Below are 72,089 nucleotides of genomic sequence, written 5' to 3'. Positions count from 1 at the left end.
TATCTAATACTTATCTAATCAAGATATATTAGTGTTTTATTCTTCATTTAAAAAATTCTATGTTAGAATTTTTCTTCCACTTTGACATTAAATAATATTTTGTGTAGATCAGTGACAAAAAACTACAATTAAATCAATTTTAATCCCACTTTGTTACACAACAAAATGTGGAAAAAGTCAAGGGATGTGAATACTTTCTGAAGGCACTGTATAAACTAGGTGACTGACAGGGGGAGCTGTGTTGAAGCCACTGTGTCTCAATCTTACCACCCCTACCATTGTAGAAAATATTTTGGAAGCTATAGAAATGCATTTATTAATGTCTACATTCGGTTTTGTCGCATTTATTATATGACAGACAGCTTGATGCATACTTTTAAAGTATACTATGTGAGCTAAACATAAAAATATAAAAAATATAAAAACATTTTCCTTAAAGTATCATTTTTATAGATCACTAATGTTACTGTCCCCACTACAACAACACACATACTTAAATACATGCTATTTTGTCCTTAAAACATTTAATCGAAATACTGTACAATTACATTAATTCCTATGGAGGACTGCTCACAAGACACAAAACAAGGCACAAGACATAGATCTACATTTTGACATATTGTGGAGCGTTGTACAATGTATGTTTTTTGTTAAAATCAATAAAAATTCAAACAAAAACTATACAAAAACAACTATATTTCTTTCATTATTTAATTAAGGCACTTAATATAGTCCTTTTTTTTATAGGAAAATGTGTTTTTTATGAAGTTGAACATGTGCTCTTTATGACAGAATGTAAAAATTAGGTGAAATCCAACATTTATTTTTACTCACCATCACAATTTAAATTATATCACTGCCAAAGTTTTGGCTTGGTGGCCCAAAAAAATGTCTCCATTGACCATTAAGTAAAGCGTCATTTAAGAAGCCGAATTAGGAACCACTTTGGCCACCCTGTACACTAGATGTCATAGCCATGCATTTCTGGAATATTGTCAGGCATTAATTACATGCATTTGAGCAAAAATGCAAATGTATGTACATGCATCTCTGGAATACAATTTAAGTCATTACATGCATTTTAGCGAAGATGCAAATGTATCTATATGTATTTGAAATACGTACATTTTGCGTGACATTCAATATATTGAAATTGTTTTTTTTCCCGTATGGGTCATCATGTGAAGCCCCTTGCAGCCTGCAGACAGTGTGGCCAGTGGTGAGTTGGCCTGAAATGGGAGAGGATGCTTCTGCACAGTGGCCAGATAGAGCTGAGGACTGGGAGAAACAAGTATCTAGGGCATGGCCCACAAAACACTCACTCAATTGTGTCCAGCCCTTCACTGGGTAATGAGCGATTAAGTTATGGAAGTCATATGCTGTGGTCGTCACATGGCATGCAGGAGGCGAGAGGGCGCTTTTAATTCAAAATTTTCATGTTGGCCTGTTAACTTCCTTTTAGAAGCTGCTCACTTTTATTTGACTAAGAGTACACAATGTGGTGTTGCATTTACATAATTTAACTCCTCTATCCTTTTGCTTAACTACCCAAATGTTGAGTTTTCAATATTGTTGCTGAGCTCAACCGCAATACTCTACTGCTACAATTTCTCCATTACATTTTACAATATGTATATTCCTATTACATACAATATGTCAAATAACATTATTAGCTATAAGATCTCTCTTACCTGTAATTCAAGGTCAAACTGGTTCGTAAAACATTTTAACAAGACAGGAGCAAGTCTGAGGAACCACAGTTAAAATCTACTAGATTTTCTGAGAGAGGGCTGCTGGCATGTGGGCCTCCTGTTCTACCATTTCCCACCTCACAGGCCATGCCAAGAAAAGAGCCTCTGACTGCCAAGGAGTTCATTTCTTGGAGTGGAGCAGCCCTTTGTGTTGCGTCACCACACCTATTGTCACATGCTTCCATGTTTTGAATATTACTGTGGCTGTTTGGCAGGCTCTGCTGTTTCTCATAAAAGCGAACACAACAAGGTTTCACCATCTTGAAAAGCTGTTTACATCTGACATTTTCAAACTGTCTCAGTTACCTCAGGGACTGAATTGCTCCCTGTCATACATTGTCAAGCTTTTGGCTCAAATTTTGTTTTGTTTTGTGAACTGTACACGTAACATACTACTATGTAGACCAGTGGCAGTCGCTGCCGTTTAAGATGAGGGAGGAGGATTTTATTTTATTTTATGAGCATGGCCTTATTTCTATTACAGCATATTGGATGACTGTCATTCATATTCCATTCACCAAGCTCAATGTAACATCGATAGGTTTAGGCTACTATATGAATGAAAGTTTACAATATATGTGCACAGGTTGAGAGAAATATTTTAGTAATCAAGGTGGCAGTCAATACCGCCTTGCACACTCTTGCCTGCATCTAGGTGATCTAGGGTGTAATCATTAGTCCAACAGTTGCAATCAAGAGTTTCTATTGGTCAAATTCAGGTATGTTTATCCCCGTTTGCTTCAGTTTGAGAAATGTTTTTCAACATAATGATCACACGCAAACACAGTTCACTTTCATAGCAGCCACATACAAACAGCATGATCACAAAAATTCCTTCTTGCATCTATGCGCTCACCTTCTCTCACCTTTTCCCCTCACTTGTAGACTTCAGTGCACAACAAAGCAGCTGTCTGTGACCAGGCAATTACATTTTTTTTTTTTTTAAAGCTTACCTTGACTTGGAAGAGTTGAGTGTTGGATAGCCAGCTAGCTAGCATGGGAGGACAGAAACTCGATGTCCTCCGGCTACACCATGGTGCTACCGTACAGAGTGCTGTAGAGGCTACTGTAGACCTTCATTGCAAAACAGTGTGTTTTAATCAATTATTTGGTGACGTGAATATATTTAGTATAGTTTCACTATTTTTATGAAATTCACTGAGGAGGATGGTCCTCCCCTGAGGAGACTCCACTGATGTAGACATGATGAGGAGCAGTTGTGATCATTAATGCTACCATCACCCAACAAACCTACCACTCGGGTCACTACAACAACCTGCTGAGTCACAATGTTGACCATCATTCATGGCAATTTACAGGCCTACAATCAACCAATGACTGGAGTGTGTGTAATCTGATAATGAAGTTAGAGGGATCTGTCTCCTTTCTTTCTTTCCTTGAGGATGAAGTAGCTCTCCTTTAGATACATTTTAGTCATTTAGCAGACACTCTTATCCAGAGCGGTTTACAGGAGCAATTAGGGTTAAGCCTCTTGCTCAAGGGCACATCAACAGATTTTTCACCTAGACGGCTCGGGGATTAGAACCAGCGACCTTTCGGTTACTGGCACAACGCTCTTAACCACTAAGCTACTTGCCACCCTGTATAGATACCTATACAATGATTATGAAAATCATTCAGTGAACTGTTTTTCTGATTCGCAGTGGGTCAAACCAATTGAGGGATATGAAGGACTTTTATCTTCACTTCTTTGGTGAGAAAACAGAAAAGGGAATGTGTGATGATGCACAAGGAAAGTGTCCTGACTTGCAGCAGAAGAAGGTGAAAACGCTTTGGAACAACTGAGGGTTTTGCTATGTGCAGTGAACCATGTCTTAACCTGTCTTGTGGTATATGACTTCAGCTAAATAGGAGAGAAATGTAAGGTTTAGTACAACTGCCCCACTGGTATATAGTATCATAACCCAATAATTAAAGCAATTGTAATATTTTCTAAAGTATAGCAACCTTGCCAGCAGGCAGGCCAGCTAAGATAGTTAGATAAGCTACTCTAACTTGATTGATAGCCTGAAATGGCTTGGTAGCTAGTTATGAGGTTGGGAGATTGGGACCCTATCTAGCTGGCTAGCTAAAGCAGAGCTATAGCTAGTATTACAGAGAAACAACAAAACATTGCCCATCACCAGCAGCTAAAATCAAATCAAATGCTGTGTGTCAATCAACGCTCTCTCTCCTCCTTCACTGGCGATACAGTCTGCACACACTAGAGTATCTAGCATCCTGCCTAGCATATCTTTGCTCATGGTGGACCTTGGAAGGAACCACTTACTAGGGAGGACGTGGGGGTACTCTTTGCCTGGTCCAGTTAGTGTGCATGCTCTGCAAAATACCGCTGACAGATATTTTTTTAGAAATAATGAATGCATAATAATAAAATGTTTAGTAATTAATTGAACAAAAACAGGACAAATATGAGGTGCCCTTGTGACCCCTATGGGCATGATTCCTCTGTGTGGATATAGCATCGTTTCTTTCTCATGTGTTCACCATGAGAATGCCTTTTGGCTCTATTTTATTGCACTTTTAACAAGAGACACTATAGAGGCAAACATAGATGGCCCAAACAGATGCTGCTAAACAAGAGGCCATGCAACAAAGTTGTTTGTCTAAAACATTTTCTCTCCGTCCTCTACTCGTCTCATAATAGACATTAATTCATTTGGTTTGGCTGCAAAAGGCCTGCATGTGCTTCTGGTTAGAGGCTGTGCTGCACTGCATTAATCAGCAGAGGAGGCGTGGTTCAGCTCAGCCCGACCTATATCCCCCCTCCCTCTTCCTTGACCCCATGACTCATGAAAATGAGGAGTATGGTTCTGTGTGGACTACCAATGATCTTCTCCCAGTCAGGCAATACTAAAACAAAACATGCAGACTACTAGGTCGCCACGCAATTATCCCATAAGAGAAAGAGAGGGAGAGAGAGAAAAAAAACCTTGGCCATGGTTCATGAAATGTCCCACTGGACACAGATGTCAATTCAACGTCTATTCCACGTTGATTCAAAGTTATTTAATTGAAATGACGTGGAAACAACGTTGATTCAACCAGTGTGTGCCTGCCCAGTGGGGTAGGTCTTGCACGATATTCTGTGTCAGTTGTGCCAGTCAGCATTTTAAATCCTATTTGATCTTTTCAACTGGGAGGATAGAATGCTCTCCATATGGTTTTATATTCAACTTACAGTAACATTTCCCTTAGACAAATGGCCTCACAAAGGTAAGAAACATGATCATTTGCAATGATGGATTGAACAAAGGGAGTCTTTCATACTATTTTTCACCATGTAAAAAAAAAAGAAAAAGAAAAAAAAAGGGTAAAATAAGCACCATTGTGCAGATGCTGGTGAAGATCCTCATTTTTCAGAACCCTGTCAATACAGCATCCTTGAAACACTGTCAATGGGTTTGTTTACAGTCTGCCAGAGGGCCGAAGCACAGAGACATATTACCTGCCTCTTTTCCACAATGTTCAGACTATGGTGGACTCATAATAGCTGGCAGTGCAGCTTGTCATTGACCCACAACAACATGGCTGCATCCCAAAGTCATAACCCAACCAGCCAAAGTATCTCTGAGTGATTTCTTAACCGCTGAATCAACAGGAGGATCTTATTTAGTGTTTGTGTTTTTACCTGCCTATATGAAGACAATAACAACACTACCTGCATTTATTTTCTGTCAGCTTTGCCTAATGTAGATATCTCTTTAGGTACAGTACATGTCTATTGTGGTTGTTAATTAGGCTGTCACTCCTGGGTCTTCATGGTAGAGAGCACTGGGCCAGACTGCAGTCAGCAGGGCCTGATACTGATTCATTTGGGGGCTTCTCTCCAAGGCCTGGCAGTCATATGAGGGAGCTGTGCTCTACTGCACAGAGCTGGTCTCCAGGGATGCCTGTCAAGAATTCTGGATTTAACAAGAATAATAGATTCAGTTAATGGAAATCCTACTTATTGCTCAGTGAAGAAAATGTGCTATGCTGTGAATTTGAACTTTTAAACAGTTTTTTCCCCCAGTTTCGTTTGGGAATTGTACATGCACTTAGATTTTCAATAACCTTGTCCAATTGTGTGGTTTGTCTATGCACTTGAGTCTGGTTAAAAACCGTGCTTAGCAGCATGACAGTGAAATAAAGCAGTCCACATCCCCATATGTCTAGTAATTGGTCCACTTTTGATGACCCTCCTGAGTGTTCAAGTATGGTCTATAGATGTGATTACTACAATGAATATTGTCCAAATATGCTCAATGCTAAACACATTTTGCCTTTACAAAGCAGTCTCAAAAAACGAGACATGTGAGATTAGTCATATGATCCCCACCTCCCAAAGGCATATTACAATTTATCATGATTCAAATGGGACCTCTGCACGGTAGTTACACAACTGTGTATTGTTATAAACCCAAAAACTAGCCTACTAATATTGTTTCACTCACTTTGTCTAGGGGTCCTAGGCCTAGTTACATGGTCTGTAACCTGAATCAATGTGTGCATTTATGTGAGAAATCAGCGTTTGATGACCGTGTTGGATGCACATGTGCCCAGGAGACAGCAACTGTGATAAGGTGGTGTTGAAGGAGTCAGGCGCAGGAGGGTAAATCAAAGAATAACAGGCTTTAATCCGCAAAATACAGGTTTACGCAGAAATGCGTCAAACACACTCCAGGGCACAAAACAGGCGCACTGGAAAATACAAGGCACACAGGAAAATACTCCAGTCAATACAAAATACACGAGCTCCCACCGAGCTTCACTAACCTCCACAATAAACAATCACCCACACAGACAAGGAAGCAGAGTGAACACTTATACAATGACTAATGAGGGAATAAGGACCAGGTGTGTGTGATTGAAGACAAGACAAATGGAGTGATGATAACTGGATCGGCAGTGGCTAGTAAGTCGGTGACGCCGAATGCCGAAACCTGCCCGAACAAGGAGGGGAGGCAGCCTCGGCGGAAGTCGTGACAGTAACTTACTGAGTTCAGGGCCAGCTCCGTCTTGACCCCTTGGACGGCCATTCCAAGCAGATTGTTATTTGTTCAGATGTTGACGAAACATGAATATGTACAAAAAGGAAAAATACCAAAGGCATGCACAAACTAAAGACTCAAAACCAAACGAAAGGCCTCATAGACACCAAACAAACCCAGCAGCCTTACAGTTCGCCAGCTGGGACAGCCTGATGTGCTTATCAACCAGGTTCAGCATCTGGACAAGGTTGCTGCTGCCCCCTGGGGGAATGGATTGTGGAAGTGTAACCTGGATAGTGTGTTTGTCTATGTCCTAACATTTACCTTCCCCCCAATATCATAACATATATGAATATTGTTTAAGTGAGAGCGACAAGTTGGTAATATTTGGCTGGACACATTTGTATTGTCATTATTACATTGTCATACCAAGAGAGCACGGCCTACATTCATTAGTATTACTGTGTTATTCATGTTTGGTGTCTGATTCGAGCATAAGCATCCAGAGAATCATCTAACTTCTTTCCCATTTAGCTTCAAATGCATCATGAAGTCCTCTGTTCACCATGTTCTACTGAAGCTCTAAATATAACTGCAGAGGCAGAAAGGGTAAATGTATCCCCCTCACGCTGTGTGAGGGTGGCTTGTCATGTGAGATTTTTCAATATACTTTCGCCTGCAGAGTTCCCCTGCAAGGTCTCTGTGTGTGTCCCTCTCTGTCTAAGTAGTCCTGCTTCAAAATGGGACTTCAACAGTGTATGCAGCTCAGTGAATGATAAAGGAATCTGACATCAGCAACAGTAGAGCACTCAATATGGCCAGATCCACAATAGGATTAGATGTGGGTGGGAGTCTTGGCTGCAAGGGTTTCATACCGTGCCTATTGCTTCACACGTGTCTTGATGTTTTGGACAAGGAAATATATATTTTTCCCAACTAACATTGTTATAAAGCATTCCCAAATGGAACAATTCCAAACTTTTTTATCATCAGAATGTGTAACACTTACATTGTAACAAGTGCTGTTATGACATTGTTCTTACGCTGTATTTAGGGTCAGGATTACTGTAATTACAATACTTGTTATATCACTTACAAGTAAGATCAGTGTCTGGTGTATGGTGAAAGACTGAAACTAAATGTGTCATCCCATCTTGTGGTCCTGTTCAAGAATTTAGTGCATTGACAAGAAAAGGCACATTTCATCTTGCTATGCCACCTGGTCTTTTGTTTAAAAGCTGTGTGTGTGTGTGTGTGTGTGTGTGTGTGTGTGTGTGTGTGTGTGTGTGTGTGTGTGTGTGTGTGTGTGTGTGTGTGTGTGTGTGTGTGTGTGTGTGTGTGTGCGTGCTCTTGGCCTGCTAACTCTCACACCCTCAGATTGTTGTATCTGGCAGGCTGTCAGCTTGGAGACCTGCGAGCATAGATTATTAAACAGTAAACTGGGGCTGTGGAGGCGCAACGTGTGCCCTCCTCTCTCTGCTCTGCCTCCTCTGAAGACCACCAAATAACACTGGGAGGACTCATGTGCATGAGTGTAGTGAAAGAATACATGACACCATCTTCTATTCACTCATACACACAGATCCACTCATCCTATGATGAATAGAGGGAAGGTTCTTGAAGACAGGCACGTACACTGAGTGTACAAAACATTACGAACACCCTCTGAATGGCACACATACACAATCCATGTCTCAATTGTCTCAAGGCTTAAAAATCTGTCTTTAACCTGTCTCCTCCCCTTCATCTACACAGACTGAAGTGGATTTAACAAGTGACATCAATAAGGGATCATAGCTTTTGCCTGGATTCACCTGGTCAGTCTGTCATGTTTTGTATACTCAGTGTAGAGTACTATACGTTGATGTAGAAGTAGCCTCTCGAGAGGAAGGTTGTACAATTAAGAACACTACAGACAAACTGACGTCAGAGGAGAGGAATGCGCAGTGGTCTAAGGCACTGCATCGCAGTGCTAGCTGTGCCACTAGAGATCCTGGTTCGAATCCAGGCTCTGTCGTAGCCGGCCGCGACCGGGAGACCCATGGGGCGGCGCACAATTGGCCCAGCGTCGTCCAGGGTAGGGGAGGGAATGGCCGGCAGGGATGTTGGTAGAGCATGGCGTTTGCAACGCCAGGGTTGTGGGTTCGATTCCCACGGGGGGCCAGTATGAAAAAAAACATATAATGTATGCACTCACTAACTGTAAGTCGCTCTGAATAAGAGCATCTGCTAAAATGACTAAAATGTAAAATGTACATCCTAAGGACTGGCAAGGACCAGGATATATTGGTCACATCTGGAATCTTAACGGTGGTTGTGACAATCCAAACCATTTCGTAGGTCATTGTGAACATACTTTGCTAATTCAGCAAAATAATTATGTTCTCCAGTGCATTCCTCTCCTCTGACGTCAGTTTGTCTTTAGCAAGAGGCTTTTGGGGATTCATTTTTGCAAAGTTTACTAGTTTATCACAGAATCTAAACAACATAGTTTTGGTTTATACACAGCAATGCATCAGAAAACATTCTACGTCGTTAGGATTTGAGGGATCATTTAATGGAGATTACTCAAAGGATTACAACCATTGGAAAAAGTCAAACAAGCTTATGCTATTATCTCATTATATTGAACATCAAACGTCTCAGATGAATATCTTGCAGTCCCTTTTAAAGATATCTCAACTATGACAGTCATTTACTTAATAATCTACTTCTTGAGGCACCAGGCATTGCATGACGCAGAAATTATACCGACAATTAGAGTTGCTACTATCATTATTAATCAGTCTATTAATAGTTTCTCTGTTGTTTTCTCGTCTTGTCATTCACAGTTTAATATTTTACATACTCATATTGCAATATTCATATTTCAAGATTATTACCATAGGCATTCACTGTGTTGTTTTATTTCAATTCAATAAAGGCACAGATCCTTTCTGCCATGTCATTTAGATTGGAACGTTCCGTTGAAGGTATAGGGTGTCAATAATGACTTCCCCAGCTGTAACTGCCTCCCTCGCGATAAGCACAGACAAACCTGGAAAATCAGCAAATGCTCTGTGATTCAACACAGCCTGACCATATTATTCACACACAGTGTCTTCACCACCAGGGAAGGTGTTTACGAATTGACAATCACATTGCACGATGCAAATTATTACAGTTTTGATTCCATATGTCCATGGCTAGGATATGGTTACAATGATATAGATGTGTTTAGTAGCTGATATTTAGAGAGTTTATTTAGATGGGCTTAGTTATAGAGTGTTCTCCTCCACTGATATTCTACTATGAATGCAAATACAACCATGAAATCACAAAAACGTTTGTTTCATGATCCATTCTGTCAAAATCATTCTGATTCTGTCATCAGTTACAAGGTGAAGGTGAAGAGAGATAAATATCTATTCTGCTTGCTCACAGTATATCCCACATAGAAGTGCTCTCTTGACAGCAGTAGCTACAGACTTGTGGACACACAGAGAGCTTGATGGGTGTGAATGACCACTGACCACCTGTTTCATGTCTCAGCTCGCTTGCTCTGCAGCATATTTCATGAAGACGAGCAGAATTGCAAATGGCCTACTGAAGCTGTTCCTTTGAACCAAAATGTATTTGGTCTTCATCTGTTCTCCCTCATCTACAGTACTTTACAAAACATTTCGGTAATCGAACTAAACCAACTGTTTGTTATTTCAATTAGTGGATAATGAATGCTAGGTTTTAATGATAACACATCCACAGCTGCTGTGACTGCACTACACTGTAAAAATTATTCAGGGGCTTAGTAAATATTATCCCCAAAAATATATGACTTTCACATACAAATTCAGGTTTCGGGTTTTACTTCAATATTTGTAATACATTATTACTTCATTTGTGTTCAAAAAGCATGAAATTCGAAAATGTAAATTCAATTTAATATACAGTGTATAATTTACTGATTTTCATTATATTTACTCTCAGCTTAAGAATTTTTAATTTTTGCAACAATTTACCATGTGTCTTCAATTTAGAGGATTGTGGGTAATTCAAAATTGTTTGACTATGATACTTTTACACAACTTTATATGCATGTTTCTATATCAGTATTAAGCAGTTTGTTGTGCTATGAGGTATAATGGATCATGATGAACTGATATGAAAACCATTGGGCAAATTGACGTTCAATGATGAGACCACCCATTCCCACCATCAACAAGGTTACACAACCCTTAATGCTAGAGGCACATGCAGCATCTTACAATGCTTGCAGTTCTACCTCCACTGACCGCTAGTGGAATGAGCACTGTGTTCAGCAATGGGTTAAAGTGAGTTAAAATGGCAAATAATCAAAGACATAATCACTGAAAGTAACTGATCAAAAAGATTAAGTAGATCTAACTGTTTTGGAATTGTATAGTATACATAATAATACCTCATGTTGGAAATACTCAAAAAGCTGATGCAAATAGTTCATTTAAAAAAAGTAGAACTAGCACAATATATTTTTTTTACAGTGTGTAGTCATTCAGTGATCCCAGTCAGCTGTAATTTAACAGGAAAGTAATACACACACAGGGGCTGTGAGCGGACCTTGGTGCAAAACAACTTAATTGTGCACTCAAGGCAATCTTTGACAAGCACAAATTGTAGGCATGACATGTGTGAACTCTCTACCAAAGGGCTTGTTCAAGCCAAGGAGATACATTGGTAATGTTAACACAAAAAAATATTGAGCAGTGGCTTGTGTTTGTGTCACATGCTCTGAGCACTGATATGTGTGAAAGAGTGTGTTCTGGCCTTAGCCTCAGGACTAGGATGGAACAATCTGGGCTTTGAAAGAAGACATGCCTTCTTTCTTTACAGGGAAATGCTAAGAAGATAAAACTCCCCTGCGTTAATCTTTTGAAGAATTCTATTGCCTCCTTAAATGTTGTAATTGACGCAAACCTCTCACAATTGATATAAAGCCAATAGCCATACTGAATTATGATTCATGCAATGCAATCATTATTTATTAATAATTAAAAGTGAGATAACAATCTACAAAATCTACAAAAGGATAATTATTATTTTACCTACAGTACATGTAATACTAGTTATAAACATAACCTAATTGACCTAATTGCATATATGACCAATAAACAGAATACAGGTATAACCTTTTCTTTATCCCTAGGCATGAAATGAACATTTTGACAGAGATGTATGGTCTACATTAGTTCAAGTTTCAACTTTATTTGTCCCAGAGGGCAATTGGTTTTGCAGCAAGGAGCACATGAGACGTAGAAACATAAAAAAACACACACGAATCGCAATGATACTGAATGCAAAGTTAGTACATACAATGCTAGGGCATTAGTCATGGGTTGGCAGCCATCAATATAAATATATCAATACTAATGATCAACATTAGCACCAGCAATAGTACAAAGTAAGGCCTACATAGATGTTAAGTCAATTCTCAAAAACATCACGTCAACATCATCAAAAATATGCTGACCTAAAACTAAGCATAAAAAAATGATGATTACATTATCATCATCATCATCAAACATCACCATCATCATCAGCCCATGTAATGACATCCAAGACAATAAAGCTAGTTAGGACATTAATCCAAAGGTACAGTGAAATGTATAGAGGAGAAAGAGTTGGGTTAGTTTAATCTGATATGTATTTTAGTTTAATCTGATATGTATTTTAGTTTAATCTGATATGTATTTTTTACACCCCTATAAGCACAACGATAGGAGATTAGTGCAAGAGCAATAAGGATTTTTAGGGGCATTATGATGGTGAAACTGAAACACAAGTGCCCCCAAAAGCCCCTCATTCTCCCTGCGGCGTTACATTTTAACTTCACTGGGCACCACTAGTTTGACTATTTATTCTGTCCCAACATAATCACAGTATCATACAAACAAACATTAGGTTGGGCTAATTGGTTTTAAGATGAGAGGGTGAGTCCCAGAAGCTGGACTTTGCGGGCCAGTTGGATTCTGATCAAACTCATCTTGCCCCCAAGATCCCGTGACTGAGATCACACTAAGGCCACTTGACATTCTCATTCACATTACAATTACTTCTAGATACAATATTACATCATCCTCAGCTTTTGTCCTGAGCTCATTTTCAAAGAGTGCAGTTTGTGTGTAGGCTATTGCATGACTGACATTGGGTTATGGTCTAGGGGGTTTGACTGGCTATAAAACAGATGACACACTTTCACTCACTGTTATTAAGAATGTGTCAGTGTCAGCCTGTTATAATAATTAGTTAATCTAGCTACATCCTACATGACCTACAATAAGATTGATTTCATAAGAACAAAGGCTTTACAGTAGCCTGGGAATTTTATACAAATTATGTGATTACTGATTATGCAATCCTCATGATTTGAATCACTGTGCAATCCTTGAACATGTCCTTTCATAAACGACCCTCTTGATTAGCATCAATCTGACATTTCCTGTACAATAACTGGATTATAACGTGCACATTAATATGATATTGCTGCAATATAACCCTCTGTATAGAATGTAATACAACATGTTTTAATATACAGCTCTTTTGTGCATTTAGTGAATTCACTGGGCGTTAGTTGAGTCCCAGACAGTGTCTGGTTGTCCCTAGAGAGTTCAGGTACTCTCAGACACAATCTGTCTGCTACTCTGAGAGCCCACCCCTTGAAAAGAACGGCACATTTAATACGACAACTGATAATGCAAACCTAATATCAAAACAATAGCATTATCTAAACATTCACAGACAAGTTTATCGTTCATTGTGCTATTCAAAATGATCAATAATATAGGCCTATCATTCTTAGATAATCGGACTGACAGCAATAAGAATTCCCCTCACACCTGCTTGCCCTCCCAGCCCTGGTAGACAGACGACATGACAGCCACTCCGACCTCTCAAGCAAAACATCTTCCGTGTATCATGGATATAACATCGCTTGAAACTTACCCTGATAATATCAGACCAGTCAGCAGGGTAAGAAGGAACGACAGTCTGATTTTATCTGTTGTTGTTTCTTTAAGTATCCGTGCTCCTAGTGGTGAGCTCACCAGTGTCTGGCGGCTTGACTCCTTGCATTTAAATAAAATCTCGATACCAGCGCCTCAAACATTGCTTCATGGTCACGCCACGAGGTAAGAGAGGCGGTGAAGGGGGGATGCAGTCTCAAAAACAGTAATATGGCATTTATCCAAATATATTTGTTTTTGTTGTTAATTATAGGCTGTTGGAATTCAGAAAAATATTCTAGGGGGTTCGTATCAGTCAGAGATGGCGTTGGCCTACATTGATTTCTGCAGCTATTGGGGGGTAAAGTTTGGCATGCTAGGCCTACTATAAATGGAATTATGACCACTTTTCTTTTCCTAAAAGTATCATACAAATATTGAAACTGGGAAATGCATTCCTATAAATCCATGGAGCGTCACACTGTTTTGTGCGTTTATGGTGCCCAGAACAGGGCTCCGCGGGCGCCAAAAGGTTTTCACAATAAGGCTAATGATGAAAGGGTTTGAAAATGCAGATAAAATGGGATGTAACAAAAACAAACAATTGTGTTGTTTTAATGTAAAATTCTTACAAAAGTCCCCATGTCTCTCCTAAAACATGAATATATTGCGCAATTTAGCACACTAATTTAGGCAGTTGCTGCCTATATGTCACGTTTCACTCTTAAGGTAGCTACAACGTTACGGACACATTGTAAAGGAAAGATTGTATGGACGCATTCAAAACTTTATTGTTTGCTGCCCCCTATTGATGATAAAGTAGTCCCACAAAATGTTTCAAAAGTCATGAATGCAGTCGAAGTGAAAATCAACACAAATTTCACTGTTGTTGTGGCTAATCACGTTTTCTAGTGTAAATTCAATTTCGAGTATAGAAATGATACAGTGATTTTTAGAGCAGAAACGCTATCGATAACCTCCCAAAAGGCACGGGCGGGGTTCGAACCCGCGATCTTCGGTTTACGAGACCGACGCCTTACCACTTGGCCACCGCGCCTGCGCTGGGTAGCGCATGAAAGAGTGTTCCATATCTCATGTAGGCGAAGTAGTATATATATTTCAAATAGCTACCTCGCGGCGGCCCTATGCAGTTAAATACCCCAGAAAATATGTTTAATTTAGAAATTATTTTTTCATGACTTGTGCAGTGTGCATGTTTTTTTTTTAAATGTACTACACTCAATCTATTTAAATTGGAAATAGGTAATGTTTTGTTTAGGACAGTAGTAACAACATTTCAGTTGAAAGGGAGTAGCTAGTAGGGCCCCTACCACTGCATGTCAAATATAATGGTTTTTAGCATAGGTCTACTTCAATTAACTGCTACTTTGAACGTGACATTTGGTGTGAATAAAAACAAAGAATGAGGAAAATAAAATGTTTTGCATGAACCACAAGGGGAGGCTGTTACACTGCACTGTCTGGCAATGCTAGCTAGTACACACACACACACACACACACACACACACACACACACACATAGTTGTTAATTTATTACAATTTATGCAATATACAGTTCAATTAAAATTATTATTCAAACAGTTTTTTACATTTAAATTACCTTCCGGTTACTGGCCCAACTTTAACAACACGTTTTTAATTTTAACCCATCCTAACTGTGCTCAAAATACTTATTGAGGAATGCAGAAACGACAAGAGGCCTACGCAGAAATGCAACATAATCTCTAAAAAAAATGTTTTGTTAACGGCAGTGTGTGTTCTTAGAGGCACAGATGGTTTGGTCAGCAGAGTTACACCAGTTGTTTTACTGGGTCCTTTAATCTTCTCTGTCGGTGGGTTCTTTGACAGTGGGAGTGGGCTTCAGTCCTACAGCCTGGAAGGAGGAATAAACAAACACCTTTTGGAGAGAGAGAGAAGAAAGAGAGACAGAGAGACAGAGAGAGAGAGAGAGAGAGAGAGAGAGAGAGAGAGTCAGAGAGAGAGAGAGAGACAGAGAGAGAGAGAGAGAGAGAGAGAGAGAGACTGTATATATACATAATATGACATTTGAAATGTTTTTATTCTTTTGGAACTTCTGATTGTAATGTTTATTGTTAATATGTATTGTTTATTTCACTTTTGTTTACTATCTACTTCACTTGCTTTGGCAATGTTAACATACGTTTCCCATGCCAATATTTTTTTTTAAACATTGAAGTAATTTAGCAGACGCTCTTATCCAGAGCGACTTACAAATTGGTGCATTCAATTTAGGATAGCCAGTGGGACAACCACTCCTTTTTATTATTATTATTCTTTTTTTAATGGGGGGGTGGGGGAGGGGGGGTAGAAGGATTACTGTTATATTATTCCAGGTATTCCTTAAAGAGGTAGGGTTTCAAGTGTCTCCGGAAGGTGGTCAGTGACTCCGCTGTCCTGGCGTCGTGGGGAAGCTTTTTCCACCATTGGGGTGCCAGAGCAGCGAATAGCTTTGACTGGGCTGAGCGGGAACTGTGCTTCCGTAGAGGTAGGGGGGCTAGCAGGCCAGAGGTGGATGAACGTAGTGCCCTCGTTTGGGTGTAGGGTCTGATCAGAGCCTTAAGGTAAGGAGGTGCCGTTCCCCTCACAGCTCCGTAGGCAAGCACCATGGTTTTGTAGTAGATGTGAGCTTCAACTGGAAGCCAGTGGAGTGTGCGGAGGAGCGGGTGACATGAGAGAACTTGGGAAGGTTGAACACCAGACGGGCTGCAGCGTTCTGGATAAGTTGTAGGGGTTTAATGGCACAGGCAGGGAGCCCAGCCAACAGCGAGTGGCAGTAATCCAGACGGGAGATGACAAGTGCCTGGATTAGGACCTGTGTCGCTTTCTGTGTAAGGTAGGGTCGTACTCTGCGAATGTTGTAGAGCATGAACCTGCAGGATCGGGTCACCGCTTTGATGTTAGCGGAGAACGACAGGGTGTTGTCCAGGGTCACGCCAAGGTTCTTTGCACTCTGGGAGGAGGACACAATGGAGTTGTCAACCGTGATGGCGAGATCATGGAGCAGGCAGTCCTTCCCCCGGGGGGAGAGCAGCTCCGTCTTGCTGAGGTTCAGCTTGAGGTGGTGATCCGACATCCACACTGATATGTCTGCCAGACATGCAGAGATGCGATTTGCCACCTGGTTATCAGAAGGAGGAAAGGAGAAAATTAATTGTGTGTCGTCTGCGTAGCAATGATAGGAGAGACCATGTGAGGATATGACAGAGCCAAGTGACTTGGTGTATAGAGAGAATAGGAGAGGGCCTAGAACTGAGCCCTGGGGGACACCAGTGGTGAGAGCACGTGGTGCGAAGACAGATTCTCGCCACGCCACCTGGTAGGATCGACCTGGCAGGTAGGACACAATCCAAGAGTGAGCAGCGCCGGAGATGCCCAACTCGGAGAGGGTGGAGAGGAGGATCTGATGGTTCACAGTATCAAAGGCAGCAGATAGGTCTAGAAGGATAAGAGCAGAGGAGAGAGAGTTAGCTTTAGCAGTGCGGAGAGCCTCCGTGACACAGAGAAGAGCAGTCTCAGTTGAATGACCAGTCTTGAAACCTGACTGGATTGGATCAAGAAGGTAATTCTGAGAGAGATAGCAGGAGAGTTGGCTAGAGACGGCACGCTCAAGAGTTTTGGAGAGAAAAGAAAGAAGGGAACTGGTCTGTAGTTGTTGACATCGGAGGGATCGAGTGTAGGTTTTTTGAGGAGGGGTGCAACTCTCGCTCTCTTGAAGACGGAAGGGACATAGCCAGCGGTCAAGGATGAGTTGATGAGCGAGGTGAGGTAAGGGAGAAGGTCTCCGGAAATGGTCTGGAGAAGAGAGGAGGAGATAGGGTCAAGCGGGCAGGTTGTTGGGCGGCCGGCCGTCACAAGTCGCAAGATTTCATCTGGAGAGAGAGGGGAGAAAGAAGTCAAAGCATAGGGTAGGGCAGTGTGAGCAGGACCAGCGGTGTCATTTGACTTAATAAATGAGGATCGGATGACGTCAACCTTCTTTTCAAAATGGTTGACGAAGTCATCCACAGAGAGGGAGGAGGGAGGGGGAGGAGGAGGAGGATTCAGCAGGGACGAGAAGGTGGCAAAGAGCTTCCTAGGGTTAGAGGCAGAGGCTTGACATTTAGAGTGGTAGAAAGTGGCTTTAGCAGCAGAATCAGAGGAAGAAAATGTAGAGAGGATGGAGTGAAAAGATGACAGGTCCGCAGGGAGTCTAGTTTTCCTCCATTTCCGCTCGGCTGCCCGGAGCCCTGTTCTGTGAGCTCGTAATGAGTCGTCAAGCCGCGGAGCAGGAGGGGAGGACCGAGCCGGCCGGGAGGATAGGGGACTAGAATCAGGAGATCGGAGGGAGAATGATTTAGCAGAGGGAAGAGATGATAGGATGGAAGAGGAGAGAGTAGCAGGAGAGAGAGAGCGAAGGTTGCGACGGCACATTGCCATCTGAGTAGGGGCAGAGTGAGTAGTGTTGGAGGAGAGCGAGAGAGAAAAGGATACAAAGTAGTGGTCGGAGACTTGGAGGGGAGTTGCAGTGAGATTAGTAGAAGAACAGCATCTAGTAAAGATGAGATCAAGCGTATTGCCTGCCTTGTGAGTAGGGGGGGACGGTGAGAGGGTGAGGTCAAAAGAGGAAAGGAGTGGAAAGATGGAGGCAGAGAGAAATGAGTCAAAGGCAGACATAGGGACGTTAAAGTCACCCAGAACTGTTAGGGGTGAGCCATTCTCAGGAAAGGAACTTATCAAGGCGTCAAGCTCATTGATGAACTCTTTAAGGGATCCTGGAGGGCGATAAATGATAAGGATGTTAAGCTTGAATGGGCGAGTGACTGTGACAGCATGGAATTCAAATGAGGAGATAGACAGATGGGTCAGGGGGAAAAGAGAGAATGTCCACTTGGGAGAGATGAGGATTCCGTTGCCACCGCCACACTGACCAGATGCTCTCGGGGTATGCGAGAACACATGATCAGACGAGGAAAGAGCAGTAGGAGTAGCAGTGTTTTCTGTGGTAATCCATGTTTCCGTCAGTGCCAAGAAGTCGAGGGACTGGAGGGTAGCATAGGCTGAGATTAACTCTGTCTTGTTGGCCGCAGAACGGCAGTTACAGAGGCTGCCGGAGACCTGGAACTCCACGTGGGTCGTGCGCGCAGGGACCACCAGATTAGAGTGGCAGCAGCCACGCGGTGTGAAGCGTTTGTATGGCCTGTGCAGAGAGGAGAGAACAGGGATAGACAGACACATAGTTGACAGGCTACAGAAAAGGCTACAATAATGCAAAAGAGATCGGAATAAAATTAACTAAACATCTGGGGAAGCGAGAGAGCGGGGCCTCCCTCACTTTCCTTTCACTGAAACACTCAAATATAACTCTGCCAACTTCCACTTTAGAAATGATAAAGCCCTTAAATTGAATTGAAATTGAATTGAATTGAGAGAGAAAGAGAGAGAAAGGAGACAGACTGCTAGTGATGGGGGAGGGGAGAGAGGAGAAGGAGAGTCACGAGACAGGAAATGTAAGTGTGAGATGTATCCTTATTTTCAGACTGTTAATTGCAGAACATTGGGAACAGACGGACTAACATTCATATTAAATTGCCTTTCTAGGGGGGAAATGTTACATTGTTACTGAGGGTGTATCGTTATAGAAATACTCATCTGTATTTTAGCATACTGCAGATATATTTTAGTGTTATTTCTGAGTCTACTGGGAAAATGCATCCCAGAAAAGGAAACTGGAGTTGAACTGCTGTACAGTTTTGATATGGATAGTCAGTACATTTGTATTGCCTCTACATTTAGTGATACAATATGCATGAGGCTGGTGGAGCTCTCACTGTCTTCTTCTTCAAAACCTCAGAGAGAAATGCTTGCCTTAGGGCTTTCATTTGATCAGATATCCTAGGGGTTGTTTCAAAGGCTTTCCAAAATGAATAAGACTCATTACCATTGGGAATGTGTCAGTGTTGAAAACTCACAGATGTTGTGGATGAAACCTTGACCTGCTTATCCCTAATCATCAGTACCTAGAGACGAACAAAAGCTTGCTCTGTTTTATGTTAAACTATTCTGGAGGTTTGCTGCAGCTAACAATGTCTTTATTAACCTAGTGTTACCTTTCATACTTATTTTTTATACTTAGTAAGTGTAGCAAGCAACTATACTTAGAGATATTGTAAAGCAAAAATGAAATCTAAAAGCACGCAATGAAAAAGTTGAGTTGTGTTTAGTTTGTCTTTGCTTGCTACATCACGGCACAGACATGGCCAACATAAACAGAACATCCACCACAGCTAATGAAGTCACAAATAGTTGTCATTGTTGCGGAAGTAACATGAGGAGTGTGATTTGAGAAGGACAATGGAAATGCAATATGTCATTATACAATTTTCAGGACACAAATGGTTTGAATTACCTCTGCTCCTGTCATAGTGTCTAGAAATCACATACAGAATGTGTCAGTCAAGATTAGTTGTGGATGGTGTCTATTGTTTGTTTCCATGCTCATTGTTTTGTTGAAGACTGAATTGTAGGTTGAGATTAAAAGTGACTGCAGCTGCTGGCTGCTACTTTGTCCCCTGCTGATCATCGGTGGAATTTCATTGTGCGTGGTTTATCTCAGGGTTCCATGTTCTGTGGTCTGAGGACGGTGATAGGTGCAGGGCTGCCCAGTTAGTGAAATGAAGTGAAAACAAGATCAACAGTAGGATATTATTTGTTGGTTCACAGGAATTGTGAAATCCATATACAGTGGTGAAGCGTGGAAAGTTATGGAATTTATGGATTACAATAATCCTCAACCACAACCAAAAGCATTTCTATGAGGCCCAAATGATGATTCTTGAGCTAAACAATACTATGGTGAACACAATTAGAATTGGTAACAAATCTGTAGCTCACTAACCAAATTCGGTATAAGAAAGTCACTTGTATAACGAGGATGGATTTTATTGTATACAGTCTGTGCAAGGTAGTGACTACCCACAGACATCAATTCATTTGAGTCATTTAGGAGACGACTTTCAGTAGTGAGCGCATACATTTTTGTAATGGTCCCCCATGGGAATCAAACCCTCAACCATGTCTTTGTAAGCGCCATGCTCTACCAACTGAGCCACACGGGACCCTCAGTCAACATCTATTCCACATTGGTTAAACATAATTTCATTGAAATGACACGGAAACAACTTTGATTCAATCAGTGTGTGCCCAGTGGGTAGAATCAACAAACAGCAACACACAAGTTAGGCTATTCTTACTTTTCTCCTCTGCCAGGGCCTTATTATAAATGCCAAGCACATACACACACCAACGTACTATGTATCTGTCTGCCTATAACAGGGTTGGGCAGTCCTGGCCTATAACATCCAGAATATATTACACTCTCCAGTAGCCAGAGCTCAAGGTTCTGTCCAGAGTTCAGTTGGTAAAGAAAATGAGGCTTTGGCCTTGGACATCCTGATACGAACAGGAGGACATCCATCCTTCTAGCAGTCATTACCAGCCATATCAATTGTCCATTACACTTCTGTTAATAGGATTTTGTTCAGTGACTTTACCTGGGCTGTACTGACCAGTGCCCGTTATGGATGCAGAACGAAGACCGCAGAACATCTAGGCTTTATAGTAAAGAACAGGTATCGGAGGCATGGAGAACATTTGAAAGGTGAACATTTGAAATGACACGGAAACAATGGTGCCTCCTCTTGTGTTTGAATCTCTATGACAAGAAATTATATCCCTGAAGCTAAAATAGTATGGACTTTGTAATGTCATACAGCATTGATTTTGTGCTCAGAACAGCTCCGTAAATCCGTAAACAGAATCGAAAATCAATTCAGCTCTAAACCCTGAGAGCTATTTCTTAGCCTGAAATTACATCATTATGAGGCATTTTTATTCATGTGGTGAAACACCAAGAAACTCACTTTCTCCCTCCGAGAATAAGACAACTATTTAATGTAGCTATCTTTTTAATAATGCATTGCTCCTTGTTATAGACACACTGGCCGAACTGCTCTTTGATAAGCAGGGCTTTTTTTTCGGTTCATGAGGGGAAATATGGGAGTGAGTGTGTCCATGAAAACACAGTCGGCTTCAAATGAGAAATCCACCACTATGAAATATTACCTGATACACGCACAGAGTACAATAAGAAACACTTGTGTGGCCAGAAGTCTTAGCACTATTTTGTCCAAACTGAGGTCTTTGAGTGTTTGTCTCTGTAGTAATACAATGTAGATGTCTTCATTTGTGTATGTGGTGGGGTAATGTTTGCTTTGCATTGTTGCAGTAGTGGATCCGTTTGAGGAGTTTCTCTGATGTAGTGATGACATCATAGTCAGAGAATGTGCAGAGAATGCTGGGAGGTGGCAATACAAACACAATGAAACACAATATAGAGAGGACATTATGTTCCTAACACACCCATGCTATTTTGTAAAATGTGCATCTACTATAATAGTCACTCCCACCAGATGACAGATTTGTAGACTGTACTTTGGCTCTAGATTTTTTATTCTTCTCTAATCCATCTGTTCAGGTATAAATACAAAAAATGTCAGGCAAAACTTTCTATCAAATTTCCTCTCTGTGAATATTTCCTCTCTGTAGGTCTGTGTTCCACTGGGGGAGCGTCAGAGTGAATCTGTAGGATAATAAGAAAAAATAAATCCTTGTGATCATGACAACTTACAACTCATCTTCGATGAAGAGCGAGGTAGCTAAGATCTTTCTCCCCAAGCCAGGACTTGACTGCTCCAACATCTCACCCCTCCCGAACATGAATCCTGGCTCTCCTTGATACCACTGGCCAGCTGTTACATGTCTTTGAGTGTTGTAGCTCCTCTTCTTTCTGTTACAGTTGCTGGCCAATGTGCCCGAAGGAGTGAAAAGAAAACCACTGAAATCAAGAGAAAATCTGAAAGTAAAATGTATTTTAGTATGGCGCAATCAAGGCAAATGCAAGTGGCAGGCGACAGCATGGATGTTTGTTGGGGTAGTGTGAATGGAAAATCGGTCATTGTGGGAAGGGTTTGCTGAATTTGACCCTGGCTGCTACAAGACAAGCAAGTGTGAAATTCATATGAAAGGTAAGCAGCTGATAACGCTATACAACAAAGGCAATATCATCTCTCCCTCTTTTCCCTAGTGTTCTTTTCACTACTCTCATCTGCTTATACCTCTCAGTGGCATTTGTGTGTTTTTTGGCATTTCGCAATCTTCACTATCCATTAAACACATGCTAGCTTTGATCTAAAAATAACCAAACTTGAGGTTTTATATGAAAGCGCAGCTATTTCCAGCACTCTCCATGGTTAGAGAGTTTCTTTTTTTAACCAGACTGGATAAAACCAGACTGGATTGCAGAAGAGGACTCAGTTCAGCTTTCTTTGTTCAAAGCCACTTTCATTTTTGTAATTGTCACCCCTAAGTCTCGCCACAAACTGTGATCATATCCGCTAATAGTAAGTGGGCTATTTCTAATGTTTACCCAGCAATTAGGAGCAAATCACTCATGCCAGCGGGGTCTGTTGCTATAGTTACAATAGGATTCTGCGGACTATCATCTGGTCCTCGCATCCTCCAATGGGGTTGCAGTGAAGAAGCTGCAACATAAAGTAAAGATGCACATCTTTCAGCAACCCACTAGTAAGAAACAGAAACAGGTTCATGAGTATAAAAAAGTAGTCTAGACTGGCAAGCAGGCGACTGCGCCCAGTCATGGCGGACCAGAGAAATCAGAACCGACGACACACTCAGCAGGAGAGGCAGGTGAGAGCATCGACCATTTTGAGACTTAACTGGTTATTGTTTGAAGAAAGTACTTTACGGAACAAAAAAACTGTGACAGTAAACAAGATTAGCCTTAAAATCGAGTCTCTGACTATAAAAGAGGGAAAAGAGTCCTATGAGTGGGGTGTCAGAATGGATGAAGAGCATTGTCGGGATGAAAGAAAAACAAAAATGTAGTCAAAGGCCTCTCAGAATTGTTTTTGTTTCAAATGGCGTGATCATAGAAGTCCAGCTGAGCACTTGTTTACTTACGATAGGTTTTGTGCTCTCGATTCGTACATCGAAAGAACGGAAGAACAACAAAGTCGGATCGGTTGGATCAAGCGTTTGTGTCTCTAATACCTTTGTTATCCGTAACATTTGTGACTGAGACTGTACGGGTGACAACAAATTGGCCTAGATCAATCAAAGTCCTCTAAATCTCATTACTCGGAACATCGGACAGAAAGATGTATTCAATAGGCTCTATTGAAGAGCTTTGAATTCGGCCTTCCACACATCAAAGGCCTCAGAGCTGAGATACATTTTTGTTTGGAATCACTATGTTTTGGAGAAAAACTAGAAACGTCGTCAGTGAATGTGCAGCGAGGTAAAGGACAGCGGCCAATGCTGCTTGTTTTGAGATGCCCCCCTACCGGGCGGCACATGAGCCTGTCGATATGGCGGTTTGATGTCAGTCAGAAAAGAAGAACCCCCACAACAATCACAGAGGGGGCCGGGACGGAGAGACAAGAACAGAGTAAGAGAGGGGAGAAAGGAAAGAACCATCGACAGATGAACTCAGTTGTGATTAAAGATGGCGGCTGTGCATACCGCAGACTGCGTAGAGCGGGACGTGATCCATAGCAAGACAATCGGAGCAGTCTGCATTTCAGCACGACAAAAACAAGCATCGCGTAACAAGGTAAATTCAAATGGAGGTGGTAGTTTTGCTGTCTGCACAGCTTTGAACCTTTGACAGCGATGGCTGCTTTTGCTTTGTTTACCGCTCCATTTCTTCTTTTCGAACAGTTTACGTTTTTTCTTTCCCAGACGATCTTGCTACTGTTACGGGCCTCCTTGTTTGCCAAGGCAGAGCACATCAATTGTTTTGACTGCTTGAAGTGCATTCCAAACCCAAACTACTGGGCATAATGACAAGCTTTCATGCCTAATTTCATGTGCATTAGTCCAACCCAACAGATCTTGTATGATCAGAGGACTATCGCCATTGGGTGCATGGCCACCGCTGCATGTGACTTTAGGGTTCCATTCCATAACAAACAAAAAGCAGCCTGAATATGTAGTTATATGCATGTTTCGAAGAGTAGAAACTATAAGTAGTAATATAAACTCAAGACGGCAAATCGTTTAATCCTCTGTGCCTAATCCACTCTTGGGTTTGTTAGTCACGATATATTCAGCAATGACAAAGAACATCAGCAGGACTCCAGAATACATTTTCTGACAGTCTTTCGGTATTGCTCTTTCAAGACTTCCAAGCGCTAAAAAAGCAGCATATCAATACACCAAAGATACACTCTTTCTTTTAAGTCCCTTCTATTCAAGTAACTTAATTATTCTTAACCAAAGCTTGACCAAAGCTTGCACTGTGGTTCAAAGTATCCGCAGCAGAAAAACCCCTCAGCCGCTGAAAACATTTGTCCGTGTTTTATTTCATTGTTGTCTTTGTATCTGTGTCTTGTTTCATACTTTTTTGATGAGAACTTTGAGACAAATACATATTTTTCCTTGCTTTTGTGCTTATGCATACTTCATTTTGTGAGTGACTTGAAAACGACTGGTTTTGAAACATGATACCGCCTTGTGTGTACAAAGAAATAGAACATTAATTTGAATGTATAGATGGGCTATTGTCAAGTGAAGAGGCCTCACCAGAGATAAGCCTTTTTCAAGCAAGGCTTACAAGGGAGTGAAAATACACATTGGCAGCCGGAACAAAAGGCAATATAAAAGAAGAACTGTGGATGTATTAAGTTGTTAAGATTATTCTATGAAGCTTGCATCATTCAATTAGATGATTGCTGATTTTATTTTTTATTTTTTAGATAGCAATCATTTTTTATCCTGTCATGAAAGAGAAGAAACACACAAATCATTCTTATGAATGTGCTTTTTAATTCTTTGTCATTAGTTGTCATTGTCTGTATTTTAACCTCAAAACCCCAACATTTATCATGGCTTATCCTGATTCAGTCCAATGACAATGTAAACAAATTAATAACATGAAATTAAGGATTTATTCATGTTTATCAAGAAAAATGAAGGTGTACGCATTGTATGTATGCTTTGTCCATCCATCTCTGCATCCATCTATGCATCTTAAAACTGTTCCTAGTGCAGTTAGAATGATGGCAATTACTATATTTACAGTAGTATTGAGTCGATGCCTATTTCGAAAGATGTCTCTATAGCCAAAAGTGGTTCTCCAGAGCAGTGTGAAAGGAAGTCAAAGGAACACCTGCAGGTCGCATTCTGTTCCCTCTCAATCTCAATCAGCCATTATGGCTGTCATTGCCTGTTTATTGAAAGCTTTAGTTGCATATTATTCAGTCACAGCCACTGAAATAGTTGGAACAGAACTTGAGCATTTTGAATGGGTACAGGAATTAGTGACATACAGCTGAGAGATCGGAATGTCTTTTGTCTTTGTTCCTGCTGATCAGGATTTAGGAGTGATTGTCCAGCATGTCCTCAAAGGAACTTAGAAACTCCTAAATAAAAAGCAAGGAATCAAGCAGGTAGGCATAAGCGTAAAGTACATGTACAAGTATCCTAAACTGTGTCGTAAATGCCATACACAAAATAGGATTTTATTTTTTTATTTTTTTTGTCATTTAGCAGACGCTCTTATCCAGAGCGACTTACAGTTAGTGCATACATTACCGTATTTATTTTTTCATACCCCCCGTGGTCTATGTGTCTGGACTTTTGGCAAAGTGGTATAGCATGTTGGGTTGGCAAGCATCATGTAAGTAAAGATCCTATTCTCAATACTATCCACATTTCTACAGCAATGAAAAATGTGTCACATACTGAAGTCATTTAGAGAAATAACTCCGCAGTCAGTAAATTATCCCAAAAAGGAGTGAAATTGCAAAAGAAAGGCATGCCCGTTGTTGCTTCATTACATTTCATAAGCTGTTATTGAAATGTATCTGGGATGTAACCTTTAACATAGTCACTGTGAAACATGCACATTGGTCGTTTTTTCCCCCCCTCAGCAATGAGACTTTGCTGTCTTTAAGCAAACACAGCTCTCAGATGTGCAAATGAGATAAAATGGGCAGGCCCGGGGGAGAGCCCTGAGATTTATTTTGGATTTACAGGAACTGTGTCTGGAAAATGAAAAGCTAAGCAATCTTAAGGAGAGGAGGTGAGGAGGAGGAGATGAAATTGAAATACCACTTGCTATGCAGAAAGCTCATTTCATTTCATCACGGTCTAAGACAGTGCATGAATTCCCTGCGTGGCCCAGCCCAGGCTCCATTCTTGTGTGATATAGCCCACTGGAGGGATGCCTGTAGAAGCATTTTCATCTGCTGTAGGAGAGCAGATGGCTGGGTCACAGACAATGGAGAACATGAAAGGCGCCTAGAGGCCTGGTTTAGGTTACCTTATCATCTTCGGCAGCTGTGAATTGCAGCACAGGAAATCAAGTGCACCATAGACCATAGGTGGCACATGTTTAAGCTGCTGTTAATTCAGATATGAACATTTTTACTTCTGGTCGATGAGACACAAATAAAGATGGAGTATTCCGTTCCGTGTGTCTGTTCGTTCTATTCACTTGTAACACAATTGTTCTCAGTTCAGTGAATATCTGACTATGGGCTCAATTCAATCAAGCTCGCATTGCAGTAGCATAAACATGCTTTTCCACACTAGATAGTCCCCCCCTCACACACACACACAGGTAAATGCTTACAATTTTCAAAACAAGACTTGTAGTCTTTAGTGGAGAAAAAACTATACAATTCTATGGCAGGTCTGATTGAATCCCAAGTTTTACTTGGATTTGACCACTAATGCTAAAAGGCCTCATGTTAAATTATAACTCAATTCATAACACGTACTATCTATGTTGACAGTAAAGCAGTAGGATGATTAATTGTCCATAAATATTATCTTGCAATAAAGCAGTATTGTATTTTGCATGCACAGCACAGCAACTTTGTAAACCTTGCACTTTGCACACCACATGCATACAATATGTTGACAGTGCACCAACAGATAATACATATTACTTGGACCGGTACAATGAATTGAAGGATTCATCCATGGGTATAATATAAACATTGCATTATTATACCCAAGGGTTTGTCTCCTGATAATTCAGAGAGGAAGACGAATTAAAGCATAGCTGAAACCAATATATATTCCTCTGTATTGCATCACTTTGTATTGTTTCATGTGTACAGAAAAATCAGCAACATTTGAGACAAATTAACACAGGGACTCAAAGGAAAATCGTTCTTATGTACAGTATATGTCCTTGTTTTAGGAGCGACCTACCACCATGATGTAATCATATCAGGTTAATGTGTAACGTAGAGGGTATGATAGGGTTGGGATTACCACCCTGAACATTGTATCTGATGTCCTGACCTCCTTACTCATGCTATGCTCTAGCTCTGCAACATGCAATTCTATGATATTTTACCATTTCACTGTTGTTGATCTCAAAGTGATTATATTACAAGCACCAAAAGGCTAAATTTGTCCAATTATACTTATGAGAATAATGTGTAATATTTCTATGTGAAGTTATGTGAATAGTTATAAAGGAAGCGACCTCATTAGTTACAAGTGGAGACAGTTGGATGGCATGGTGCAAATAAGAAAGACAGAGCAGGTGCTTGGTTAATGAGTGTGTTTTATTTGGTTAGATAATAATAATCAGCAGTGAATGACATCATTGTACACTATGGGATCTATTTTAACAAACTAACCGCTAACATAAATCTAAGTGCACTCGAGTTGTGGATGTGTCAGAAATATTTTTCCTATTTTGACAGCGGGAACTATGGGCGCAACACCTGGCGGTAACGTAAAGAGGCAGGCTTTCAATTAATTAACATGTTGTAGGTGTGACGAGGGCTTGACCACTCACTGGCCAATGAAAAACTCACAGAAGCTTTTTGTGGTTGCTTCAAGTTGTGTATTTACGGTGTTTGGTGTTCTGTTGTCATAAACTCTGGCGGGAGAAAATGGATGTTCGTCCTATCCGTGAAAGATAGGGCTACTAGTTTATTAAATAGCATACAGTATAAATAACATACAGTAGTAACCCTATAATAGTCCTAGTTATAACAAATGTTTATGTATCCAAATTCTCATATGCCTTTTAAAAAAAAAGGTAATGTGCTTCAACATGGGAATATTACATTCAAATTTCGGTAGCCTCTAGCCTAAATTGCATTGCAGATCCGAACAATAGACATCGCCTACCAAACAATATAATAAGATTAGCCTACCTTCACCGTGATATGGCCTGTATGGTGACTTTGCCATGTGAAGAATTTTACAGGTAAACAAACAAATATATGTCTCCATATAGGCAGAGGGACAGGTTGCCTCCCACAATGTATCCACCTAGGGTCGGGTTTACCAGACTAGGCAAATATTAATACAATAGCGGATTCAGCACAATAATCAGAATTCCTGCGATTTGACATCAGCAGAGGGCAGTGGAAGATTCATTTTTCAACTAAATGATCAACGAGAAACAAGCAAACTTTTTAACAACTTGATGTTTCTAAATAGGCTTCCTACACATAACAACTTGATGTTTCTAAATAGGCTTACTGACATCTTTCATTCAATGGGCAACACACGTGTCTAAAAATTTTTACAGGAGCTGGACATAAATATTATTTAAAAAACTGCTCCCAAAAGTGATATTTTAATATAACAAGAGGGGGTAGTAGGATTACTTTATCCTATCCCAGGTATTCCTTAAAGAGGTGGGGTTTCAAGTGTCTCCGGAAGGTGGTGAGTGACTCCGCTGTCCTGGCGTCGTGAGAGAGCTTGTTCCACCATTGGGGTGCCAGAGCAGCGAACAGTTTTGACTGGGCTGAGCGGGAACTGTGCTTCCGCAGAGGTAGGGGGGCCAGCAGGCCAGATGTGGATGAACGCAATGCCCTCATTTGGGTGTAGGGACTGATCAGAGCCTGAAGGTAAGGAGGTGCCGTTCCCCTCACAGCTCCGTAGGCAAGCACCATGGTCTTGTAGCAGATGCAAGCTTCAACTGGAAGCCAGTGGAGTGTGCGGAGGAGCGGGGTGACGTGAGAGAACTTGGGAAGGTTGAACACCAGACGGGCTGCGGCATTCTGGATGAGTTGTAGGGGTTTAATGGCACAGGCAGGGAGCCCAGCCAACAGCGAGTTGCAGTAATCCAGACGGGAGATGACTAGATTAGGACCTGTGCCGCTTCCTGTGTAAGGCAGGGTCGTACTCTCCGAATGTTGTAGAGCATGAACCTACAGGATCGGGTCACCGCCTTGATGTTAGCAGAGAACGACAGGGTGTTGTCCAGGGTCACGCCAAGGCTCATCGCACTCTGGGAGGAGGACACAACGGAGTTGTCAACCGTGATGGCGAGATCATGGAACGGGCAGTCGTTCCCCGGGAGGAAGAGCAGCTCCGTCTTGCCGAGGTTCAGCTTGAGGTGGTGATCCGTCATCCACACTGATATGTCTGCCAGACATGCAGAGATGCGATTCGCCACCTGGTTATCAGAAGGGGGAAAGGAGAAGATTAGTTGTGTGTCGTCTGCGTAGCAATGATAGGAGAGGCCATGTGAGGATATGACAGAGCCAAGTGACTTGGTGTATAGTGAGAATAGGAGAGGGCCTAGAACTGAGCCCTGGGGGACACCAGTGGTGAGAGCACGTGGTGCGGAGACAGATTCTCGCCACGCCACTAGGTAGGAGCGACCGGTCAGGTAGGACGCAATCCAAGAGTGAGCCGCGCTGGAGATGCCCAACTGGGAGAGGGTGGAGAGGAGGATCTGATGGTTCACAGTATCAAAGGCAGCAGACAGGTCTAGAAGGACAAGAGCAGAGGAGAGAGAGTTAGCTTTAGCAGTGCGGAGAGCCTCCGTGACACAGAGAAGAGCAGTCTCAGTTGAATGACCAGTCTTGAAACCTGACTGGTTTGGATCAAGAAGGTCATTCTGAGAGAGATAGCAAGAGAGTTGGCTAAAGACGGCACGCTCAAGAGTTTTCGAGAGAAAAGAAAGAAGGGATACTGGTCTGTAGTTGTTGACATCAGAGGGATCGAGTGTTGGTTTTTTGAGAAGGGGTGCAACTCTCGCTCTCTTGAAGACGGAAGGGACATAGCCAGCGGTCAAGGATGAGTTGATGAGCGAGGTGAGGATTGGTGATATGCTATTCTATTGGGTGCCTCCGCTGGCAAAATCCATGCCATAGACAACTGCCCTACCGCTAAGACCAGCTTTTGGTCTGTCTTTAATATCCCCACAGCGCTGCCTGAAATTGGCACTTTAACGCACGTTTTTAAGGACACAGCTCAAATATTTCCACCCCTCCCACCTCAGCGCAAGTGAGCTGATATAAGACAGGTAAATTACCGACCCTGGCACAAGGGTTTGAAAAGAGCAGAGTGCCTGCTTTAAGAGGTTGAAATTGCAAAATATTGTGCATTTGAGAATTGCGCTGCGTTAATGGCAGCCGAAAATAGAGCCCTATACCTTTACGAGGTTGTCATCGTGACATGTGCTGTGTCATGTACCATTCTGTTCCTTAGCTGGGTCTATGGTCAGGGATGCCCTTGAATGCTAGTTAATATCACTTGAGATAGATAGACTGTGACATGGTGTTATGATTTTAAAGGTCAAGGAGAGACCGTTAAACTCCCTAAGTACATGGTAAGGGTGGTATGTAAAAATCGCTTGCCACCCTAAACTTGATTTGTGTACCTCATCTTTATTTTTGTTACTGCACTGTGCTTTCCCTTGCATATCTACTGTATATTCCAACCAAACCTTGTAAGGCAGACGGCAAGATTTGCCATACCTGCAAAGCATATGTGATTTCATATAACACCATGGTTTGTTGGACCTTCACTGTACCTTTGCTGCTGAGGCATTGGCATTGGTCAGAAAAGTTAGACTGATGCCGGCTACACTTGTGATTAGATACTTAGTGGAGTTTTCCTTATTCAAACTTGTTCTGAGGGCAGCTCTGCCTTGAGGGCAGGAGAGAAGACAGCCCTTACTGTCAATAACCCACCCACCCCTCACTAGCTTGTCAGCTGCCTTGTCGAGGGGGCAGGTACTAGCTCAACCTGCACCTGTCATGCCATTTGTCAATCAGTCCCAAGGCCAATCAGCAGGTAGTCGATTGGCATCTACAGCTGCCAGTCACAATCTCCACACATCATAGTAGAGGAAAACTGCCAAACACAGCTGCCAAATTATTCGAATAGTTTGCTCTATGGGGGGAACATGACATCCATACGTTATATGTGCAGACATCGATATAATGTAAAAGCAACGTGGCCACAAGCCAAATAAAATTAATGTAAGGGTTAACGATTATTTGAGGGCCGCTTCAATGGCTTTATGTAATACTTTATGCAAGACTGACCAGAATTGCAACGGTAGTTACTCAATCTGTGTAAATCGTATCCATTCCCTTGGCATTACGCCCAAACTTCTCCATTTTTTATTTTGCTGGTCAGCTGGTGTTGAGCTGAATTGGTATTCCCTGGACTCCCGGAGGCCTGGTGTTGGTTCGCCGTGGGGCGCCCAGCTATCAGGGAGAGGGCTGTGTGTGCAGCTGGCTGATGGCATCTGATGGGAGCTCTGCTCTGCCATTTCCTCTCAATTGGGGACCACTGCTACAGACCTTGTATATTATTCACCAGGTTATGGTAATGTTGAAATAGCCCCTTATCTGGATGACAGTGCTACATAGCTGAGGAATATTGAAATAAACACAGTCTTGAGTTAAAAAGGGGTAGGGGGCCTCTGCACAGCAGTATGTCTCCTTCAAGGTGCTGGTTCTGGCAGGTTGTGGATATTATTTTGAGATGCTTGTTTATTCTCTAAATAATGGCATAAAATCATTTTATGTATTTCTTCAATTTCTATTTGAGTGAGGTGTCAAAACTTTGAAAAATAAAAGTACAAGTAAATTTGCATTAGCATTTCACATCCTCAGAGCTTTGTTGTCAAATTTCAAATATTTTATATTTGGTGATAATGCAACCAAATATTTTCTTGTTCCTCTGTTTCAGAACCGAATGGATAGAAAATACATCCTGGTATGGCGAGATTCTCCATGGGCAGGGACCTTCATTTTGCTAGTATTGAGAGAGATGTTGTCTTTACTGGCACCTGATGTATCCAATGAGATTGCAATGGGAGCCTCAGCAAATCGGTGTCAAATTGGAGGGGAGAAATCCATTAAACAATGGAGTAACATTTTACTAAAGGTAAGGCATGTTGTTTTACATAATTAAGCAATCATTTCTTATTTTATTTCAGAACTTGTGGCATTTTTCAATATTGAGCCTATTCATTTTTTTTATGTGTCTTCAGTCATATGGGCCTGCAGCCTAAGACTTGAGCTCTTATTTATAATGAGACACAGCTGTCAGGCAGATACAGTATGTCTGTGAGCAGTGCTGCATGTCCTCCTCTCATCATCATCATATAGAATAGCCCATGGTTAGGTTTGGTCTTTCAAATGGTTTTCTTCCCTCTATTACTAGCACACCACTCTGCTGCTGTTTCTGTATCTCTTCTGTACATATTTCTTGGAAATGTTATACACAACGCACACTGCTTGTTGTGCGGTCATACGTAGACACTCCAGATAATAAATGCTTATAACATTGTTGAATACTCGTTTCTGATTGGCTTGAAGGGCATTCTAGAGTGTGCATGATTTCCCTATAATGCACGGTAGAATTCAATGGCTATAGTTCATTCTTACATGTTCTATGTTTGAGCTGCTTTTGAAAACAAAAGTCGGATTGAAAACATTATTGGCATTGTTGAATTCGATTTTCATAATGGCAAGCTAGGACTGATGGTTTGGTTAGCTAAACTAGGAAGACTGTTTGTTTGGTTACCATCTAGTAAACTTGCTAGCTACTTCAGTGGATGTTAAACACATTTCTAGCAGCAAATTAACACATTTCTAGCGGCAAATGTGTTAAATTATAGCCATGGTATAAAAGGGATAATCAACTCGTGGCTCTATGCGTTATCTGGAACGACCTTCCACGTCGTTCATTAGTTTCCATAGAATGCATAGCCTCTTGTTGATTATCCCTTACATAATGAATACATGTACATGTGTCATAGAGGAGGTGTGATTGGTTCAGGGGCACTGCACTCCAAGTCACTCTATGTTGACAGATAATTCCTCTAGTCAGCCATTCTGTGTCATTTGAGACCTCTGGCATGCTGTGTGCCCTTGTGGCTACAACGGTTGAATAATAGTGCACTTGAATGCAACTGCATGCAGAGGGCTTCGTCAGGACATTTTCACAGAGGCAATTATCTATAGGGGGAGACAGAAAGTTCTGACTTGAAGAAATGTATGTCACTGTAGTTTACAACTTGTCCTCATTGTTTATGGCTGATTATAGCGTTATGGAAATTACATTTGCATGAAAGATCACAATTTTAATGTCTCACAGAATGGACAAACAAAATATAAATGAAATGTTTTGTGTGTGTCTATAGTACCCTTTGGGGTGAGTGTATATCCCCAAAAAGACGGAGATATTAAGCTAATTAATAAGAAGCGTTATCGGTGTTAAATGAAATGGCCACACTTTTCGGGGAGACTGAACACATCAGCAAAAGTCTGTGAGTTTGTCAGTCTTAGGTCAAAACATGGATTGCCATTTCGAAGGAAAGGCTTGGCTGAACACAAAAACTATCATTTTGAAAAGATTGTAATTTCCATTATTACTTTAAAGAGGAAAAACAACTGTTATGGATGTTACACCCTCCGTTATGGATGTTACAGAGTCTGAAATAGACATTCAAATCTTAAAGATTTCTTGATCAAAATCTATCATAACACATGTGTCATTTGGAATGTTCTTAAAATGTCAGCAGAAGGCATAGTACCTTATGATTGGATAACTCCTGGCAGCCTGAATATAACACAAGGCTAGGCACCACTTCTTTTTCTCTTTAAACATATACAGCTGTCCTCCAGTGTTAGTTATGAAGATGAGATGTTAATGAATGTTATTGAAAACCCCCCTGAAATATTGGAACAAAATATGCAAATGATACAATATACATGTGCCTATACTGCCGATCCACTTGTCTGTATATATATTTATTTATTTTTGGGGGGGTGCTTCCATTTGGAAAATACAATCCAGGACTATTCACAGATTGTTGATAAACAATCTTCTCATCTTTCTCTCTAAAAAACAGCACTGCGTTGTATGTGAAATCAGAATATATTTTCCAAGAGAATCTTATCTAGAACACATCATTTTCAAGAAATCAACAATTGCTTCAGGACAAGTCTGAAGAATACTTCTCAGAACAAGCACACAAAATGTGGTGAATTCACAAGCTTCTGAAGCTAAGATATGATACATAAATATCCATCACATCCACAATCGTTATGGATGTTAAGGATATCATTGCGCTGAAAAAGGATACTCATAATGAAATGTGAGAAACCAATTATAGACCATATAAAACCTTGTTGAAAGTTGGCTTTACAGATAAAGTTTCAAGATGATCCAATGTAAGGTGCATGTTTTACAAAAAACTTTCCTGGATGGATGTTACATTGCCTGTCCCAGTCACCCCACTATCTTTACAAGATAGTAGAACATGAAACAAAACTTTGGTCTGTATTGCTATTGCTTCATTAATATCTCATATTCATAACTAACACTGGAGGACAGCTGTGAGTGGAAAAACCAGCTCTGCGAGCCCTTTCTGAAAAGCCTTTTTTGAGACTTGGTAGCCTACTCTGTAATGGTCCAAATTCATGCAATTTCCTACTTAAACTGGTCAAATAAAGCTTGAACTCCAACATATAGAATAATTATCAACGTGGTTTAATTTACAAATGACTAACTTTATTTGTACATGCTCAGGTTGACCTTCCCACGAATTCACCCTTATCTTATTTGTATTGCACAGTTGTGTATATTGAAGCACACCATGGTGGCATAGAATCTGCACTTCAAAGACAAGACTCAAAATAATATAACAAGAATTGACACTTCATACGACCTATTTCTCAGAGTCTTTCGTATTTGTCCATCTTACTTTTTCAAAACAATAAATATATATTTGACCTGATAAAAATAGTCAAATAAAAAAGGATGAGGTCACAGTGAATTCTCAGAAGAAGATGGCTCCAGGCCAATCACATAAAGTAGATCATTTACAGGACATGACACACACCTTACGGTTGTTGAATTGTTTTGCCATTGGAGGTGAAAGGGTTTTTGAACAAGAAAGGATAACTTGAGAAAGATATGATCTTCCACAATACCAGCAAATAGCCTGAGCAAGGTCAAAACACATTTATATTTTGTAAGTGCACACAAAAATTATTTGTTTTTAAGCAATTTGTTCACCCAGAAGTGATTCTTTTGGGTTGTCAAATGTGTCATTCATTGAATAGAAATTATATTATTGAGCTGACTATGTTAAAGACATGCTCCGGTACTTTGCCAACTAAGAAAGTATTATTTAAACCTCCTGCATGGGGCTGGATGTGTCAATGTGTAGTTCATACATGCATAATCTATGAGCAGAATTACTGTCTTACGAAATCCCTAGTTTAAAAGCGACTGTTTTCTTGAAGTTGTACAGCCTTTTCCCTACATTTCCCTCCACGTGGGCCAGCTCACTACCAATTCGAGTTCTAGCCAATGAGCTGTAGCCCCTCGAATTTGAGTGACAGCTAGGAAGAGGCCTGCCCTGCAATCTCATTGGACAATGCTGGGCAGGCCTCTTCCTAGCTGTCAATCAAATGCCCAACGGCTCAGTGGACACAGGAGAGAGAGAGAGAGCGAGAGCGAGAGAGAGAGAGAGCGAGAGAGAGCAATGACTTGGTGCACATATCTGCACATATGTGGTGTGGTACACAATTTTCGGGGACCACTTTTGGCTCGTCAGTGCTACTTTCAGAACTACTGGCTAAAAAGTATACAAAAGTACCCGGAGAATCTCTTTAACAAAATGTGCCTTGAAGTATAAAGTTATGACATTCAGTCATATTTAACCTCAACCAGGTTACAACAACACAGGGTGTAACTAAGTATACCTCAAGATGTTGCTTACTCTGATCATTTTACGCAACACAAGGACCTCCAATTCTTGAAGGGCTGCACATATGCCAGATTTGTCTTGGCTCATTCAGTTGCAGTGCAGGCATAAATCCAGGACCCCCTAAAATATAATGTAGTTGAAAAATATGTACAGTCATTCTCTGTACTTTTTGAATGATCTAATCTAATCAAATCATCAAGACCAGTAATGGCTTTCTGCATTCCAATGGCCTTTGATCTCAGTACAGTAAAGCCTTGAGATTACAGACCTGATTGTTTGCAGGTGTGTGCAGCTAGTTTGCAGGTCTAGATCAACACACAACGTGTGATACACAGTCAAAACACATATTGCCCTTGCAAATATACATTCCAGTAAAAACAAATGTTAATTCTTACTCCCTTGTGTATTTCTTAAAGGTGGCTAAAGATTAGAATAGCAAGTTGAAAGCCACCTGCATTAACTTTGTCTAAGCATTTCTATCCTTTGGTCAGGTGGAGGAATACAATCAAAGGAATACCTTTGATCTTTATCTCTTTACAAGCTGTGAAAAGAGAGCTAGAAGAGTTAAAGAGTACCAACATACCACCCTGCATTTCTCTTTGGTAAACTCCGGCAGAGCTGATAGATTCAAATGATAAGATATAATAAATACATTCATTGGCTGTTGTAATGTAGTGCACATACTGTATGGTGATAATAGAGCTCTCTCTGGCTCTCTTCTTGTATTTGTATTTGTATTTATTAAGGATCCCCATTAGCGCAGCTACTCTTCCTGGGGTCCTGCAACATTAAGGCAGTTAATGGTAGATAAGCTGCACTCCACGTTCATATTCCCTGTGTGTTGATATTGATGTTTCACTGACATTTTCAAAGTAAACTAACTACTGCAGGCAAACACAATAACCCCATTCTTCATTATTCTGTGCCAGCCTTATACATAAAAGAACAGGGGAAATGGCAACCACATTAAATTCTTACTTGCCTTTTTGAATCTATATTCTCAAAACATGTCCTTGGCAACAGTCCTTGTGAAAGTATTGCAAATAGCATTCGTAAAGAGACAGGTGGTCTACTGTCCCTTATTGACACATCATCTGCTTTTACATGCGGCATTGTTCCTCTCCTCCTTACAAATGTTATGTTTATCTCTGTTAATTATTTCCCTGATATGAGCGTTTTCATTTGACCCTTTCTGCCAACGGATTTCCAAATAACGGTATAGATGTGTCATTCTAGGCTTTTGATTTGTTTAGATGGTTTGATCAGGTTGTCTTTATTGTCTTCAATACATGTGATAAAATATATTGTCGCCAGGGTAGAGAAAGCCTAGCTACACTATAGAATATTTGAAGAGAATGCACCTCATCCCTCTCCCTCCAGTTCAGGTTCCCCCCATTCCATTTATTCTACACGCAGCAGTATGTATTTTGAACGCTCGTGGCGCTGTACATCTTCTGAACCACCACACAGACAGGAGTGAGAGAGCCATGGAGAGGTGGAGAACGGACTGATTTCTTTGTTATTTTTAAACTCTTGCTATTCGCATCTATGACACGATTCACAGTGAGCCGTACAAGCAAAAACTCCCGATGCACTCGAAAACGGCAAGTAGGTTTTCACAGGTGAAGTATAGAGCACTTTTTTTCAGCTCATGGTTTGGGATTGCGGTAGCGGGAGATGATATGTGCCATCGCTTTGCTGTGTGTGTGCGCTAGTCAATTCTGAGATCGAGGGTTCTAGCTCTGCTGCGTCTTTTATCGATTCTGAAAAATTGTGGGGTGTTGGTTGTGAACATCTCTGAACATTCATTACCTAAGATACTTACATTTTAATAGGCAAATAGTGTTGCAAAGTTGTGTACTAGTCGGTCGGCTGCGGAAGGGCCTGGCTGTGTGTACGGAGTTTGTTTCTGCCTCCCCTCCCCCATCCGTTTATGCTGCTGTGCTGCTCATACTCAGAGGCCAAGACATGAATGCAATGAATGTGGGACTCACTTCAAAGCATTAGGGATGGCAGGGAATGGGTGTAGTAATACAGTTATAGTAGCGACAGATTACGATCTTTGGAAATGTACGTGCATATTACGAAGCTGAAGACAGCAACACAGTATTTGTGAATGTGCGCATGATAATGCTTGCATGATCTACGTGTTCACAGTTGAAATCATATCACAGCCTGTTCTTGTTAGATGTGATCTTGCTATTTTGGTAAATATGCTACTACGTAGGCTACGTTGTGGTTTAATAGAATTCCAGCATCAATATTGTTACTTTTTTTTGTTACAGTGTAACGTATTAGCTTTCTGCATGTTTGTTACGTTGTTGCTGGAAGGCTATGTTGCTAAGTTAATTGATTCCAGCAGTGTTGTTTTGGTATTGTACATGAAAGTTGTGAATTCATTGTAGGCTTCGTTTTTCATTCTCACCTAAGCTTTCCCCCCTGATTTAAATTGAGCCGTTGAATTAAAGCAATAAAGAGGTAAACTTAGATTTAGTGTTTTGATATTGACATGACAAATTGCTTAACATTTTGTTGATAGTACAAATCATTATGAATAGTTGGCTGAAAACTAATTCCCAGTGGTCAAAGCAGTTGTCATTAGCAAACGTCCACACCTACTGTATATAAACATAGACATATATATGTTTTACCTTTTATTTATCCAGGTAAGTCAATTAAGATCAAGTTCTTATTTACAATGACGACCTGTCACGGAGCAGACGCAGCACGTTTAACACACAAATAGGTTAAACAATATCATAGACACATCAGTCAAAAGTACACATAATGCCCAGCCAGTAAAACAGTCAGTAAGAGATTCAGTAATGGGCAGCATTTAAGAGGCAGGGGAAAACACATGCAGTTATCTGTTAAAATCTCAGACCGTTTGTTTTTAAAAGAGCTTAGTTTCAGTGTTTTAAAAACCCCATGGTCCAGTCTCAAGCAGCAGATCATTGAAAAGCATTTTCACCAAAGATACTGAGAGTCTTGGGGATTGCCAGGTTTATGTAATTGCTGGATCTCAGGTTGCTGTTGGTGGTGGGGAGCTGAGATAAAGGGGTGTCTTGCCGAGGAGGGATTTGTATATGAATGTGAGCCGGTGGGTTTGATGTCGTACATGTAGGGATGGCCAGTTAATGGATGACTATAAGTCACAATGATGGGTTTGGAATGGGGCACTAGTGACAAAGCTTATGGCAGAGTGGTAAAGTACGTCCTGTTTATTGAGGGTGGACTTTGGGGCCATACTGTAAATGACATCACCGTAATCCAGGATGGGGAGTGTTGTCATCTGGACCAGGGTGTGTTTAGCAGAGTGTGTGAATGTAGATTTGTTCGGGTAGAGAAAGCCTATTCTGGATTTGACCTTTGCTTGAAGGTTATTGATGTGTGTGTGGAATGATAGTGCCAGATACCCAGGTATTTATATGAGCTGACAAATTCTAGGTCAGTTGGTGTCTAGATAGATGAGGACATTCTAAAGATATTGAGAGTCTTGAAATGTAACATTTTAAGAGAAGTACTACTCCTGCTACTAGAATTGAGCGTAGCACACTTTTGTGTAGATTCATCATCTCCGTCAATGTGAAAAGGAGAGATTGGGGATAGTTAGTGTTTCATTGCACTGTGATGTGTAAAATGCCCTGTCTGTCCACTCCATAGTTCCCGGACGGCCACAGGGAGGGCCACTTCCTCCAGGACTCAGCAGGGACTGAACATATTTGACTCAAGGTCGTCCTCTGATATGATCAGTTGGAGTGCCTGCCTGGCTGCATTCACCATACACAGCAGCCATGGTCACAGTCATGGCAGATTGGGCTCTGCCTGCACCCCGCAGTTCCTCTTTTAACCTCCAGAATGCTCTGCCCTTGTCACGCTATTTCATGCTCAGGGTCGGCTCCTGTAGTACACTGCTCAGATTTGTGTCTGTCGTCAGTGGCCTCAAGTGGAGTTTCTGTTCTCTGTATCCTTTACATGACACATGTCAAACATGGAAAAATGTTTACGTTTATTTTCAATAGTGAAGAGGGGTCGATGTGCACATTGGTCTCTACTTACAGGGAAAAAAAAGAACTTGACAGTTTTATAGAATGGAAGGAAGAGTCACCTACTACTGTGTCCATAACCCTTTTCCTTTAAGTTATTTTCAGCCAACCATGCCAAGTCGGAAATACATTCAATAGGATTGGCACGAAGCAGTTAGGCTATATCCAAAATAGTGTCCTTTATTTTCGCTATCTCTGTATTTCATAGACTAGATTTCATTCATACTAACATATAGCCTAGCCACAGTTCAGAAACCTAACAATAAAAATAGGTTCTTGACTCTTGTGATGTTAAGGTATCGCTGTGGGGAATCATTAGTGGAACGTGCTAATCTGTGTAAACATATGACACACAGATCACTTTTTTTCATGAGCTTCGATTTATTCAATGCACTTTTCTAAAGCTTTAGGGGATATAGAATTTTATTTCTTAGTAGTAAATATTTTTTTTACCTTTAAATGGGTGCTATCGATGTGAGCAATGAAATAATTTATGGCATCTCTGTTTTGGCAGGATTTATTTTTGAAATATTAGACTTTTAAGCTTAGACATGTATATGCAGTCTGTGATTTTATTTTCTCAGTATTGAATGCATTTAAAATTTGCCTCAAATGTTTGTTATATTTTACTAAGTTGTCAAAATGAGATAATAAACGTCTGAATCATTGCCTGTGAATACGTTTACATTTTGTGTGTTTTTAAAGCTTCCACTCATTATATATCTTTGTGTTTTTCTTACAGGAGAATTTCTTTCACAGTGTCATAAGTAGAGGTGTGGATCTGCTAGTTCTGCACTGTGGGCTGTACTGGGACGGGGTGTATGGACGCTGTGAACATGAGCGTGGGCAACAAGGTGGGGGGTTACCTGGTGGATCTGGGGGGCAGCTTCACTGAGGATGCCCCTAGACCCCCGGTCCCTGGGGAGGAGGGAGAGCTGGTGTCCAGCGATGGACGGCCCTACAGCCACGGCTTCTATTCCTTCAAGAGCGAGAGCCACAAGAACGAGGCCTCCACGGCCACGCCCAGACGACCTGACCTGGACCTGGGCTATGAGCCGGAGGGCAGCGCCTCCCCCACGCCGCCCTACCTTAAGTGGGCAGAGTCCCTGCACTCCCTCCTGGATGACCAGGATGGTATCCATCTGTTCAGGACGTTTCTCAAGCAGGAGGAATGCGCAGACATGTTGGACTTCTGGTTCGCCTGCAGTGGCTTCCGTAAGCTCGAGGCCAACGAGGGCCAGGGCGAGGAGAAGAAGCTGAAACTGGCGAAAGCCATTTATAAAAAGTACATCCTGGACAACAATGGAATAGTGTCGAGACAGATCAAACCGGCCACCAAGAGCTTCATCAAGGACTGTGTGATCAGGCTGCACATTGACCCAGCCATGTTTGACCAGGCTCAGACTGAGATTCAGACTATGATAGAGGAGAACACCTACCCACTGTTCCTCAAGTCTGACATCTATTTGGAATACACCAGGACTGGGGGGGAGAGCCCTAAACTCTACAGCGACAAGAGCTCTGTTTCTGGGGGTGGGAAGGTTTTACCAGGGTATTTGCCGACGCTGAACGAGGACGAGGAGTGGAGATGTGACCACGAGTTGGAGGAACAGCAGGAGAGCGATCCCACTCCCAGCAACCGGCTCACTCAGAAGCTGCTTCAGGAGACAGCTTCCCAGCGCGTCACCAGCACCAAGAGATTCCAGGACAGTCACGAGTACAGGTAAATCCTGTCCCAACACCGTCTCTCTCTCTCTCCTCCAGTCTCTATAACTATCTAGCTTCTCTGTGCAAGTGCTGAATTAGAAATAAACTTGTGTCCTCCCCCCTCTGTGCGAGTGCTGCCTGAAGTTGGAGATGAAAAGAGGCTCTGAGTTTAGCACAGCGGACAGCTTAAGATGAGAGGAATGCAGTGTAGGCAGAGGCCTTTAAGTACCTGTGACTGTGATGGCGAGGCAGTGGCAGGGGTCGGTGGGAGAGCATTTGCTGGCTGTTAGAAGGTGGAGGCAGACGCTCTTTGTGTTCCCCACGCAGGTGTTCTGTGAATGGCAGGCTTTTCTAGTGGAAGATAGATTCTCTCAAAGAAAAGCTCAACATGATTTCTCTTTTGACTGTGGAAAATGGAGAACTTTGGTTTAACTGTAGCAAAAAGTCAAAGGAAGTATTCCCTGTCTAAGGAAATGAACCTGGCACTAAAAAAGGAAGCACTCCCTTATTTCTCTTCTGGATGACTAAAATAGGATTGTAGAAGTACAGTCTTGTTTATCTGTCTTCCATTCTTTAATCAATAGTAATATGATGCTTATGTTATATTTTACAGAAATCTTTCAGTATCAAAGCCTTGTGACATTCCATATGCGCAGAATGGGATTGTGAGATGTGACTGACTGCAAAACTCAAAATCCTCGTCCTGTTGGAACAGAAACAGCGCATCTGGGCTTTTTAGCCCACTGTGCAAAGGATTAGGCCTACAAATGTTCCTGCCAAAGTCTGTGAAATTAAATGTCAATATTTTTTTAAAGACATATTCCCACATCTCTGAATTTGTTCCATATTTGTCACTAAGCAAAGCTGCTATCATCACCAGTTGTGAGATGAATATGTGGAGGGATTTTGCAGAGTTATATAGCCTTGCTCTGAAATATGTAACAACACAGCATCTTTACTTTTCAGATGTGCTTAAGGACACTGTTGGCATTGTCTGGTGCAGAGATTGAAGATTGCGGAATTCTATCCCTAGAAGTTGACCCACTTTTCTCACAACAGTCTTAGACAAACCTTGACATGTGTAGAAGATGCAGTAGCTCTCTGTGCAGAGAATGTGTTGAAGATTTCTGGATGCAGGGCTGAAGGACTTGAAATCAGTGTTTTCAATTAGCCAGACTAAAAAGTAAGATTTCCAAGTCTTTATTTCAGTTTAGGACCAGTGTTGTGATTTTGGAAATAGGCCTACTCAGAAATAGCACATTGTTTAGGCTATTGGCCTATGCTAAGGAATATTGTTTTGTCTGAATTTAGTCTATTTGAACAGCGTTTTTAGTATAGTTACAGTGTAAAGGCCTATACGTTGGCTTTTCTCATTTCCAACTGGCCTATAAATGTGACAGAATGAAAGACTAGGATATTTTAAAACCACAAACACTCCCCACTCCACCCTACTTCTGATTGTGTATTCTATGGCCCCTGGATATGATTGGCTTTAATTAGTGAGAGCAGTGCATTTTTTAGGTTGTTTTCAAATGACTATTTCATTAGGTCTAGTATTTGGCGGAAATTACAAAAAGATTACCCTCCATTTTTAAATAGCCTTTTAGCATCACCCTTCGGGTTTTTGTGCAGCTAAATTTTGCACCAGTCAGATGTCTCTTAATGTGCGAAGACATGGAATCCAGGGAATTAAAAGGGAGCAGCTCTGTTGTGAGAAAAACATATTATTTTCAGTTGTGTAGTAATGCACAAAAAATGTTGCAGGATATTTTTTTGTTCTCAGACAGCCAGTCACTGTTCTTGTAGAGACAAAGCTCTCTGAATATGTTTACATGCTATGATGAGCATGAATACAAATGTATATAAAACTGTTCATTCTGAAAGACTAATTTCAACCTGTCTGTCAACTCATTCAATTCACCCTTGACTCATTTTCCATGGGGAACCTTTCTCCTGGTGCCACTCCTCTCTCTAGGTCTCCCTCGGAAAGTAGCTTAGATTGTTTATCTCAATGACAATTTCTGGTTTAAACAGATTAGATATATAGCCTACATTTTTATATAACCCTATCATCTTTAGAGAAAATGTAATGAGTAACTAACCTGCTAGCAGGTCTGATTCCTTCACCTATGTTCCTGTGTATGAGCAGGGCTTTGATAAACCAATCAGTGGTGATCCAGGGGTGGCTGCACTCCGATGTAAAGGGGAGGGACAAAAAAACAGTCATTATTCTCTAGGCGCAAAGAAATGCTCAAATCGTTTGAACAACAAAAGGTCCTACGTCTAATGAGTTAGCATTGAGCTTCTCTCACTGTGCCCCATGGTGCATCAGGAGGACAGGTTATTTGAGTTTTTCAGGCCTAGGCTATTCAAAGGTATATGTATGATGTTTTGATGGGCTTTCTGAGAGGTATGAGTAACGTTTTGGCAAGTGCTGCTGTTGTACTCTGGTATTTCCTCATGTTCCTCGAAAGCCATCTAGCCTACATCAAAAGCTTACTCATTGGTCATAAGAAACGTGATGAAATGTGATCCATTTACAGCTGTGCACCCACACTGACAGACTGTAGCTAAACAGAGCAGAAAAATACAACAATAATGAAACCAGTGTTGGTTTGAAAGCATCTCTGTCCTCCGGCTCCCTCTCTTTGCTGTCTCTCTGTGATCCTGTTAACATTGACATCATGGCTGCTGCTTCAATCATTAGAAGATTCTAGATCATGGGCTTGAGTGCTGCCTGGGAATAATCATCAGAGGCTGCAGTAATCCGAGAGCTGCTTCCATCCGTGATCCATCCCTTTCCTCTTCTCTGGCTGAACCAGGCTGGGCTTAGAGGCTCATAAACAGATGCCTCACTACCAGTCAGTAGGATGGATGGCCATGGTTCCGGTTCCGGTAGGAGACTGACATTTTCCCTGTGGTGCCCTGAAGCGAGAACGCAGCCAGGTTTAGAATTGGAAGCCCTGGTTTCTAGGGGGAAGCAGGCTTCCAGGTCAAGGGGAAACCCTGGTAGAAAGGAGGCTTCCTGCTTGGCGCTCGCTCCCCTGCCGTGCAAACTCCTTAAAACAGACTGTGGCCTCCTGCAGCTGCTCCTTTCATTTGCATTTCCTCTCGGAACGCTCCCTCCTTTTAAATGAATCCCACTCATTTGAAACCTCAGCCATAGAACGTGGTCGTTATCCACAACCACGTTGCACCTCAGCCACAAAATGTACATTTCTATGCATTGACGGCTCCGTATTTGTTGGACTTGTTTTTGTTTGATGAATGTATCATGAGGGATGCCATCATGGTGTTGGTTTTTTTTTCCTCAAAGCTGTTTTTAGAGCATCAGTAGCAAATAAGTGTTCTCCTCAGAGCCTCTGTTTTGAGAGGTGAATCGATTTTTACTACTCAAAACAGTTTTTTTATTGAGAGGCTTTTTAGACTTCAATGCAGACCATTTCAAATGAAGGACTTATCTGAGCCCTTTCCCTTGTTTTCTTAGTTCTTCACATTATGACATTTCATGTTTTGTTAGGTTTAGGCTAGTAAGCTGAAAGCAAATGTCATGCATGTTCGCCATGAGGCCCCGTGTAGCTCAGTTGGTAGAGCATGGCGTTTGCAACGCCAGGGTTGTGGGTTCGTTTCCCACGGGGGGCCAGTATGAAAAATTTATGTAAGTCGCTCTGGATAAGAGCGTCTGCTAAATGACTAAAATGTAAATGTAATTCAGTAGACTTCCCTTGAAGGACAAATTATGTAATGGCTTACAGCTCACAGTGCTTATGGACTGAAAATGCTAAAAGGCCATAAGCATAATTTCATGACTAGAGTGCTTTAGTATTAAACTGTATTCTCTTTTCCAGTGATAAAAGCTCATAGGACTTATGGTTGACGGACAGGGCAGGGCTCTCTCTGTTCAGCAAACATGACTGTACACATGTTTTCTAAGAAGATTAGACCTATATTTAATTCCATGTTATGTTGAATAGGAAGTGAGGCTTGTTTCTGTGTTTTTTGGGGGGTGGGGAATTTGCCTCCGGGATTGTCGAGGAATAGTCTGTCTTACTTTATTGCGCTTTGCCGAATAGTTGTAAGCAACCCTGATATGGTCCTGGTGAAATGTGAAGGCAGTACCACTAGCCTACATAGCTCCTGTCATTTATAGCCAATAACCACGTTTCCATCCATAGTCTTTATGCGAGTAAAGTCATACCATATAAAAACAAAATGTTGTGATGGAAACAGGAAGTTTCAGTACAATTTTATAAACACAGACATATCATTTGTTAATTTGACATGGTGGGATCTTTTTGTGTCGGTAAAATTTAATTATGCGAGAAATGGTGGTGGAAATGCCTTTATGCGCAACTATTGATATAATAGCCATCATATCGAAGTAAACTTGGAGTCACTCGATGACATTGTGTGTGGTCCTCCCATTACGACTCAGGAAACCATGCAGTTTATTAAGCTACAGATTAAATAAGTTCTGATGAACTTCACAGGGTGGTGATAGTGCACGGTATGAGCTTGATGCTCCTTTCCAATAACTGTTGAGGGTCTTATTCTGGTGACATGATGATCGATGCTTGACTGCCGTTTGACAAATACAAATATTCTCGCTCTTATCCGTAGTAATATCCTGTATTGTAGACTAGCCTACCCACAGAGCCTACCCGCTCTGTATCTGCCAGCTGTTGGCTAAAGCGCACGTGCCAAGACCAGTCTAGTCACATTTGCTATTTAATGCAACAGTTTTTGTGACAAAACTATCGGTAGAGTTGAAAATGCGATGGAAACACGTTGAACATTTGATTTTTATTCGGAACATGAAAAAGTACGTTTTGTGTGCACTACGCCATCATGCACTGATTTCTATCAACAACAATTCAGTTTGGTGGAAACACACTGCTGGTGGGAAAATGCGCATATGTTCTTTGTGAATTTTGGAATATTCGCATGAAAATCTGTCACCAATTGGATGGAAATCTAGTTTATATCTTCATTTGATTTGATAGATTGGCAGTCTAGTTATGACACAATAAATGCTATCCTCTGTCACGACTGTCATTGCTTTTCAATGAGAACCAATTGTAATTTGTCATTTCTAGACATTAGAATCTTTACTTATATCATGTAGAACTAAAATACATTCTTCAACTACTCTCCTTTCTTCTCTTAATCCAAACTGATTTACCACTTCACAATAGATTTTATTTTTCTTCATTTGGACAGAATATGGGCTGACTAATGATAACCAGTCAGAAGTAGCCTGGGTTTGATTTGGTCTCTAGTAAGACTGAGAGCTTCAGAGATCCCAGGGAGGGAGCACGTACTGAACACTTGAGGGATCTTCTTCAGTTTAAAGATGAACAGAACAGAGGCCTATCCAGATCTATAATTCATGTGAAGGGAGCAGTTTGAGGAACGTGTTGAGGGAGGTTGAGTCAATGATGGAGGATGTGGTGATGCGATGCCTCCAATAAGAATTAAGTGAGCATCTCCCCTACTGTACCTATCCATAGAAACCCTCTATGAAGGATATTCATTATGACAATGTGGGTGGTTTTGTGTGAAAGGCATGTATTACTACAGAGATACTACAGTAGTCTTATTTCAAATCAAATCACATTTTATTGGCCACATGCGCCAAATACAACAGGTGTAGACATTACCGTGAAATGCTTACTTACAGCCCTTAACCAACAATGCATTTATTTTTTTAATAAAAAAGTAAAATAAAACGACAACAACAAAAAAGAGCAGAAGTAAAATAAAATAACAGTAGGGAGGCTATATACAGGGGGGTACCGCTGCAGAGTCAATGTGCAGGGGCACCGGCTAGTTGAGGTAATATGTACATGTGGGTAGAGTTAAAGTGACTATGCATAAATAATTAACAGAGTAGCAGCAGCGTAAAAATATGGGGTGGGGGGGCAGTGCAAATAGTCCGGGTAGCCATGATTAGCTGTTCAGGAGTCTTATGGCTTGGGGGTAGAAGCTGTTGAGAAATCCTTTTGGACCTAGACTTGGCACTCCGGTACCGCTTGCCGTGCGGTAGCAGAGAGAACATGACTAGGGTGGCTGGAGTCTTTGACAATTTTGAGGGCCTTCCTCTGACACCGCCTGGTATAGAGGTCCTGGATGGCAGGAAGCTTGGCCCCAGTGATGTACTGGGCCGTACGCACTACCCTCTGTAGTGCCTTGCGGTCGGAGGCCGAGCAGTTGCCATACCAGGCGGTGATGCAATCAGTCAGGATGCTTTCGATGGTGCAGCTGTATAACTTTTTGAGGATCTGAGGACCCAGGGGGAATAGGCTTTCTTTGTTTTATATCTAAATTACATTTACATTGTCACTCAATTCTTATCTGCTCTTATCCAGAATAACTGACAACATACTTCCCTTTTAATGTTATGATAATACAGTGCAATAACCTTCGTAAAATGTACTTTCATGTGTCTCATGTGGACCTGAATCTATTGTTTAATGGTGCTAATACACTCTGACATCATTGATTTTTGTTATATAATGTGCTATGTATTGTTAATGACTTTGCCTTAATGCTCTCTCTCTGAATGTTGTGGTTCTTTCAGACATGTGCCGTGGCGGGAGCCTGTCAACCCATACTACGTCAACACGGGCTATGCCATGGCCCCTGCCACCAGCGCCAACGACAGTGAGCAGCAGAGCATGTCCAGTGCCAGCGACGTAGACACACTCTCCCTGACCGACAGCAGTGTGTATGTACTGGCACAGCCTCCGCATCACCTCCCACTCACACACATGCACACATACAATAGAAGAATGAAGATTAACTTCCCTGTTCCTTGCCATTCAGCATAAGGACCTTCACAAACAATTTCATGAAATGTGAGTGTGTGGGTATAGAAAACAATAGTAAGTGTGTAATTTTCAATTTCATCCATTCCCAGTATATCTGAGCTCTACTGTGGTCGTATTCATTAGGGCACACAGTAGCAAAACGTTTTGCCACAGAAAACAGAAACAAGTTTCTCATTGGACAAGTTCAGGTAGTGCCTCTCTGTTTGAGAATGTTTTCTTCCGTTTGGTGCTGAATGAATAGGACCCTGGTCTGACTGTAGCGCCTCCTGCTGCACGCAGACTGGTGCCATTTCCCCCTGTCTGTCTCCTCACTGGAAGCAGCAACACATCTCTCTGCTCCTCTCCTCAGAGAACAGCCATATGTTCATTACCCACACAAATGAAAGCTCATAATGTCATTACTTATGCTAATTATAGAGCTATAAACTGGGAGGTATGACAGGGCCCAGGATGTCATTTGAAGACATTGACTTGTTTCCCTTTAAATCAAGTTTCCTGGAATTCTAAGGAAATGGTGGAGAATTGACGGTAAAAGAGCAGGTTATTGAAATAAATGGTAGTGATATTAGAAAATGAATGAGTTGTTCTCTCACTAGAGTGATGCGCAACATTGGACAAAGGTTTTCTTAATATTTGTTTAATCACATTTCAAGCTAAGTAGACAGGCTCTCATAATTGCGTAAAAGGAATCGGTACACAATGAATAAAAAGGAAATGTTATAGCCTACGTCTAATAAGACATGCCCACATTGCTTGACAATGGTTTGTTTCAAGATGGGTAAATGTATAAGCATTGCCTTTGGAGGATCCCATGTTGGACACAAGCTGTTATTTAGCACAACAATACTATTTTTTTCTTCCGCATTAGCGGGAAGCAGCATGTTTCCTTAAGAGTAAGTGGAGCTAGGTTGTGTTGGCAGAGGGAAGCCAGAGAAATAGAAGAAAGGAACTGTGCTGTAAGTTCAGAGATGGCACTGGGGGACGCATGTTAAAGAAACATCAAAGGCTGCTCAGCAGGACCAAAAGATGTGTCTGAAGCAGGATAGATTAGAGGCCGTTATCAGCTGTTTGTTCCACAGCTCCTGACACAGATGAATCAAACCCAGCGGGACCACTGCGACTTGGGATTAAACAATTCATAATGTTGGTATCAGTGACCGCGCCGCTCTCTAGTTGTTCACTGCTGTGTAGGGCTACAGCGGAAACCTCAGGGTATAGATACTCTGGTATTTACCGAAACCTAAGTCCAGAATTTTCAATCCGCTCAATTTACCACAAACTCCCAAAATGTTGTTGTTCTCTTAGGTTGATTCTGCTACCGTTAGAAATGTAAATGCAGCTTCAAAGTAACCCATGAGTTGTTTAGTTTTGAATATGCTTGTAAAATGTTCCTTGTTTTTGTTCCAGAGATGGGGTTCCACCATACAAATACCGCAAACAGCATCGACGAGAGATGCACGAAAGTGCCAAAGCAAATGGGCGAGTGCCACTACCTCATATCCCTGTAAGTTAACCTTGGTGTAGCTACACACACACACCTACACAAACAAGCGCGCACACACACCCCTACACATACAAGCACATACACATACCTGTAATAACCCCACTCGCTCATCAAAGACGGGTTACAAGGCTGTAATCTGGTATTATAGAAACCTTTCTCAAATGTTCCCATCTCTCCACCTTCCTGCATTTTTAAGATGCCTGACTCCATCTCTCTCTGGGCCTGTGTAGGGTGTGTGAATAGCTCATGGAGAGGCGTGTGCTGTCTAAACTGTGCATGGTGCTCTCCTCAGCTGTCTGTGTTGAAGCCCAGCTGACAGCAGTGTTTCTCCTCTGTGGCAGTCCCGCCTCCCTGCATGCCTCTGCAGCGCCCTACAGGAGAACTCCCATCCTAATTGGGCCGCTGAGTCAAGAGTCCTGTTTAACAAGACTCTCTCCCTCACATTAGGATGCATGTACAGTGCCTTCGGAAAGTATTCAGACACCTTAACTTTTTCCACATTTTGTTACGTTAGACTTTTTCTAAAATGGATAAAACAAAAATGTTTCCTCATCAAGCTACACACAATACCCCATAATGACAAAGCGAAAACATATATATATATTTGTTCATATGTATTAAAAATCAAAAACGCCTTATTTAAGTAAGTATTCAGACCCTTTGCTATGAGACTCGAAATTTAGCTCAGGTGCATTCTGTTTCCATTGATCATCCTTGAGATGTTTCTACAACGTGATTATAGCCCACCTGTGGTAAATTCAATTAATTGGACATGATTTGGAAAGCACACACCTGTCTATATAAGGTCCCACAGTTGACAGTGCATGTCAGAGCAGAAACCAAGCCATGAGGTCGAAGGAATTGTCCGGGGAAGGGTACCAAAAAATTTCTGCAGCATTGAAGGTCCCCAAGAACACAGTGGCCTCCATCATTCTTAAATGGAAGAAGTTTGGAACCACCAACACTCTTCCTAGAGCTGGCCGCCCCCGGCCAAACTGAGCAATCGGGGGAGAAGAGCCTTGGTCAGGGAGGTGACCAAGAACCCGATGGTCACTCTGACAGAGCTCCAGAGTTCCTCTGTGGAGATAGGAGAATCTTCCAGAAGGACAACCATCTCTGCAGCACTCCACCAATCAGGCCTTTATGGTAGAGTGGCCAGACGGAAGCCACTCCTCAGTAAAAGGCACATTGACAGCCCACTTGGAGTTTGCCAAAAGGCACCTAAAGGACTCTGACACAAGATTCTCTGGTCTGATGAAACCAAGATTGAACTCTTTGGCCTGAATGGCAATCGTCACCTCGTCTGGAGGAAAGATCTGGAGGAAACCGGCAGGGACTGGGAGACTAGTCAGGATCGAAGGAAAGATGAACAGAGCAAAGTACAGAGAAATCCTTGATGAAAACCTGCTCGAGAGAGCTCAGGACCTCAGACTGGGGCGAAGGTTCGCCTTCCAACAGGACAACAACCCTAAGCACACAGCCAAGACAACGCAGGAGTGGCTTCGGGACAAGTCTCTTGAACCCGATCGAACATCTCTGGAGAGACCTGAAAATAGCTGTGCAGTGACACTCCTCATCCAACCTGACAGAGCTTGAGAGGATCTGGAGAGAAGAATGGGAGAAACTCCACAAATACAGGGGTGCCACGCTTGTAGCGTCATACCCAAGAAGACACAAGGCTGTAATCGCTACCAAAGGTGCTTCAACAAAGTACTGAGTAAAGGGTCTGAATACTTATGTAAATGTGATATTTCAGTTGTTTTTTTGTATACACTACCGGTGAAAAGTTTTAGAAAAGGTTTTTCTTTATTTTTACTATTTTCTACATAGTAGAATAATAGTGAAGAAATCAAAACTATGAAACAACACATATGGAACCATGTAGTAACCAAAAAAGTGTTAAACAAATCAAAATATATGTTATATTTGAGATTCTTCAAATAGCCACCCTTTGCCTTGATGACAGCTTTGCACACTCTTGGCATTCTCTCAACCAGCTTCATGAGGTAGTCACCTGGAATGCATTTCAATTAACAGGTGTGCCTTCTTAAAAGTTAATTTGTGGAATTTCTTTCCTTCTTAATGCGTTTGAGCCAATCAGTTGTGATGTGACAAGGTAGGGGGGTATACAGAAGATAACACTATTTGGTAAAAGACCAAGTCCATATTATGGCAAGAACAGCTCAAATAAGCGAAGAAAAAATCATTACTTTAAGACATGAAGGTCAGTCAATCCGGAAAATGTCAAGAACTTTGAAAGTTTCTTCAAGTGGTGTCGCAGAAACCATCAAGTGCTATGATGAAACTGGCTCTGATGAGGACCGCCAAAGGAATCGAAGACCCAGAGTTACCTCTGCTGCAGAGGATACGTTCATTAGAGTTACCAGCCTCAGAAATTGAAGCCCAAATAAATGCTTCACAGAGTTCAAGTAACAGACACATCTCAACATCAACTTTGCAGAGGAGACTGTGTGAATCAGGCCTTCATGGTCGAATTGCTGCAAAGAAATCACTACTAAAGGACACCAATAAGAAGAAGAGACTTGCGTGGGCCATGAAAAACGAGCAATGGACATTAGACCGGTGGAAATTTGTCCTTTGGTCTGGAGTCCAAATTTGAGATTTTTGGCTCCAACTGCCGTGTCTTTGTGAGACGCGGTGTGGGTGAACGGATGATCTCCGCATGTGTATTTCCCACCGTAAAGCATGGAGGAGGTGTTATGGTGTGGGGGTGCTTTGCTGGTGTCACTGTCTGTGATTTATTTAGAATTCAAGGCACGCTTAACCAGCTTGGCAACCACAGCATTCTGCAGCGATACGCCATCCTATCTGGTTTGGCCTTAGTGGGACTATCATTTGTTTTTCAACAGGACAATGACCCAACACACCTCCAGGCTGTGTAAGGGCTATTTTACCAAGAAGGAGAGTGATGGAGTGCTGCATCAGATGACCTAGCCTCCACAATCCCCCGACCTCAACTCAATTGAGATGGTTTGAGAGGAGTCGAACCACGGAGTGAAGGAAAAGCAGCCAACAAGTGCTCAGCATATGTGGGAACTCCTTCAATACTGTTGGAAAAGCATTCCAGGTGAAGCTGGTTGAGAGAATGCCAAGCGTGTGCAAAGGGTGGCTATTTGAAGAATCTCAAATATAAAATATATTTTGATTGTTTAACACTATTTTGGTTACTACATGATTCCATATGTGTTATTTCATAGTTTTGATGTCTTCACTATTATTCTACAATGTAGAAAATAGGAAAAATAAAGAAAACCTCTTGAATGAGTAGGTGTTCTAAAACCTTTGACCGGTAGTGTACATTTGGAAGAAATTCTAAACACCTGTTTTTGCTTTGTCATTATGGGGTATTGTGTGTAGATTGATGAGGGGGAAAAAACAATTTAATCAATTTTAGAATAAGCCTGTAACGTAACAAAATGTGCAGAAAGTCAAGGGGTCTGAATACTTTCTGAATACGCTGTATACAAAACATTAGAAACACCTGCTCTTTCCATGACAGACTGACCAGGTGAATCCAGGTGTAAGTTATCATCCCTTATTGATGTCACTTGTTAAATCCACTTCAATCAGTGTAGATGAAGGGGAGGAGAGGTTATGTTGATTGTGTGTTTGTGCCATCAGAGGGTGACTGGGCAAGACAAAATATTTAATTGCTTTTGAACAGGGTATGGTAATAGGTGCCAGGTGCACCGGTTTGTGTCAAGAACTGCAACACTGCTGGGTTTTTCACGCTCAACAGTTTCCTCTGTGTATCAAGAATGGTCCACCACCCAAAGGACATCCAGCCAACTTGACACAACTGTGGGAAGCATTGGCGTCAACATGGGCCAGCATCCCTGTGGAACTATTTGACACCTTGTAGTCCATGCCCTGACGAATTGAGGCTGTTCTGAGGGCAAAAGGGGGCGCAACTCAATATTAGGACAGTGATCCTAATGTTTTGTAGACTCAGTGTACAATCTTCACTAATAGAGGGTAATAGCCACAATAGTGTAGTAATTTCTACAGCCAGATCTTCTAAAGGCCATAAAGCTACTCAGGGCTTTTTGTATGTTAAGCTTTGCCTGTGTTGGGATAAATGAATATGAATCCAACTGAAACCGAATTCAAAGAAAAAATAGCAGTCAGAGCTGGAGAAATCTCCTGCTTTGTAATCAGCATGTACACATCCTGTGTGCTTTGGTGGGTCCCTGAGTAAAACGGCCCTATACAATATTTAGCCTATCCCCCAGAATGTACTTTAATCTCTCTTTGCTAGATTACTACAACAATGCACCTTACAGGCTTGAGTTGTGTTGGGAATACCAGCTAAGAGCTGAATATAGCCAGCATCTCGCTTTGATAAAAATGTACTTCACTCTGCTGCCTGTAATTCAACGAACATGCAATGATGGGGATTATTTTGAACGGACAATCACCTTTTAGTGATTAAGTCTGGTCTGTGGTGTACCAGTGAGTTTCCACTGTGTTTTTCCAGACGTGGCCTGTAGCTCAGATGCTGTCGGCCCCATGTAGTGGTGGGGCATGGTGTCACGCTGTGATGGTTCGATCTGGAGATTGATTTCGGTGTTTTTGTTTTAATGGCTATAAAAAAGTCTCTGACCAACAGAAAATTGTTTATGGCTGATATTTGACTGACTATCCTATACATTTTCTTCAACTTTGGATGTACCCTATGTTGAAACTTTTAATTGTTGAGATGAATGCCTGCGGCTTACAGCATACGTTATGCAGAGCAGCCTACATCAGACTATTCAAAGTCTTAAACCATGTCAAACCAGACCTTGTAGATACTACAGTAGCTACTAGGGCAATAGTCTTCTTGACTTTGGTTTGAGGTTATTTTGGCACCTTCATTTCCATTACAGGTCCCCTGATAGCTTTTCCCTGATAAACTATAGACTTGTTTGATCAGTCTTTTCTCCTCTTCTATACCACTTTCTCCCTTCTGTTCTATCATCAGAAGTGAACAGCATAGTGACCACTGGTTTTACCTTGAGGAGAAAACGTCAACAATGTTATCAACTAATGACTACTGGTACAATTGAAATTAACTGGAAATGATTTGTTTCCCTCTGTAGCGCACAAACCGGATACCAAAGGACATTCACGTGGAGCCGGAGAAGTTTGCGGCGGATCTGATCAGCAGGCTGGAGGGGGTGCTGAGGGAGAGGGAGGCCCAGGAGAAACTGGAGGAGCGGCTGAAGAGAGTCAGATTGGTACGTTGTTGTCCACAGAAATACCACCCTGCTGTATGTATGATCCCTCTCCCTGGTGGGGCACTATGCTACTCTATATGTCCCCACCATCCTCTTAACAACCACTTACCATGTTCTCTATAGCTGGTCACTGTTTGTCTGTATATCAGAAGGTACACTGTATTATCCATTGTTTGAGTAATGAGGGAAAGGATTGATTCATTAAAAGGGAAACAGACATTATGCCATTATGAATCATTTATAGAAGTCTAGCTCTGGCCTATCAGGGATCCATCCCACTGTATCCTGGATCCCTTTGTCTCTGGCATCAGATGGAACACCTGCAGACAGCCTGAGCCACTTGTGAGCCTGGCGCACTGTAATGACTTTGTTTGAAGTCAGTTGGAGCGTGAAGAAATGCCTGCGCTCACCGCAAATGGAATCTCTTTCAGTACACAGAGCCAGGTCTTAAGTCTCAAGGCAGATATTTTATGTAGTTTGGCCCCTCCGTAAGAGGAACCACCATCATGGAACGGTAGGTTTCTCTTTAGTAAGGCAAGCAGGAGAGTGACAAATAGTGACTCTATTAACTGATATTCTTACCTTAATCAAATATAAGATAGTTCCCCCCCCCCAATTCCTCTCCTCTCTTACCTGGTTTTCATCCACAGACTTACACCCTGATCTCACAGAATGTGGCCTCAATCCAATGTTGAATGGTTGAGAGGTCACATAGGCATACTCCCTCAGTAGTGTCTGAAAGGAACGAGTCAATATTGCAGGATAGCCTGTGGTATAATGGTGCTGTTGACTGATGAAATCATTTGTCTTCTTCATCTCTCCTCTAAATAATACAGAACCTTTAGGATCAATGCATTGGTGCCACTGAGAGATAAATAACTTAATAGGCATTTTTCTCTTTACTTTTCAAAGCTCTGAATATTGGCCCACATAATGTATAATTTACATGTTCAATGGCAGCAGTACGTTCCAATTCCCTGAGGTGAGAGTGAGTGAGAGAGACGAAGTACATCACATTCATTAGTAGATGCCTTTCAGCAGGATGGGCTCAGCAGGTCTGGATCTGGCCTCATTTTGAACAGGGTAACAGAGTGCAGAGCAATGGCCTGCACAGCTGGTCTGAGCCAGAGACCGAGAGCCAGGCCAATATCTGCACACGCCAGCCAGACCCTCATCAGAAAGTCCTTAGCTCCCGCCCAGGAATCCGTTACCTGGAGTGAGCATCAAAGCCTCCACCACATAAATTGCCCACTGTGATTTGCCAATGATTCCCATGTTGAAATGCCATCAAAGGTGTGTGGGAAGGGTGAGGTGGTGAGGAGCCAATGGGGGCTGATGTCATTTAGTTAGAGGAATGGACGACTGGGTCCACACATCCTTAGCCATTCAGTTAGTTGCAGAGACGGAGACAGACCTGGTGAAATAATGGCACAATGGTATGCACAGTTGCTCCATGTCATACAGTTAGTTGCTGTGGCTGACTGCAACTTTGTCTAGGAACTAGAACATAGCAGGATTGTAGCTTGAAATATATAGAGCTATTTAATTGTAGTAAAAATCAAAGGTCTATTGAGAGCTAAGGTTATGCTGGCTGACTGATGTAGAGAGAAATAGCTTTACACCACAGAGGAAGAACATTCCCTCTAGCAGAGCAGTGATAATGCCGCGGCATGTGTTAACACATGGTTTTGTGGAATTGTGCCATCTGCTGGTATGACTGATTGGAACAAATAGCCTTTGCCTTTTGAAATGACTTTAACAGTTGTTCTTTCGCAATGTGGTGAGTTGGGACCCCCTTTCTTTCTTTGGGAAATGACCAGACACTAAAGCTCATACATGTGGGTTGTAATTGAGATTTGTCTCAATGTACAGCACAAATTAATGTGTGGGATATATTTGTATATTATATAATGATGTGATATGTCAACTTGAAGTATTGCTGTTGAGTAGAGTAGCAACCATTTTCAGTATATTTAATGATCATTTATTTTTCTTTCTGAAAGGAGGAAGAGGGTGATGATGCAGACATCTCCACAGCCACCTCGTTCTCCAGTCACAGACTGCCCCCTGGTGCCCACCCACAGCACTACAACAACCCCCGCTACTCTGACATCGGCTACAACGGCCTGGTGCTGCGACCTGATGCCCACGAGGAGAACCCCGAGAGCATCCTGGATGACCACGTCCAGCGAGTCATGAAGACCCCCGGCTGCCAGTCCCCGGGCACCGGCCGCCACTCCCCCAAATCCCGCTCACCCGACGGCTTCCCTGCAGGTGGCAAGGTGCCCGGACCTGGGATGCCACTGCCCACAGGCCCGGGCAAACACCCAGCTCGGCTGGGGCCCAAGGGGGAGGCTGCCAGCCACCAATACCACCACAAACACGTGCACCACATCCACCACCCTGCCGGAGGGAAGCCCAAAGAGCAGGTGGAGGCTGAGGCGACCATCAGGGTCAATGGTAACTTCCCCTGGGGGATGGAGCAGCACCACTACGGGTCCAAGTCTCGCAACTATGCTGACGGCATGGGCCCCAGCCCGATGGACCCTATGGGATACAGGTATGCACAACAACACACAGCCTCTTCATGTCTCTTTGAATTTAGTTTTTCGTTCTTCCATTTAAAAAAATGTCTCAGATCTTTTTTGTTTTACTTGCCATTAACGTAGTTGTCCTTTTTTCATTCAATTCCTGTAGTAGCAAAGGTAGCACGCTATCGAAGAGGCCGTTTAAGAAGGGTGAGGAGGTGCGAACCATTGAGGTGCCCGTGCCTCCAGAGGACGTAGAGAGGAACCAGAAGATCCTCCAGTGGATGATGGAGGGAGAGGCAGTCCGCAACAAGAAGAGCCCCTATGGGTGAGTTACAGCTTATGGGTGACCGCTAGCCGTCTTTCCCACTTAAGGAATCAGTAACGTACGACCACAGAGATGCAAGTCAATTTAATTAACTCTGATCCGTATTATGGTGGTTTGTGTACATTTGGGTCAAACAATGACAATGATTTTGTCTCTGTCTCTCAGGAGCACCACAGGGTCCAAGAAGACCCTGTCGAGCCACGAGGTGTCGCGGCCCAGCTCTGTGGAGCGTCCTGGGGCAGTGCATCCTTGGGTCAGCGCCCAGCTGCGGAACAATGTGCAGCCCTCGCACCCCTTCATCCAGGACCCCACCATGCCCCCCAACCCAGCCCCCAACCCACTCACTCAGCTGGAGGAGGCTAGGAGGAGACTGGAGGAGGAGAAGAAGAAGACTGGGACCTTACAGACCAAGCAGAGGTGAGTCGGCTTTACCTGGGGAGGAAGGGAGATGTCTCTGTCAAAGCATGGTTCTTCATGTTATGTCTATCCATCCATTGTATTGTTATAGTGATAGTGGCAGCCATGTGACTGAATCACCAAACTCATCCTTTTGATACTACAGGAAAAAACAATAACGTTGTTATCGAAAAGTAATGTTGGTGCTAAAACAGCAAATGTTGGGGTGAGCTGAAGCATGACAGGGTCTCAGAAGACTTCTAAAGAATTAAACATTCGTAACTTTTGTAAACTTTTCTCATTGATCAAACCCCCTTTTTAGTAGCATGATGCACTGAACTTTGCTTCTTCACTGAGCTTCTTCATTGCACATCTGTGCATGATCACTGGTGTGTGTATCCTGGTTGGTATGGCCCTGTGGCCGGTCAGTGTCTAACTCCCAGGGTTGTTGGGTCCTTCAGGTATGTGATGGAAGTGATCCAGCGGGGGCGTGCTGCCGCCAGGCCCGCCCTGTTCCCACCGCTCAGCGTGGTGCCTGCCGTCTCCGACACGGAGCTCTCCGAGTCCGAGTACGTCCAGTCTGGTTTACCCCAGTAGCCCTTAACACCCACCCCACCTCGGCCCCCATCCCAACCCCCATCCCATTGGTCACAGCAGCACCCCACCTCACCACCACCTCCCATGTCTATCACCAGCAGCATCCAGACCCGACTGCTCTGTACCTGTATCTGCACAGCCAAACAGAGGCCTAGACTCCATAGAGATTAGTAGAGGCATATACTGTATGTCTGCCTTCTATGAGTAATCAATAATGTTTGATTACTGGCACTAATACTTGTATCCCCATAATCTAGTAGTAGTTTCCTGTACAATAGCATCTGTGTGTAGTTTAGTTTTTTGAAATGAAAATTCATATTTGATCTGATTTGCTTGTGTATGGCTGGGGATTAGAATAATCAGTCTCACCTCGTCAGCCATTTCTTAGAGTCAGACAGTAATCCATAGCTGCAGGGTGAGGGCTAAGACAGTGGATGACAGTGAGAATGATCATACCTCTAGCTTCACACTGGTAAGCAGAGGGGATGAGTAATTAGAATGATATTAAGTGGAGGGAGATGGGAAAGATGGAACTGGAGGACGGGGGGGAGGTGGCAGGAGGCAGCAGCTAGGGAGAGGTGTACTGTAAGCTGCGTGGGGCGAGAACAGAGAGCAGAGCTTTGATGTTCTCTGTGTGAAGCTGCAGTCTGTTTGATGTCCTGTGGCTTCTTCCTCAGATGGACAGTTTAAAGATGTAGGGGGACAGGATAGCTGCAGTAAGGACCAGATGAAAGCCTGGCTATCCTGGCAAAGCCCCTGGGCCTCTACCACACCATCCTATCACTGGGCCTATACCACCCCACACCATCAAACCCAACATCAGGCCCGGGGGCATGCAGTTGGAAAACGACTTACTGTAGTAACCTTCTCCCTGCTGGTAGCATTTGGGCATAACACCTCTTCCTCACAATCCCATGTAGACTGAGCATTTCCTTGCTGGAACAACATTACCTCCATGAACTCTGATTGATAAATTAATACTTTCTCTGGACAAGCTTCTTTGGGCAATATTACCTATACCTGAAGTGCTCAATTTGATAGCATTTTAGAGGAAACCCAATGCTGTGAAGTCACACATTACAAGTGGCTCATGAAGTATTCAAATCATGAAACTGATTCTTTGAATTTGTGTGTCAAACATATTTAGCCTTTATAGGTTATCTCCTTTTTGGCGGACCTCTGGAAATCAAACTAAGGCCCCCATTAGGGGTCCCACGGCCCCCTGGTTGATTTATGCTTAGCCACCTAAACAGTCATTCGCTGCATTGCAACTCTGGTGGCAACAACCAACATGTAGAAGTTGTAAAGAAGGAGTATAAGTGACTTGATCTGATTTTCTTACATCAGATTCTGACTGAGAGGAAATTATACCTCTGGATGTCTGAATTGTCTTTCCCACTCTTACTCTGTCAAATGATCAGAGCTTGCAGTTGGAGTTCTGCTGAGATATTTGAAACATCTCATGCAAAAGATGAAAGGAAGCCTTGACTTGACCCATTTAATGAGCTTCTTGCTTGTTTGCAGACATAAAGCGACGAAGAAGCCTGCGTGTGAGAACATAACAGTGGCCTACTACTTCTGTGGGGAGCCCATCCCGTACAGGACGTCGGTCAAAGGTCGCATGGTCATGCTGGGCCAGTTTAAAGAGCTGCTGACTAAGAAAGGAAGCTACAGGTGAGGTCACTACTCTACTTGGTGAGGCACAGGAAAGTAGATTTACAGGATGATGTTATGAAACGTTTTAGTCTATTAAACTCTGAAGTCCTTGAAATTGAATATCACGTTTTTGTTGTGTTTATGGTAATGTGTAAAATGATGAACCACATTCCAAAGTAAATTTTTCGTATTATGTAAATGTGGTGCATAATAAATCAAGCTTTTTCAATGGACTTGAACTAACCACCAACTGTTCTCTATCCAACCGACTCTAGGTATTATTTCAAGAAGGTAAGCGATGAGTTTGACTGTGGGGTGGTGTTCGAAGAGGTACGCGAAGATGATGCAATCCTGCCCATCTTTGAGGAGAAGATCATTGGGAAAGTGGAAAAGATTGATTGACGTGGAGAGGAAGGAGATGTTCACAAAGTCGGCCTGCGATGGAGCTATTGATGGATGAGCTGTTCGCCTGAGAGAGACCGAGAGAACGTGTTTGATTAGAGGGAAGATTGGCAGGGGAGAAAAGGTACGGAGTAAGTCGCTACAGGAGGGAACGGATGAAAGGAGGAGAAGACTGCATAGTGGACACTGTGGGAGACACTCATGACTCCAAGGCTTTCATATCTGCTCAGTGCCACTGCATTGTGCAGACAGAGTAGGAACGCATTGGACTAAAAAAGCAAAAACATTCTCTCCTTCAGTGTCTTTCTAACTGAGTGTAATGTAATGTAGCATTGTACAATTTGACTAGAAGAAAAATACTATGAATCTGCTTACTAAAGCAGCATATTATTTTTTATATGACGTATCAGAAGGTATCCTTTCTAATGTAACCAAGCTTGTCATTTTTATATGTGTTGGTACCAGATGTGTACAGATTGTCTGTTTAAAACATAACGATAAAGTTTTATATTATCTATTTAAATATTTTAAAAAGCGGACGTTTTAATCCTATTAAAGCAGTGGCACTGTTCCAGTTCGACGAGATCCAAGTGTTTTGATAGGGCTGTTTTTCAAGTATTGTAGGAACTATTATACAACCCCATGTTCTACCAAGTGCTTTTTACAGTAACACTCAACCTTGCCAGTCCTCTAAAGTTAAGTGGCATTGAGTTGTCATGCTGCACTTATCACTGTATTATGCGTTAGTATCAGTGGAGCAAAATGAAAGCCTTCTTGAGGATGCCCTTAACTGATTCCGCCTTTTGTGTTTTTCAGTTAGAAAAGGGACTCCCTAGCAGTAGCTCAATCTGTGTACTATGTACTGTACTCTGAGGTCTCTTAACTTGCCCCGTAGTGTACGTATGTATGCACATTAAATACATTATTATACCCATACCTGCAGACATCTGCCAATCCACTATGTTCAATACCTTTTCGATTTTGCTACAGTTATGTCTTTATTGTAGCAGATCAGTGCAGAAATAACATATTTGATCAGAGATAATCACAACCAGGTGAGTACATGCTACTGACGTTTCAAATTCACATTCTATTTACAGTCTAGAGCTTTTGTAGGCATTTAAGATCAGAGTCCATAGTAGAAGTCTCCTGAAGGTTCATACATGGGTGTCTGTGTAGAGAAAGGGTCTATATGCAGAAGTGTGTCACAAGTAACTACTGAGTTCAATAGAGCATTGATCATCTAATTGGTGTGTGCGTGCATGCATACAGAAAGGCTTCTGACCCCATGGTTTCACTCTGGCCACTGGACAATGAAAGGACATAATATATGTTTACCTAGTTAATGTATCACAAATATAGCTGAATAATGACTTGTAGCCTTTCATAGCTCAATAGAGCTAAATTTGGTGCCTGGTAGAAATTGTCTCTAGAAATAACTTTAGTATGAAATGATCTTCCTTTTGAATGGTCACAATACACCAAAGAGAACAGTAGAAGTGCGTTGTCCCCTTTTCTCTGTTTATTTACCCTCATTCACATGGGTACTCTTCTTGATTATTCTCCAAATCCTTGTGTTAAAGAGGAATTCTCTTGCACATAATGTTCTAGGGCAGGGCTCTCCAACTCTGTTTCTGGAGAGCTAGCCTCCTGTAGGTTTTCGCTCCAACCCCAGCTGTAACTAACCTGATTCAGCTCATCAACCAGCTAATTATTAGAATCAGGTGCGCTAGATTAGGGTTGGAGGGAAAACCATGCCGGACGGTAGCTGTCCAGGAACAGGGTTGGAGAGCCCTGTTCTAGGGAATTGTGCTGGGGACAGTGCAAGGTGAAATGTGCTAACCGTTGTGTTTGTGATTAGGATGGTAAGGACAAGTAGATACGGACCTTTTAATCAGAGTGCTGTTGTGCTGTATAAACACCACATATAAGAGGAAGATATCCTTTTCTGAGATGCTGTTTTTGTATTTATTTAGATGGATATTTTTTAAAGAATCTGTATAAAGTTAACAAATGTAGTGGAGAACCCTCTATTGCTCCTGTTAAAAGATTTGAATAACCATATTTTATGTTTTTATAACGAGAGGTATTTACTCCACGATCTTTGACAATATTGGTACTCAATCATCATCTGTCACACTACAATGTATAATTTGTCTCTCTGTTATAATTTACATTAGATGATTAGATGGTCACTGTCTGTATGTATTACCAATGGAGGGCAGTGATTCTTACTGTGAAAGCCCCGAAGTGAACGTCCCCCACTTATGATCAATGAAATGTATATAACAACGATCACAGAGTGCCTTTATTGTCGTCCTCATGACATCCGCTATGTGATTCTCAAGTATTACCAGGGCCTAGCTTTATGTTTGTATTTAGCGTCTTACAAAGGATGTTCTGTTCAAGTGTTTCCTATGTCACATCTCACTTTGGATACAACTTTTCTATGTAAATATGTACAAATGTACGTGTCATCAACCAGCAATTCAATACCCTGGACCTGCTTCTTTGTGCTGAGTTGTGCGGTTATCATTTAAAGGTACTTGAACAATAAATACATGTAATAAACCTGAACTTATGCATTACTTGTAGTCATTAAAATGTGTTAACTGTTTACTACTGATTTATAAACTATAAACTGACAACACTTTATGAAATATGTAAAAATTCCTATTTAAGTATACTTTACTATGTACAACTGACTAAGTATCCCTCTTTCCCTTTTTACACACAAAGTCGATGTAGCAATAAATGAAAAATCTGCAGTGTTTTAATGGCACAGCCTCAACTGAAGATGGCAGTCTTGACCTGCTGACAATGTGAGCAGTGCTTGAAGTGGGCTGGTTCTCACCTGTACGGTATCTGCACCTCAAGTGTTCTGCTTCTTGACTACCGGGAACCTCTTATAGAAAATTGGCTCTAAGATTTGACACCTAAATACCTAAAATTAGTACTGTAAAAAATTGCAGTCCACATCAAGCAGAGTGAGAGAAACAATTCCTAGTGTAAGGAGTAGATTCTCACACCTGGCTGAGATGACAGCAGCTACAGACAAATCCTTTGATTATATTGTTCTGGTGGTGAACTTTGGAGAGTGTGGTTGTTGTCTGAATAACTGTTCAGACTTCCAGATTGAGAGGATTAATTGGAACATTGCTACAGCATCACATTTTGAGAATCAGAATCAAACTCTTGATTGACTCTTGTTGTGGATTGTATTAGAACAGCTTTCCTTTTTCATGAGTTTGGATAGAGTTTGTAGTGTTTATCAAGTTTAATTACAAAGGAAGATGTTGCAGTTAAAAATCATTAAGAGTCTATTGACCGTGCGTCAATCTAAGTAACAACATAAAAAAATCCCCATCAAAATCCGTCAGTTTAAGCTGGAGATATCAGTTTGCGTGGGCTGCGTCTCAATCCACTGCATCTGCCTGTCTGCCTTCCGCATCTGCTGTGTTTGTCAGACCATGAGACATCACGAAAAACGTCTGTAGCGTCCGAACGGTTTGGCCGACAAACTATGACCCCCACAAGTGTCACGAGACTTGTCTGAAGGTAACCCATACAAATGAATGGAAGTATGGAGGTAGTTTTGTGCCCCAAAAATATGGGGTTAAATATGTTTTTTTAAATGTAAAATATTTCCTGAGCTTTCTTATATCTCCTAGATATAGGACAGACACAACTTTATTCCTTATGATTTATTTTGTATTGTATTTTTTGCCATTTATGATGGTGTCATTCAATGCGTTTCTATGGGCTATAGTATATTCTTTGGGGGGGATACCTTAAGGGGTCCTAAAATTGCAAATCAAATAGCTAAATGATCCATTGTATGACCATGTTAGCGTAGTACCCCAACGGCTTAGACTTTTAGAGGTTAAATTGGCCCATTACAAGCTACATCAGGAATAGCTGCATACACAGACACAAGTCAGATGTGAGTGATTACATTTAAAGCTGTTATAGATGTGTAATGAATTATAAAATTGATTGATTCACTTACGAATCAGACTTTGATGCAGACTTACGAAGGGATAATGTTGTGATAAGAGTCAGATTCAAGTATTTTTTAAGATGGTTTGTATGTGAATACATTTTATTAAGTTAAGATGGTTTGTGGAAATACTTGACATTTGTGTAAAGCGGAAGCAACGTTACACTTAAAACAAGTGTTCTCAGAAATGACAGGGTTTCTAAGATCAAAATTGATGATAAGAACATTTGTAGGACGTTCTCCATTAACCTTCAATGACACTCTCTTGAAGTCTCTTTGCCGTGTGGGTGATTATGCAACAAGCAATGACTCCATATAAAGAGCTCTTCATATATCTGCACATTAGCTACTGTTACTGCTCAGAAATAGCTTCCTTTGTCTTCCAATCCCTAGTTTGAGGCTTGTCCTAGTTCCAGACAAGTGTTAGAAACACTCCCACTAGCACACTGTGTTGGTTAATTGTGTTCTCGCTCACTTCTTTCAAATCCAATAACAGTACCCTGAGGCCCCTGCTGTTTCATCCCAACAGGCCCCCTGCTCATATTGACTTGTAATTCATTCTGGAACACAATGTTGGGCTCCGTTTAGAGAAGCAAGCAGCTTAATTGAAAAAGTAAGATCATTAGTGTGTTCTCCAGCAGTGTCTAAAACTAGCCAGACCAAATAAAAAGAAATAGGCCTTCATTAGTGAGTGCCACTGCTCCAAGATATATATAAATATATATCCAAGTTGTTTTTACTACAACTTTGCCCTCCACTCCCTTTTGCAATACAATCTAGCCACGAACGTCAAATCAAGGTTTTTCTTCTCACTTCTGATGGAGACGCTGTGTACTTCCTGTCTGACCTCTCTTCACACCATCCCTGTTGATGACTCTCTTTCTATGATGCTGTTATGTCCTTTTCCAGCATCCTCGGTTCAACATGTACTACAGTAAGTCTACTGCATTTTGTCAGACCACAGTGTTCTTCATTGTCTTGACACATGCACAAAAGTCTCTGAAACAGCAGGGTGCACCTGCTTAAAGCAAAAAGCATGAACATGCACTGACATGCACTTACTGTACCTAAAGAAAGGTCACACTGAAACGTTGGCTAGGCTAGTGACTTCATATACAGCTACAGTGCCTTGCAAAAGTATTCATCCCCCTTGGCGTTTTTCCTATTTTGTTGCATCACAACCTGTAATTTAAGTGGATTTTTATTTGGATTTCATGTAATGAACATACACAAAATAGTCCAAATTGGTGAAGTGAAATGAAAAAAATAACGTGTTTCAAAATAATCTACAAAAATAAATAATGGAAAATTGGTGCGTGCATATGTATTCACCCCCTTTGCTATGAAGCCCCTAAATTACCTTCAGAAGTCACATAATTAGCTAAATAAAGTCCACCTGTGTGCAATCTAAGTGTCACATGATCTGTCACATGATCTCAGTATATATATACCTGTTCTGAAAGGCCCCAGAGTCTGCAACACCACTAAGCAAGAGACACCACCAAGCAAGCGACACCATGAAGACCAAGGAGCTCTCCAAACAGGTCAGGGACAAAGTTGTGGAGAAGTACAGATCAGGGTTGGGTTATAAAAAATTATTCAAAACTTTGAACATCCCACGGAGCACCATTAAATCTGTTATTAAAAAATTGAAAGAATATGGCACCACAACAAACCTGCCAAGAGAGGGCCGCCCACCAAAACTCACGGACCAGGCAAGGAGGGCATTAATCAGAGAGGCAAGAAAGAGACCAAAGATAACCCTGAAGGAGCTGCAAAGTTCCACAGCGGAGATTGGAATATCTGTCCATAGGACCACTTTAAGCCGTACACTCCACAGAGCTGGGCTTTACGGAAGAGTGGCCAGAAAAAAGACATTGCTTAAAGAAAAAAATAAGCGAACACATTTGGTGTTCGCCAAAAGGCATGTGGGAGACTCCTCAAACATGGAAGAAGGTACTCTGGTCAGATGAGACTAAAATGTAGCTTTATGGCCATCAAGAAAAACACTATGTCTGGTGCAAACCCAACACCTCTCATCACCCCGAGAACACCATCCCCACAGTGAAGCATGGTGGTGGCAGCATCATGCTGCGGGGATGTTTTTCATCAGCAGGGACTGGGAAACTGGTCAGAATTGAAGGAATGATGGATGGCGCTAAATACAGGGAAATTCTTGAGGGAAATTTGTTTCAGTCTTCCAGAGATTTGAGCCTGGGACGGAGGTTCACCTTCCAGCAGGACAATGACCCTAATCATACTGCTAAAGCAACACTCAAGTGGTTTAAGGGGAAACATTTAAATGTCTTGGATGGTGGGGGGGTGGGGGGTGGGGGGATTGAATAGTTATGCATGCTCAAGTCTTCTGTTTTTTGTCTTATTTCTTGTTTGTTTCACAATAAATCAAATGATACAAACACCCCAAAAATCAATTTTAATTCCAGGTTTTAGGCAACAAAATAGGAAAAATGCCAAGGGGGTGCATACTTTCGCAAGTAAGTCATTGTACACATGACTTCAACAAGAAATGAATGTCAGCCTGTCAGGTCACTATTGTCCAATGTCCCAGGCTAGTGGAAGGTAAATGCCAGTCCAACCTCCTTTCATGCATTACCTTCCTTACAATACCACACTGCCTTACGTACTTTACAGGGTCATAGACCTATAAATGGAACATATCCTTTTGACACTTATCTCACCTGTAAAGGATGTACAGTTGAAGTCGGAAGTTTACATACACTTAGGTTGGAATCATTCAAACTCGTTTTTCAACCACTCCACAAATTACTTGTTAACAAATTATAGTTTTGGCAAGTCGGTTAGGACATCTACTTTGTGCATGACACAAATAATTTTTCAGCTTGGAAAATTCCAGAAAATTATGTCATGGCTTTAGAAGGTTCTGAAAGGCTAATTGACATCATTTGAGTCAATTGGAGGTGTACCTGAGGATGTATTTCAAGGCCTACCTTCAAACTCAGTGCCTCTTTACTTGACATCATGGGAAAATGAAAATAAATCAGCCGACTTCAGAAAAAACATTGTTGACCTCCACAAGTCTGGTTCATCCTTGGGAGCAATTTCCAAATGCCTGAAGGTACCACGTTCATCTGTACAAACAACAGCACGCAAGTATAAACACCATGGGACCACGCAGCCCTCATACCGCTCAGGAAGGAGACGTGTTCTGTCTCCTAGAGATGAACGTACTTTGGTGCGAAAAATGAAAATCAATCCCAGAACAACAGCAAAGGACCTTGTGAAGATGCTGGAGGAAACAGGTACAAAAGTATCTATATCCACAGTAAAACTAGTCCTATATCGACATAACCTGAAAGGACGCTCAGCAAGGAAGAAGCCACTGCTCCAAAACCGCCATAAAAAAGCCAGACTACGGTTTGCAACTGCACATGGGAACAAAGATCTTACTTTTTGGAGAAATGTCCTCTGGTCTGATGAAACAAAAATACAACTGTTTGGCCATAATGACAATCGTTATCTTTGGAGGAAAAAGGGGGTGCTTGCAAGCAGAAGAACACCATCCCAACCGTGAAGCACGGGGGTGGCAGCATCATGCTGTGGGGGTGCTTTGCTGCAGGAGGGACTGGTGCACTTCACAAAATAGATGGCATCATGAGGAAGGAAAATTACGTGGATATATTGAAGCAACATCTCAAGACATCAGTCAGGAAGTTAAAGCTTGGTCGCAAATGGGTCTTCCAAATGGACAATGACCCCAAGCATACTTCAAGTTCCAAAGTTGTGGCAAAATGTCTTAAGGACAACAACGTCAAGGTATTGGAGTGGCAATCACAAAGCCCTGACCTCAATCCTATAGAACATTTGTGGGCAGAACTGAAAAAGTGTGTGCGAGCAAGGAGGACTACAAACCTGACTCAGTTACACCAGCTCTGTCAGGAGGAATGGGCCAAAATTCACCCAACTTATTGTGGGAAGCTTGTGGAAGGCTACCTGAAACGTTTGGCCCAAGTTAAACAATTTAAAGGCAATGCTACCAAATACTAATTGAGTGTATGTAAACTTCTGACCCACTGGGAATGTGATGAAATAAATAAAAGCTGAAATAAAACATTCTCTCTACTATTATTCTGACATTTCCCATTCTTTAAATAATTGGTGATTCTAACTGACCTAAGACAGGGACTTTTTACTAGGATTAAATGTCAGGAGTAGTGAAAAACTGAGTTTAAATGTATTTGGCTAAGGTATATGTAAACTTCCGACTTCAACTGTATGTAACACCCAAGGAGGTAATGTTCTGACGGAGAAACCTGTATTGATTGGGAACAGTGTGTTAGAAACATAGAGAGAAAGATGTAGGGAGGGGAGGGAGGGATAATATGTTTCTATTGCATGGAGTCCTTGTATTGTTGGTGTCACACTCTGGTTCTAGGACTGTGTGTTAGAGCCAGGGTGTATCTCATTTGGTGGTGTTGGGGTTGGGTGAGTTTCATTTTGTTTGTGTTTAGTGGTGATTGGTCAATGACTCCCAATCGGAGGTAACGAGTGTCAGCTGTCGGCTCGTTATCTCTGATTGGGAGCCATATATATACTGTTGTGTTTCACGGTTTGTTTGTGGGTTTTTGTTCTATGTTCAGTCGATGTACTGAGGACGTTACGGATCGTGTTTTGTTTTGTCGTTATTTCAACATTAAAGTCATGTTCACTCCCAACGCTGCGCTTTGGTCGTATTTCATAGGCGATCGTGACAGTTGGCTAATTTATGCATGTTTTAAATTGCAGCACAGCAGTCCATAAATCCCACTGAACCTGAGAGCCTGAAATCCCCATGGTAAACAAATCTAAACACTCATATTTTATTTAATCACGATGCATCCTTTAAAAGTAAATGTCAATATGGCCTCCATCAAGATAGCATGGTGAAGATATACCTTGGTAAAGATATGCTTCCATTAAATCAATTATTGCTTTTCATTAGACTGTGTCAGGACTCCCATTCTACATTCACACTGTTATACAGTAGCTGTTGTTGTGTGTGGGGGTGTATCCATTGTTGAGAATCACTAAAGCACACATAAAGAGCAGCTGTGCACTTTGCTCCCACCCAACAGAAACAGTGTGCCTAATTAGACTCAATCAATTCATCATGCATGGTCCAGAGGAATGCACAGACAGCAGCACATACAGGATTTCCCTTGTGTAGAAAATGCACAATTACAGTACCTGTTGTTTATGACATATTCTGCTTAACGTGGGTGGGCAGCTAAACAGAACCCTGTAAATGATGTAGGTAGGATAATCATCATACAGAAGCTAGTCTTCCATGGATATGACAATAGAAAAGTGGGTAAAGGAATAAATAAATGTGTCAGGTTTTGTGCTGGTGGGAAAAACAGCATTGATGAAAGCACAATGTAAACAGGCAGACTGTGAGCCCACTTCCATTTGGTTACACCAGTCAATAACACAATGGATATGTCAAACGAATTGCAGCAAGCATCTTTTCTAACTAGGCCATAGTAACAGTAGGTTCATTTGAGCTATTTTCTGCTGTATCTTTTCCCACTACATGGGGTTGTGTTAATTGTTGTTAAAACGTCTTAATGTGACTCAGCTCAGCTCATTCATTTCCTACCCATTTCCGAGACTTGTAACATTAATTGTTGTATTTGCATGCCAAGGCAGAAGCTAGTCTTCCTGGGGTCCAGCAACATTAAGGCAGTTACAGTTGAAGTCGGAAGTTTACATACACCTTAGCCAAATACATTTAAAATCAGTTTTTCACAATTCCTGACATTTATTCCTAGTAAAAATTCCCTGTCTTAGGTCAGTTAGGATCACCACTTTATTTTAAGAATGTGAAATGTCAGAATAATAGTAGAGTGATTTATTTAAGCTTTTATTTCTTTCATCACATTCCCAGTGGGTCAGAAGTTTACATACCCTCAATTAGTATTTGGTTGCATTGCCTTTAAATAGTTTAACTTGGGTCATACGTTTCGGGTAGCCTTCCACAAGCTTCCCACAATAAGTTGGGTGAATTTTGGCCCATTCCTCCTGACAGA

At 41.8% G+C, this 72,089-nt stretch overlaps 1 protein-coding gene and 1 non-coding gene across 7 annotated transcripts; one reads left to right on the top strand and one right to left on the bottom strand.

Annotated features, from left to right (window-relative positions):
* Positions 1-14,686: 14,686 nt before the first annotated feature.
* trnat-cgu lies at positions 14,687-14,758 on the bottom strand. Its single transcript has one exon. It is a non-coding gene; the product is annotated as a tRNA-Thr (tRNA).
* Positions 14,759-22,482: 7,724 nt separating this feature from the next.
* Positions 22,483-64,619, top strand: LOC121550638 (axin-1). 6 transcript variants are annotated; one of them, XM_041862973.2, is made up of 12 exons: positions 22,483-22,805; positions 32,773-32,970; positions 41,597-42,577; positions 49,142-49,288; positions 50,799-50,895; positions 55,998-56,135; positions 58,139-58,695; positions 58,833-58,991; positions 59,157-59,408; positions 59,849-59,956; positions 61,509-61,658; positions 61,916-64,619. In XM_041862973.2, the coding sequence occupies exons 3-12, from the start codon at positions 41,676-41,678 to the stop codon at positions 62,040-62,042; spliced, it is 2,637 nt and encodes an 878-aa protein (XP_041718907.1). In that variant the 5' UTR covers positions 22,483-22,805; positions 32,773-32,970; positions 41,597-41,675; the 3' UTR covers positions 62,043-64,619. The 6 variants fall into 6 exon arrangements, with proteins under 6 accessions (XP_041718907.1, XP_041718905.1, XP_041718903.1 ...); XM_041862971.2 differs by lacking the exon at positions 22,483-22,805 and adding an exon at positions 23,357-23,487; XM_041862969.2 differs by lacking the exon at positions 22,483-22,805 and adding an exon at positions 23,357-24,412.
* Positions 64,620-72,089: the final 7,470 nt, after the last annotated feature.

The sequence above is a fragment of the Coregonus clupeaformis genome, chromosome 35 (genome assembly GCF_020615455.1).
Source record: "Coregonus clupeaformis isolate EN_2021a chromosome 35, ASM2061545v1, whole genome shotgun sequence".
Lineage (NCBI taxonomy): Eukaryota > Metazoa > Chordata > Actinopteri > Salmoniformes > Salmonidae > Coregonus > Coregonus clupeaformis.
Note: the sequence above shows the minus strand (reverse complement) of the source record. Positions and strands in the feature narration are given on the sequence as shown.

Excerpts from the sequence above, each read along its gene's own strand:
- LOC121550638 (XM_041862973.2), top strand. The coding sequence starts at position 41,676 with ATGGACGCTGTGAACATGAGCGTGGGCAACAAGGTGGGGGGTTACCTG. Across the intron at positions 56,136-58,138 it reads GGCTGAAGAGAGTCAGATTG|GAGGAAGAGGGTGATGATGC; the intron begins GTACGTTGTTGT and ends TCTTTCTGAAAG. Across the intron at positions 59,957-61,508 it reads ACGGAGCTCTCCGAGTCCGA|ACATAAAGCGACGAAGAAGC; the intron begins GTACGTCCAGTC and ends GCTTGTTTGCAG.